The sequence below is a fragment of the Photinus pyralis genome, unplaced genomic scaffold (assembly GCF_008802855.1).
Source record: "Photinus pyralis isolate 1611_PpyrPB1 unplaced genomic scaffold, Ppyr1.3 Ppyr1.4_LG9, whole genome shotgun sequence".
NCBI classification, from domain to species: domain Eukaryota; kingdom Metazoa; phylum Arthropoda; class Insecta; order Coleoptera; family Lampyridae; genus Photinus; species Photinus pyralis.
In genome coordinates, this window is record NW_022170878.1 from 5,168,763 (window position 1) to 5,232,085 (window position 63,323).

A 63,323-nucleotide genomic window follows, 5' to 3' on the forward strand; every position below is an offset into this window, starting at 1 on the left:
CATAAATCAATTATTAAAAATAATCGATTATTATTATTTTTAATAATCGATTATTCAAACCTGTAATCGCCCATCCCTAACCAGGGACATATCCCCACGACAGTTGACTAAATTCCTGGAGAAGCGGCAAGTAATCAAGTAATCTTACCTTATACAAGGTGCTACACTTGGGACTTGTGCACACTGTAGTAGGTTCGGCCATCTCTATAACCCGTAAGTTGATCGTCGGTATATACAGTTTTGTTTTAAGTTCGGTTAGCGAGTTATTGCTTTGATGCAAGTTTTGTTTGTGTCTTTCCAAGCATTGAATGTTGTCCAGAATCAGTTGCGCGATATCGGCTAGAGGTTGTGACAACTGAACGATTAAACGGCGAGCCTCATTGACAGAAATTGTATTTTTAACTTCATGAGGTACCAAGGCAACGTTATTTGAATCTCCAGTGATATACGTAAGCATTCTGAAATTACAATAAATAATTTACACCAATAAAGGTAATACTGCAATTACCTCCAACATTCTTGAACGGATTTCTTCCAGCTCTGGGCAAAGTTATCCACATCAATTGAAGAGAAACGAACGCCATTATTGACGGCTGCTAAAAACCGAAAAGCTTCATTATCAGTGCAGAAGATATTTTCTTTGTGCAGAGGAATGTGCACTCCGTCGATGGCACCAAGCAGTTTTTTAAGTGCCGGCAATGTTTCTCCGGGCCGATAAAACGTGCTTCTCGTATTAGTGAATATAAAAATTAGATTCCTACTTGCGCTCTTTTCTAATCTCGACAGAAGCTGTTTGATACAAAATTCGAACATGACAGTCAACCGTGAATTGTTCGGTTTCAACAAAATGCAGATTGCGTTCAGCTGCTGCATTTCGCCTATGAACGAGAGAATATTTTCGAAATTGATATTATCCTGATTTATTCCACGAGTGTCTCCAATGCCGGGCGTGTCAATTAATCGTATCCTAAACTTGCCGCCTTGAATCGGGTAGACGTAAGATCTACAAGACTGGGTGGCGGAAACTCCAACTTCGATCAGCTCATTGTTGTCTTCTCCAACTTGAATGATGCGTTCTTCGTAATTCTCGTCGGCGATTGTGAATTTTGCTGGAATTAGTGTAACAAGATTGCCCTTTCTTGCTTGCTTTAGGGTGGGATAAGTGAGATAGTTAAAGAAGGCGTTTATAAAAGTGGATTTTCCCACTCCGGTTTCTCCCAACAGCAATACGTTAATGTCGCGTTTCTCAGTAGCCACTTTCAACGTTTGCAACTTTTTGGATAGATACTCAACATCGCTTTCACTCTCGCTGTCCACTTCGCTCTTTCTTCTGCGACTCATTCTAAATCTGTAACTAGATGTATGCGTTATATGCTAATATGTTATAGTTATAAATTACATTTCTTTTTATCATTAATTACACATCAGGTTATGGGCCCGGTATTGCGCGAATTTATTTTTGTTAGAACGTGTCGTGTGCGTAGGTTTACTGAAGTCCTATCATCTAGGCTATTTATCATGGAAGTTTCACAAGATAGATACATTTTAGGGACCATTCCAACTATGGGTTGATTGGAAATTTCAAGTCAAAATAGCGGATCGTATGATAAGGAGAAGGAGCCTTCAAAAAAACTTGAATTTACAGCTCAGATGTAACGAAGCACCCGTTTTCCTCCCCTAAGTTATGAGCATGTGAAGTCGACCAGCTTTGCTGAATACTCGGTATCGAGAAGCGCTTCGTTACGAAAGAATTCCGTATTTATTATTTGCTCGAGGAGTGAGTTGTCTGTGTTTACATTTTTGTGGAATTGTTAATTTTACCGCCGCTATGTTTTGTAATGAATTTATCATTCCGGGGCAACAGCTGTTGCGCCGGAAAATTCCAATTAACAGTAGGTATTAATTGGATTGATGAGTATTAAAGTATATAACCGCGCCTAATTGACGTTTTAATGAGTTGTAGAAAAAAATCGGCAGACGGCGTCCAGAGTTATATATCAAAATGAGCGCGCTTAAAAAACGAGAAGTACGGTGTCCATCTTATATTTTTCCGATAATTGCAGGCCAAGTAATAAATTAAAAACCGAATTAATTTGCATCGCTTTCGAGTGAATCGTGACGAGTTGGAATTTTCCAATTCCACCAAATTGGGCTTTCTTTATAAGGTAAACGCTCAATTTTGGAAGGATCTTTTGCAGTTTATAATTGCCGCATTTTTTCACCGTCAAGTGTTGTAAGTACCGAAATTTTGAATTTGCTTTTACCACCGTAACGTATCGAGATCTTTTGCTTTTGTATGTTTGCTTGTTTTAAATACCGTATTAATTTCCATCATTGCCGTAGGGCGTAGATGCTGGAAACAGACCTTCACCAATTTTTTGAGTAAATGCGACCTTAATCAAAGTGAAAATGATCCCAGTTTCTTCGCTGAGCTTCAAGACAACGTTGATGATGACGCTTCACATAGATAAAATAGCATTATGCGGGTCACTCTGTAATTGGGCGCATGCCTGTTGAGGGCCCAAAACAAGAGAGGGATAATAATAATAATAATAATAATGACCTAGGAGGGATGATCCAACAATGTATTGCCGTGCTGAATGATACTTTCCACGTACAAGTCAGTGATCCATGATCCATGTGTTGCTATGAGAGTGATAGTAAATAAATAAGAGATATTGACAACTGCCATGTTGCCTTTTGCCACGTCAGGTACATTTTTTCAACGATCATGACTTGATACAAAATTAAAGTATGGCAAAGGTATAATTATTTATCAATGTACTGATCTATTTTTTGAGTCAGAACAGGTGTGACTCAATACGCCATTATTCAACTTTATATAAACAATCCTTATCGCTTATCAATTTTCGACAGATAGTGGTTCATGGACACAAAGCTATCGAGGTGTGTTTTAAAGTTGTACTAAAAATCGGAATCAAACCAGGGCCGGACTGGCCCAGGCCGCTCGAGCGGCCGGGGCCCTCGTGGAACCGCGAAGCGGAGCCTCCGTCGCGGGGCCCCGCTAAAATAAATTAATTGATAAATTTGCCAATACGTCATTGGAATTACAGCGCCTTCTCCTTTAATTTAATGTTCAATACTGTTCAGCAAGTTGTATGAAACACAATTAAAAAAATGTGAAAATCCCTTGTCTTCTTGGGGGGGGGGGGGGGGGTCCATGAGTTTGGGGGCCTTTTGGTCATGGAGCGCCCGGGGCCCTTACACACCCAGTCCGGCCCTGAATCAAACCCAAACTAAACTGTAATTACAGTGCAGTTTGCGGTGTACCACATTCCCTCAATTTAAATGTAGGTACAGTATAGGTAACGGGCGATCAAAAATGAGTTGCTGTCGAGTCGCCTTTGGAAGTTCAAGTTAAATACAATTTCCCATGTAAACAAAAGTTCCAAAGGTGACTCGACAGCAACTCATTTTTGATCGTACAGTACAATCATTGACTAATACCCCCATTAGTCAATGGTGCAATATAAATACGCATGAAATTAAAAAAGATGATTCCAAAATACATTCTTAGTCACCTAACTCAATACGTATACAGCCAATTTTCACAATGAGACTTCAGATAAGATATTGATTAAACTGCTAAATTTAAAGCTGAATCTGAGAACGAAAACAATGTTGGACAATAGCTATCAATAAATTCCTCAATTTTTAAGAGTGAGAAAAAGTTACGTTTCTAGCATGCCGAATTATTTGATGCTGTTCTTAAGGAATCGATATTTAACTTATAAAGAAAGCGTTTGTGAGGTAGTCAAAGATATGAGGAAAGATGTAGAAGCGTGCAACTTACTTAGTAAAGGAAATGTGCAATTTGTTTGTATAATGGCTAAAAATTTACACAAAGTGCGACCTCGCCACCGGAATACTGCACTACAAGGTAAATTCCTTTCAATTTAGATTAATTAATTGGATTAGAAATATATTTGCAAGTCTGAACAGGGTGGTTCAGATTCGTGGCGCACCATTGGGATCTCCGGAACGGTGAGAGGTACAGCGTAGGTTAAATGGATGCGAAGTTGCCAGTTTTTGTGAAAAACTAAAAACATCAAATTTTGTTTTTATTTTCCCTAGCTTAAACGGTGAGAAATGGACGGTTTCCGTTAGCACCTTATCCTTTCTATGGGCACTTTTTTTCGGAGAATCTTAATTTGTAATCAGAATCGCAGATATCCATGGTGTGATGAAACTCAAAATGGGGTTGTGTAGGTATATTGGAGTCGCTAAATCCCAAAAAGACAAGGAAGGTTTTGTGTCTTTTTACCGCGTTTCTACAAAAATAAAAAATAAATGCGCTATTGTGACCACTTTGTCCGTCCGTCCATCCGCTCGTTCGTTGAGATGCTACTAGTTCTTTATCTTAAGAGCTATTGTTCTACTTTTTTCGCTATTTGGTTCGTTATGGTGTCGAGGCTTGCACCAAGGAAGGAATTTTTTCTGCGCTTATTGCTAAAAAAGTTATTGTAAAAAAACCAACAAACCGTTTTTTACATGTTCCATAATTTTACACTTTTGCCGTTTATTAACGATCCTTATAATTTTGTATTGCTGTCTGTCGTCCCCCTGTTGGTCTGTCCCGCTATCTGTCCGTATGAACGATATGTCCGATCGCTTTGACATCTCCGTTAGTTATGAACTGAATTGCATGAAATTCAATATGAGCATGCTTTAGTCATATAATGCGCAATGCCAAAAGTTGAGTCGAATAGATTCAAAATTCACACTGCCCTTTTCGCATCTCGACCATTTATAAATCGAATTGCAAACTTTTTTATTTATAAAAGTATTTGAATGAAATTTGATATATAGGCACTTGGAATAAATGAAAATCTAACTCCAGTTTCAAAATTTGGTTTTGCGCATGCGCAGTGCCAACTTTTTTTATTTATGGAAGAATTTAAACGAAAATTGATACATAGGCACTTGGAATAAAGGAAAATCAAACGCCAGTTTCAAAATTTGGTTTTGCGCATGCGCTGTCAACTTTTTTATTTATGGAAGCATTTAAATGAAATTTGATACATAGGCGCTTGGAACAAAGGAAAATCTAACGTTAGTTTCAAAATTTAGATTTGCGCATGCGCAGTTCCAACTTTCTTATTTAGAAAAGCATTGAAATGAAATTCTTCTTATAAACTGAAATTGAAGTAGTAAGTACGTCAAAAATGGATTGAATCTTTCATTATTGTGGCCGGATTTTTACGATTTTAACAGAAGTTGCATCTTACAAATGGGAAAGGAATGTAAGTGGAAATGCGCTTTTTTTTAAATCGTTTACGATTACTTTTTAACTTGTTGGGATTTAACGACTCTTTGTGATCACAATTTACATAGAACGCTAGATGGCTACAGGCTATTATTACCTTCTTATTTCTTATGGGCGCCGTATTGGATTTTTACGGAATGAAAAAAAAAGAAAAATAAATACCTGTCTGTCACACTAGACTCTCATTCCGTAAAAATCGAATATGGCGCCCATAACAAGATAGTAGCCTGTAGCTTCTACATCTAGCGTGCTACGAAAATTCTGGTAACAGATTAAGATTTTCCGAAAAAAACTGCCCACAAAAGGTGCTAACGAGAATCGTCCATTTCCGACCGTTTAAGCTAGAGAAAATCAAAATGAAATTTGACAATTTCCGTTTTTCGGCGATATCTGGGTTATTTTAAAAGATTTTAATAAAATTTGTTTAGTAGCAAAAAAGAGCAGCTTTGCCCCCATTTGACCTGCCTAGGGCCAGCCACAGTGCACACAGCATTATTTATTTGGCGCCCGAAACGTGGGGCAAATCAGAGAAATAAAATATATAGGACAAATTTGCTAAATTAAATTCAGAACCGTACAGTAAAATTATTATGGTGCTCAAGAGATTTAGCTTGCTGGATTAAGGATGGCGGCCCCGGCGGCAAGTTTAGAATTGTACATTTTATGAATTTTAGGTCTACGCACTCAAACATACAAAATTTCTGTACTTCCCGAGTTATTTCCAGGTAAAAATCCTCAATGACTGGCCTATTAGCAGAACCTCTAAAAATCGAAATAATTTTCAAACGGTATATGTTTTGCTGGCAAACTTTTTACGGCACAAACGAAGCACTAACCAACCCACCTAGTCTCGACATTTGTGCCTTCAATGTTCTGCTAACTTCACAGACCCTGGGACGTCTGGTTGATGGTATAGTAGGGAATTGTTTTTAGTCCGAATGTTGGAAGGCAAATCCCGGCCTATGTAAAGGATATCCATTGGTAAATCGATTAAAAGTCCCAATGGTTTTATTAATTTGGTTCAAGGGAGTTATATGGTGGCCTTTACACGACATCAGCACATTCCTTCGATAAGGAAACTTATAATTATATTTACTTTTCATTATAGTAGTCAGTCATGCTCAGTCCGGATTCTCATTGTAACGTTGTAAAAAATTAAAAGTTGTTTTTAAAAATCGTTCTCCATAATCGAACAACATAATTAAGGTATTATTACGTCACCGTAATGTATAAAAAAAACTGGTAATGAAAGGGCCTTTTCATATCAAACAGACAATGACTATACAACAATATACCTTTGAACCTTAAAGAATGTTCCCAGTCTTCTTTCAAGGCTCCATTACAATTTATCTTATCGGAGAGACAGATGACTATATGCGTTAATTACATCAATATGAATTGCTTGCTTTTGTACCACATCATTTGCAGATGATCATTAAATAATGTTTGAGCTCGTTAGTACTCACTAATTATGTATAGAGGCGAGTATACGTACAGTGTGTCCAAGATAAGTTAATGAACAGCATGTAGAAGTCGGAAACCATAAGAAATACACAGTCAATTAAACTAGAAAATTGTAGCGTATATTAGGGCTGAGTAAAAAGGTGTTTTAAAAATTCGAAAATTCCGATCAGTTCCGAAGATATTCGAAAAAACCGAAATTAACGATATTCGTTTTTATTTTTTCTGATGTTTTCGAATATCTTCGAAATTGATCGGAATTTCCGAAAGTTTATCCTTTTGGTTTAGGTTTTCCCCATGGATCTGTTCATTCTTATATTGAACATACCTACTGTACATAGGTGCATCAAGGTTCAGTGCAAGAACATCTGGGAAATTTAATTTGAAGGCGATGGGGAAAAGGGATAGAATGATAGATTTGACTGGACTAGTTTAACAATACGGCACTGGAAAATGAATAGAAAAAGTACAACAATGCAATTTCACAACACTCCAATAATGTCAAATAAAAAACTGCAACAATGTAAAATTAAATTCTTATGTAAACTAAAAGAATGAGCCTAAAACTACTTTAATTTAAAATTCTGTTTACCCGAGGATTTCTTGAGACAACAAAGTATTCGATTGTGAGGGACGAGAAGGCGATAACGCGGGCGATACCCAGATCGGATATAAACAAACTTATAGGAGAGGAGGAAGACATTAAAAATTCTAAAGATAACAAATAATTTACTTATTGGTGGTGACGTATAGAGAGGGTAATATGTTAACCCCTTACCCTCTCCCACAAATGAAACCATTATTGTTGCAAGGCTTATGTAGTCCCAGTAATTGCCCGCGTATATAAACAATTTTCCTGTTGACCTTGCATTTTACAATAAACATGGGTATTTGCAGCATTAACGAAAGCTGCGCTTGCAACTTAATCAGTTGATTCTTTTTTTTCAAAGCAAAGGAAGCAGGCATTTAAACACTTACCCTTTTGTTGCTAGATACAAATTCGTCAAACAAACAATGCAATCAAATTATCGATTGAAGGTTATAAATAACATTAAGTGAAGATAACAACAAATATGACCTCCTATGCATGCACCAACGCCTATACACTGATTAAGTGATTACCGCTCACTCGAGACTCGAGATCGAGATGATTCAAATACGATTCGGAACAACTCGCACTCCGATTACGAGTTTTCACGAAGTAAATCTAAAGTACAATGGTAGCGTACCAACGTTGCCATGTTTCCATCACTCTCGCCAATAAGTCGGTCGTTGGCTTAGGGGAGCAACCCGACGTCAGATCGGAGGGAGGAAATCGAGGGCGGCCTAAGAAAAAGCCCTAAAGTTGTGGGTGCACGACGAATCTACATGGGGGGGAGATGGACATCACTGAGCCTCAGTCTAGATTCCCTCGGCTGGCGTATGGTACCATTGTGGACCAGTAGACCTTATAATGGTGAAAGAGGACCGGCCTTCTTATCGGGCCCTGAGACGGTAAGTCTCTAAAAGTGGGTCTCAATGTCCTCAAGCTCCAGTGGTTTTCTAGTAGCATTTAAAGACGTTATTTAGCCTTTCAAACCATTAAAAGAAAGTCCTTAAAATCCTTTAAATCTTGACGTTTTTGCCCCAATGGCATTCCCCGTTTCCTCTTTATGAATACCACCCACCTCCACCATCGACTTGTACTTAAGGTTTTGGCACGGATAAATTGCAACATCCAGACCTCCCACTTCCCTTTGTGAGTACCCCACCTAGAACGCCTTGATTAGAAGATCTGAGTGGAAGGGTATGGAAAATCATTCTTTTTGTCAAGATCCAAGCCTCTTCTTTCCGAATTCCAAAATGCTATCTTTTGCTATCATCCATTTGTTTCACTTATTGAGTATTTCTAGTTTGAAAATTATCAACGTTTCAATTCTCGTAAGAAGTAAGTCAAATTGATATGATATGAAATGCAATTTTTTCCTCGGAAGTGGCTAGCGATATCGTTCGATAAACACCCTCGGTACCTAGAGAAAGTGTTACACGAAAAGGTTTACCTTTTGCGATGCAATTTTAGAGTATTGAATGCCAAGGTAAACTGCGGTTGTATGAGGGAGAAGTATGTAATTGACAACAGCTTTTGACAGTGGTAGGTACCTACAGTGAAAATGAATCGATTTTTTGAAAAGTTGGGAGAGCCAGTGATACCACGATGCCACGTGACTTTAACGACATGATTTTTCTCGGTTAAATAAAAAAAACATTCAGCCTGCTACTTATTAACAATGAAACTTGCGTATTGTTACATATTTTGAAATTCTGGACCAAGGAAATCAATAAAATTGGCAGGTTTGTAATGTGAAAGAGGGAGAACTACATGGGGCCAGACAATGAAAAAGAACGGAAAAAAAACCACTAGGTACCTATATATAGAAAAAGTTACGGCCGGCGATGGCGTAAAGAAGAAAATAAATAGTATAGAAAAGACAAAAGAAGAGATAGAAAAGATGAAAGATATGCTGATTGAGGTATAATGAAGAGAGAGGAAAACATTGGAAAAAGTAGACGAAGAACAAACGAGAAAGTGAGAAAAATAAATTAAGGAGAAAGAGGACAGAAGATGTAAGATATGGGGATATGAAGATTAGGTACCATCCTCTTCAACGTGGCGGGGGCAGCAAGCAAAGATGAACATTTTAGGGGGGAATTAACTCTCAAGGATTTTGATGGCCTCTGCTTTCAGAAACCGATTTCGAAAAATTTGACCTCCTCTTCAAACTACGCCGGTTTCATTCCGTTCATACGCACAGATCACGTCAATAAGACTTAAAGGTAAAGTCACCGTCTCAGAGCATACGGAAAAAAGACAATGGAGTAATTATTGCGCAACCTTTCCAGGACGTTTTCAAAGAGGGTCATCTAAGACAGTGTTTCTTAACCTTTTTTAGCGCATTTTTAAGAATTAAAAAAATGTGCTATTGTTTGCGTTTTGTCCGTCCGTCCGGACCCACTTCTGACGTTTCGAACTACTTCCAGGAGATTAGTCCTAGAGTCCTGGAATTTTTTTGCAGTAGGTATCCTTGAAGGTGTGCCAGACGGCCATTAAATTTCGCTGTCTAAAAGGGCCCCCCTCCCCACGAATTATTTCCTGAGATGCTGTTTTTGAAAGTAAAACGTGGATAACTTTTACATACGATAACCAATTGGTCTCAGATTTTGCATACGCATGCCTTTAGTAGTGCCATAAAAAGGGGGGGGGGGTTAAACACCTGTTCTAATGAAAGGAATTAATTTCTACTAACCATACCCCTCCTCTTCGACCTCTTTATCGTGATCGGGTATATTCCCTTGTACCTCAAGAACGGATTGTCGTAAGAGGGTACTCACAAAGAGTGATTGACACGTTGGCAAGAAATATATCCATTGGTGATGGCAAAACAAAAGCTATTTCGGTTAACAAAATGCGCTTTATCCTAGGCTTTATCTGTAGGTACAAGAGTTGTGCACAATTTATACTTGTTTTTACTGGTGGCCTACTTGTGAATGGTATTTATCTCTATGGCCCACCGCCGTGTTATATCGGGGGGTATGGAATCTCCCTGGAGAGCGGGGGGGGGGGGGGTCAACCCTTGAGACATTTTTGAAATTTTAGTAGCTTTATAGGTATTTTTAGACTCATTTACATCTTTCTCGTACTGCACAAAAATGTATAGAATATATAGACCATTAAATGTTGCATTTATTGGTGTCTAGGAAAGGTACACTGGAGATAATACAAACAAGGATTAGGGGTGTAGTGTATACACTTATTTAAGTATACTTAACCCCCAGGTTCTACGCTAACTTCACACTACAAGAACGCGGAAATAAAGTCAATCCAACAACGTTTAATAAAATGGCCACCCGAATGACTATTCCCTCCAATAAATCATCTAAGGCATGACCCCCTTACCACAGATATTACTGTTCTGTGCCCCTTACGTTAGTTGTTGTTGTAGACAACGCTTTGACCTGAAGCACAGTAGGGAAGGAACGTAAAATAAAACACTCAAATTGTGAAAAGTTAGTTTAATAATGATCGCAATTATTAAGATTGTGAAAGCCCGGAAATTTAGTTGATGTACATTAATATAAACAAAGCAAGCAAAGCCAAAAGGTGTCGTACTTTCTTTCGTAACTGCTAATGGTAAAAAGGGTACGACGTATGAAAAACCTCGCAGTTTGATTAATACAGTCCAAAAGTTAATTAACAAAATATTTTGTAAAAGTTTAAGCAGTAGTTAACAAAGATAGTAAATGCATATTCACAATGCTGGTAAGGTTAAAAGCAAGTTTTTGGGAACAATGGGTCAGGTAGGAGCAGGTACCTAAATTCTGAGAAACGGTTGTTAAAAGCAAGATGGAAAATTACATGGCCTTGTAGGCAAATTTAACTAAAAACAAGATATGTGGAAATTACTGAATCGCCACTCACATAGATTCTAAACTGAAGAGCTTTGATAAGCGTAATCCCACTCCTGCCAGATGGGTAGCCCGCCCCTGGTTTCGTAGATGACAGTTTATACCACCCCCGTGGCTGCTTCATTCACGGAGAAAATTGTTAGTAACAAACAACAAGTCAGTATATACATCAAACGAATCGGTAATTTCCAAATATTAAAATAAAATGATCAAAACTTATATATGAATGTTACTTCAGGGACAAGACCAAGTAATCAACATAAATAAACATAAAATAAGTAAGCATTACACCAAAAACGTAAACAATTACAAACAATAGTATAATGGTATCACACATGTGATTCTGCATTGCGGTTAAACCAAGTAAATTTGAAAAACAAAGATTGAAACACACAAAAATGCGGCATACAAAACACAAATACGATACAAAGAAATACAAAAATTACTACCTGCATTAAACAACAAAAATAACAACAAACATTTATGGAGCGACGCGTTCATGACCGCCATTCAAGACCAGATGCTAAACGTAACTCCCGTTCGTGCTTTCTAGATGGCGCAGGCACCTTTTTCCCACCTAGAAATTCCATCGTTGCCAACTCTTAAAAATGTATGTATCGGCCTCGTAAGTTGTATATTCAGGTTGGAACCTCTCAGGGTTATTGTGGTATAATTTTCGTACTGACCATGTTTGGTAAATTTATTTAATTTTAATATTTCAGTAAAATATTGTAGAAGTGAATTTTCGTGGCCCACTGAAAAGTTTCCGTGGCTTACCAATATTGTCTCTTTCGTTCGTGGCCCCTAAAAGAAAAACGTCATGGCCCCCGTTCAGAAACACTGATCTAAGGCACGATTGTTATCCGGGCTCTTTTAAAAATTCAAATAAGGATGAGCAGCGTGTAATTTTTTCGGGACGTCCTTAAGAAAGGACGACAGTCGACAATGATATTGTTCCGGAATGTCGTATTTTCCACTCATATTGAATGAAATGATCAGTATGAGGGAAAAGTGATGAGGGTGCGCTTCAAGGAAGAGTGCAAACGAAGGAGCCATAGAGGAACACGAGTCAGTGAGACCGAAAGTGACGGGAAAAAGGGGCCAGGCAACATGGAAAACTCGAATTGAAGGAGTAGAAGCGTTCCAACATCTTGCGTACCAAGAATACTTATTTTTTCAACTGAACCAATTGAGATTTATTCCTACCAAGAACGCCTGCGGTCACCTTTGCAATTGCGAAGCAGGTGCCGAGAGCAGAATAAAAATTAAACTCCCTTTCATTAGTTCAACAACCCGAAGTGGCCCACTTTTCCACCACGGAACTGTTATTCGAAAAAGGCAGAAAAACACGGACGGCCTTCACGTGTCTCGATTGTGCCATTATGCTAATTGCAATTTTCAGAATTCGGAGTTATTGTCTATCACGTCACGACGCAGTGTCTGTAAAAGAGAACCGCACAAAACCGTGTATTTCCCGGCTAATGAGAGAAAAAAGTGGGAGACCACAACAAGTTTTGCTTTCAGTATTAATGATGTTTTTACGTTGTTAAAATGTCACGAACTTCGTCTCGTTTATCGCATTTCGTAGTTCCGCTTATCCTCTGTGTAGTTAATTGCTTTGCGGCCAATAATTGCGATTTCGATTCGGACGTGGAGCTTGGAGATCGACTGGGAATCGACGATGAGGTCGTGGTCAAAAATGGCATTCTGTACGCGGCGAAGGACGTTCAAAACACGGAGGGTCTCAAAAGGGGATGTTTCTGTGACATAAACGTTTGCGTGCGAAAGTGCTGCCCGATGGGGCAGTACATGTTGAATAGGACGTGCGTCTTAAGCGGGAAGCCCTTCGTGATTCCCAACGAGATGAGGCCCGGATTGAGCGGGTACCAGTTGGTTTTCGGGAACGAGTGCAAACATGACAAGAGAAGGAGCCTGCTCGATCCCGTCTTTGAGGAGGACTATTTTACGATCACCACGACCGGAAGATTGCGGACCCCGTTTGATGGGGCCGTTTATAAATTACGCGACTATTGTGTCGATTACATCGAGCAATTCGATAGGATTCAAGCCCTGGTGTGCGCGTACCGTAATGCGAACATTTCAAGTTCGAATGTTGTGGGTAAGTGGTTTTGGAGAGAATTTCGAAAGTGCCTCGATATTTGCGTCATTTGCATTTGTAATTAATTAGGTATCCCGTGCGGTAGTCCGTACATATTTTCCATTCCAAGGAAAATAATGTGATTCACACACATGACACTTATTTGTGGTTGCCTTGATTTATAATTATAAACAATCAGCGTAATTTGGTTAGTGGACCTTGCGCAAAGTCTCCGATTGTCTTAGAAATCGCGCGGTTATCGTGGTAACTTTGACTTCCGTCCACTATCCCACCTAAAATCATTATTTTGAAGGTGCGGTTTTGTTTACCAATTCTGCAATCAGTCATGGTACCTTCAAACGGAATCTAAATTACATATTTGTATTAATGACTAAGTACATTAAATAATTATATCATAATCAAAGCTAATTACAGCTTGTGCAATGATGATAGAATGCAATTAGTAAGTAAACCTTCTATAAATAGGTACTGCATATATCGCTATGAGGAAGTTGAGGTTCATTCGAAGATTTGAGCACGTTTTATTCATAAGCTGGATAAACTGGAATATAATTTTGATCACCCAAATCAACAACCCAAACAAAATTTAGGAAATAAGCACAAATTGAGTCCCTAGGGATTACCTATCATAAATTAGATGACAAAGACGTTAAAAAATGTGGTAGTCCCAGGCTTCATGACATCATTTATTTTTGGGTCTGTCTATCGATTACTAACACCTTTCTCCTAATCCCTAGTCCAGCCTAATATACAGTGCTATTTATTAAAAAGTAAACAAAGCGATTTACGTGTATTGTTTCCCACCTATGTCTACTTTTAAATGACAAAATCTCTTCTGAAAGGCGCCTAATTTTATGCAACCAAAATAACTTGTTAAAACAAATTGTCATATTAATTAATTTGAATATTGTTGCTTTGGCTTCCGTATTTTTATTTTCTGTGAATCCAGAGCAACAATATTCAAATTAATTAACATGACAGCCAGATCTCTATCTGCTTTAAGAAGTTATTTTGGTTGCATATAATTAGGCGCCCTTCAGAAGATATTTTGTCATTTAAAAGTAGACATAGGGAAAAACCATATTAATCCCAATGTCTGTATTAATAAATAGCACTGTATAGAACCCATCTCCACGTTTATTCCACCTATCGCCATGGTAATTATATTTTCGGCTCTCAGTACATGCCCAGTCCGCAATGGCAGCCTCCATTTGAGCTTCTCGCACCACTCGAAATCGGCATGCTCTTTCCCATCGCGTTTTATACAATCTGAATAGCGTGGGTGTAGGTCTCCTCGTTTTCCCCCAATGTCCTATCAGAAACTGCGTGATGTGACAATTCATCTCTTGTGCCGTAAGCACTGGAATAAGCCGTTTCGTCCACAGCTCGTCCATTCATCCTGCGCACTCTCTCTCTCGTGATTATATGCCCCTGGATATTTTTAAACGGCAGACGCGTCCGCATGCATCCGAAAGTTGGCCCTTCCCCACCACTATTTTGGAATGTCACGATGCTATAATGGTCTTGTGGCAAGGATACTCAGCTCGCAACCGGGGGGTTCGCGTTCGATTCTTTGCACGAGTTTTTTTTCCACAAAAATATGTACCTCAATTCAGGGGAGTTGGAGATCTGTAGATTTAAGATTGTCTTCTCAAATTTTGGTGAAAGAAAAATGCTGCGGAGGTTTCCGAACGGTATAACGCGTTTGCTATTCACACCCTCGAACTAATCAGTGTATCCTCCATCAGTGCCACCAATCCATACGCACTTTACCAGATTTCTGACTTCTTCTGGATCAAACACCCCGAATGTATAATACAGGGTGATTCAAAATTGAATGCAAAGATTTAAATTGGCAAAAAAGCGGTGGCGTACCATAATTGTACCTATAAGTATCAAGTAGGTAGCCCCCCCTGAGATACCACTGGAATTAATAAATTAATTTTATTCCCACCAAAGGAATTCCCTTATGTCGACAATTAAGCCTATCCAATTTTATTTAAATCGGCTGAAAGGTTTTTGAATAATTGATAAAAAAAACGTGGAAATAGCGCATGTATCCTGAGCTCTCTCCCAACTGAAAAACTGTTCGACGAAATTTTTTTGTTGTAGGTAATTATTGTTTTCTTTGTTACACAATTTTAAATATTTCGTTTAAATAAAGTTTTATATTAAAAAAAACCGATTATTTTAAAACTTTTACACCCTGTATCTAGAAAACGAAAAAAAATTCTTATTTTTGGCTGGTTAATAGGCCCTTAAAATCTGTGCACTCAATTTTGAATCACCCTGTATATACTCTGGATTGCAAAACCAAAACCCTTCTTTTTGAGGCTCAAATGCGCCCTTCTGTGGAGTAATATCATGCATCTAAGGCGGGGCCCCCGTACGTTAGTTGTAAACAACGCTATGACCTGAAGCATAGTAGGGAAGGAACGTAAAATAAAACACTGAAATTGTGAAAAGTTTGTTTAATAATTATCGCAATTGTTAGGAATGTCAAAATCCGTAAATTTAGTTGATGTACTGGGTGGCCAACTAAGAATGCGAGGAAGAATCTATCCATCGTAGAGGCTTGCGGTAAAAAAAAATTATGACTAAAACGGCCACGAGCAAAACCTGTAATAGTATATTATATACCGCGGGACTGAAGTAGTACTTTTAATCCCGAAGGTAAAGTTTATGGCCCGACCGAAGGGAGGGCCATAATTTACCTGAGGGATTAAGAACACTACTTCAGTCGCAAGGTATATACGATATTTTTCGTACTTCTGAAACTGAAACACTTAATATGTATGGAGTTAGAGAACGCGTTCTTTCAAAAAATCGCTGCTTAACAAGTTACTATAGGAACGTTGCGTTGGTATGACAATCTCTATGCTATGGTAACAAAAATAATTTGGAAACTGTCATTGCTAGTGTCATAATTTTGGTGGTGGGTGACAAAAGTGTATTTGATATTCATAAAAAGCAGCCAAAGGTAAAGAATTGATACCACCGAAATCCAAAAAACTGTATGAACAGCAGTACGATGGGTTTAAGAAGTAGTGCCGCATACAAAATGTGGAACAACCTACTGAAATTGCCTTGTTAGTAATTTCATCCTTCCGGGATTTTCGTCAAAATTTAATCCCGGCGGGACAAAAAGTGACACTTCAGTACTTGTCATAATGGAGTGAAGTGGTCACTTTAGTCTCGGAAGTACGAAAAATATTTTTAAGTTTTCTGAAATGGCCGCTATGGGGCGTAACTGCAATCTGGAATCTAAAAAAGTGATCTGTGAATTCCGCTATATTAACTTAACAAAAAAATGTCCGGTCTTTGAAGTTGACGATAATCTGAATAATTTTTGTTTGACAATTTTTCCTGTATCTCTAAAAATGAAGTGGTGGGGGGTGGTGGTTCAAAGGTTTCCGTAAAGAACACTCTGTATCTTCGAAACGGCTGAGCCGATTTAAACAAACTCGGGTTAGTTCAAAAGAGCTATTCTTCAGCTACAAATATTATACTATTTGAAGTTTTGTTAGTTTCACATATCGCCGCTTGAGGGTTTTTTTCGACATTCCGACAGAAATGGTTAATTTTCTCAAAAAAATTCAATGCATTATTCGATTTTTTTTTCATGAAAAAATATCTAAATGATGTCTAAACAAGTTCGCGTATATATATCGTGATGGCCAGCATTTCGGGCATTTACGGCGGTATTAAAAGCTTCCTTTTTAGGGCCACAAATTATATAATAAAAATAAATCCGAAAAAATTAGCTTAAAAAAACAAAATTTTGAGGGTATAAAATTTTCTTTGGCCTAAATTTTAGGTTAGGAACAAGATACCGAGCTGCGGTTTTCGCGAGCTTGTTTAGGCATCATGTAGCTACTTTTTCAGGAAAAAAAATCAAACCAACGCATTTAATTTTTTTGAGAAGCTTAGCCATTTCTGTCGGAATGTCGAAAAAAGCCCTCAAGCGGCGATATGTGAAACTAACAAAACTTCAAATATTATATTAATAGCCGAAGAATAACTCTTTTCAATTAACCCGAGTTTGTTAAAATCGGCTCAGTCGTTTTGAAGATACAGGGTGTTCTTTACGGAAACTTTTGAATACACCCCACCACTTCATTTTTAGAGATACAGGAAAAATTGTCAAACAAAAAAGGTTCAGATTATCATATTATCGTTTTGTTAGGTTAATATAACGGAATTCACAGAAAAATCACTTTCTTAGATTCCAGATTGCAGTTACGCCCCCTAGCGGCCATTGCAGAAACTTTTCCAGGTTTTGCTCGTGGCCGTTTTAGTAATAAATTTTTTTACCGCAAGCCTCTACGATGGACATGTTCCCAGATATAGTACCTCGCATTCTTATTTGGCCACCCTGTACATTAATATAAGCAAAGCCAAAAGGTGTCGTACTCTCGCAAAAAGTAACTGCTAAGGGTAAAAACGACATAGAAAAACCTCGCAGTTTGATTAATACAGTCCAAGAGTTAGTTAACAAAATAATTTGTAAAATTGGTAAAAGTTTAAGCACAAAGATAGTAAATGCATATACACAATTTTGGTTACACTCAAGGTTAAAAACAAATGATGGAACGATGGGGCAGGTAAGCAGGTACCTAAATTCTGTGAAAAGATGAAGGGTACAGGATGTGACTCATATTTGGTGCAATAAAGTCCTTTTGTTAGAAGCAAGAGGGAAAACTGCATGGCCTTGTAGGCAAAATCAACTATCTGGCAAAAAAATATGTGGAAATTAGTAAATCGTAACTCATTTATCGCACAAAGATTCTAAACTGAAGAGTTTTGATTAGCATAATCTCGCCCCCGCAAGATAGGTAGCGTCGCCCCTCGTTCGGGGTATCGAGCCTACAGTTGAATGACGAAGACAATCACGGAATTAGGTTTTTACCACCCCCGTGACTGCTTCATTCACGGAGAAAATTGTTAGTTACAAACAACAAGTCAGTAGGTACATACATCAAACGAATCGGTAATTTCTACATATTAAAATAAAATGCTCAAAATTCATATGACTGCAACTTCGGAGAGGCCAAGTAATCAACATCAATAAACATAAATTAAGCAAGCAATAGACCAAAAACGTAAACAATTACAAACAATAGTATAACGGTATCACATATGTGATTCTACATTGCGGTTAAACCAAGTAAATTTCAAAAACAAAGATTGCAACACACAACAAATATCAAATGCGGCATACAAAACACAAATGCTATATAAAGAAATGCAAAAATTACTACCTGCATTAAATAACAACAAACATTTATGGAGCAACGCGTTCACCACCGCCATTCAAGACCAGAGATGCCAAACGTAACCGTTCATGCTTTCTAGATGGCGCAGGCAGCTTTTCCCCACCTAGAAATTGCATGGTTGCCAACTCTCAAAAATGTATGTATCGTCGTAAGTTGTATATACAGGGTGGAACCTCTTAGGGGTTTTAAAGAGGCACCTCGAAAGGTAGCACGCGGGGCATGATTATTGCGAGGACGTTTCCCCCTTCGCCCCTCTCTAGTTTTCCTGGTTGCTGCTACTGCCATCAGCAAGAGCAATTTCAGTTCAGCAACGTAATTGCTCCTTCTTGATCAAGACGGTCAACTCTTTCTATTCATTATCGAACCAGTTCACTGGATTCCTTTTATTCGGTGCCGGATTCCACGACTCGCACCATTTGTGACACCTTCGCTGCTTCGAATTCCAACGGCCTTATCGATCTCCTCTCATTAATAATTAAAGACATTTATCACTATCCCTTTAAAGAATATGACGCACTGTCCTCGTATAACAATGGAATTCGGAACAGAACGAAAATAAACAGCGGGTTATATACTTTTTTGGAGCAAGCATTTTTACCTAGAACAGATATCAGTTTCAGGGGATGATTTATTGGAGTTTAACCGCAACTGCATAAGCGATACGAATTGGGGTGTAGCCGAGGGTGGGTCATTTATTTTGTGAGTTGCGACTTCCGTAATATTATATTTGAATTAAATTATATATACAAAGTGGCCCATTTAATTGGTCCAACAACTCAATTTTCAGGTATGATCATCTCGATGCCATTTCTCCTCCTAACATTTGTGATATACGCCCTGTTACCTGAACGGAACCTCCACAGGAAATGCCTGATGTGCTACGTCCTGACGCTATTCTGCGCGTACCTGTGCCTGGCCATCGCCCAGATTCACCCGAACGATATTGAATTCGACACGTGCGAGGCGTTAGGAATACTCTGCTATTTCTTCTTCATGGTGTCGTTCCTCTTCATGAACGCGATGTCGTTCGACATGTGGTGGACGTTCAGGTACGTTGCCAATCTTATCATCAAGCGGTTGATACATTTCATTTCAGCGGGATGCGCGGATTTTCCGGCACAAAAAAGGAGAAAGAGCGCAAGAGGTTTATAGCGTACAGCCTATACTCGTGGGGTGTACCGGTGGTCCTAGTCATAATAGTGACGAGTCTAACTCACAGCACGATACCGCTCGACGCGTGGTACAATCCGGGAATAGGTGACGGGCAGTGCTGGTTCAGGCTGAGGGGGCAGTACGCCGAGCTGCTCTTCTTTCACGGCCCTCTCGCTATCCTGATCATGGTGAACATTATCCTGTTTTGCTTAACGGCGTTTAAGATACGAGAAGCCCAAAAGGCCACGGTTATGCTCAGCACAAGCGATAGCAGAAGACATTCCATGGAGAAAGACAAGGAAAGGTAAGATTTGCAACAAAAGCGCCCACGTAATTCACACGTGATTTCAGATATTATCTTTTTTTAAAGTTAATGCTAGCAATGGGACTTAATTGGTCAACGGAACTGATATCGACGGTGGTGCGCTGGCAGGTGAAAGACGTACCAGAGGACGTCTGGTACATTACGGACTTGTGCAACGGCCTCTACGGAATGTTTATATTTTTCGTCTTCGTCTTCAAGAGGAGCACGTGGGAGTTGCTGAAGCAAAGGTGATCCAAATCCGACTCTGTCGGTTTTCTACAACTGTTAACTGTTACAGATATTACACAGCGACGGGCAAGCCCAATCTACAGCGATCGATAAATGATCCGCTCGCGTCGGTGCATTCCAATAAACTGCAACAGGACGATAGTAATTTGTACAAAAATGGTAATCAATTAGAGTTAAAGTAATGTGAAAGACTGACTAGGTTTAAGATATGTGTGAATTGTGATCTTTCTTGTGCTATATTAAACGCGACACCTTAAAACGGTTTTGGTCTAGCCTGCAATGATGCGGCCCATATGAAATGCAGTCTCTGTGTATTATTTTTTGTCCACCCAACGCACAATTACCAAACAAAGCTGAACACACAAAGAAATAGAGGAAGGATAAGAAAACTTCTTCAGGACAAAAACCCTGGCATAGCCCACACAAATATACAAACAAAGACGATAAAAGCAAAAGATCCACCAAACATTTCAAATTGTGTAACAATTAATATCAGGTCACGAATTTCAAGATTCCCGGAACGTCATATTTTCTCCAAAAACAATTATTTGTTGCCCCGTATCTGTTTTTTTCTCTCCCATAACCTTTCCTCGTCAATGTGTACGGAAATAAAGTCAACCCGGCAACGTTTAAAAATAGCCACCCCAATGACTATTCCCTCCAAAACTAAACAAGATCCCGCTTAAATTTGAAAAGTGGCACGTGATCAAACATCTAAGGCAGGGCCTCCTTACGTTACTTTTAAACAACGCTATGACCTGAAGCACAGGGACGGACTGGGTACTACGGGCCAGGTGGAATTGCATAGGGTACGGGCCATTAAAGTAGGTAATAGTGTAGTAATGAAGGGGGGGGGGGGGGGGGGGGGGCTCTGAGGTGCACCACAAAAACATTTTAAAGTACTCCTTTCTAGAAAATCAATTACCATACAGTTTTTTTTTAAATTGCAGCTGATAATTAAAAGTAACAAAATATACAATCCACACGAGGTGCGTCGCCTATCATTGTATTTCAGCACTTTCATGCTACGACAAAAAATGATAAATTCATTGTAAAACACTTCAATTAAAACAGAATTTTTTAACAACCTAACATCAACCCCAATTAGAGAAACGTGTTAATAGTTTATTAATAGTGCAAGAAACTAAATACAGCACATACTTATAAATTTCCAACGGGCCATTATGATCTACACGCCAGGTGACAATCGCCACCTGCCCCCCCCCCCCCCGACCAATCCACCCCTCGTTATGCACTGCCTTTTTTTGAGCCCCGAAAAAAAAATTGTCTCAGATCGACCCGGGGAAAAATTTTTCTTATAGAATGTGGCCTGTAGAATCCATAATTTCAAACAGTTTCAAGATTGGGCTACTAGTTCAAAAGTTACAGCCCTTTGAATTTTTTTTCGTAATTGGTTTCTAGTCTATAACTTTTGATTGAGAAGTCTGATCGAAAAAGTACGAATTGATTTGGATTCTACGCACCCAAATTAATAAGAAAAAGTGTTATCCCGAGAAATTTTGGTGTAGTCGATTTTTGGTAAAAAAGGAAGGTTAGTGAAGCACATAGGGAAGGAACGTTAAATAAAACACTGAAATTGTGAAAAGTTTGTTTAATAATGATCGTAATTATTATGATTGTAAAAGCTCGGAAATTTAAGTCCAAACTAAATTACATTGCAAAAATAAACTTTGAAAATGGTAGTTCACCGAATAAAAATAGAAATAGGCTGGAAAAAATGAACTTACCAATAAAAAAAACGATCCATCAAATTAATATCAAATTGTGTTGTAAAATTAATTGTTTGTAACGATGTGAATGCGTAACATAAAATTATAACATCACAAAAAGTAGCAGGTAAACTTCAAGAGGTAACTTATAGGTTAAAAACAAGTTTTGGGAATTATGGGTCAGGTAAGCAGGTACCAAGATTCTAAGAAAGGGTGAAATGCACAGGATGTGACTCATTTTTGGTGCAATAAAATCATTTTGTTAAAAGCAAGATGGAAAATTACATGGCCTATCGCACATAGATTTTAAACTGAAGAGCTTTGATTAGAGTAATCCTGTTCCTGCAAGATAGGTAACCCGCCCCTGGTTTCGAGCCTACAGTTGAATGTCGAAGACAATCACGGAATTAGGTGTCGTAGCTCAATTTTGACTACAGTTTTTACCACCCCCGTGACTGCTTCATTAATGGAGAAAATTGTTAGTTACAAACAACAAGTCAGTACATACATTAAACGAATCGGTAATTTCCACATATTAAAATAAAATGATCACAATTTATATGACTGTAACTTCTGGAACAACACTCATAAACGTAAATTAAGCACATTACACCAAAAATTTAAACAATTACAAACAAATGCATAACGGTATTAAACATTTCATTCTGCATTGGGGTTAAACCAACTAAAATTCAAAAACAAAGATTGAAACACACAAAAAATATAAAATGCGGCATACAAAATATAAATACGATATAAAGAAATACAAAAATTACTACCTGCATTAAATAACACAAAATAACAACCAACATTTATGGAGCCACGCGTTCACGACCGCCATTCAAGACAAGATGCTAAACGTAACCCACGTTCGTGCTTTCTAGATGGCGCAGGCAGCTTTTTCCCACCATAGATATATAAATACATAGATACAGCCATACCCCAACATAGTTCAAAAGGACGTACCATCTATTACCATCACTTTCGGCACATTAATTACGTATAGCGCTATCCTTTATAGAGGTACCCTGAGCATGGAAGACAAGATTCGCATTATTTATTATAACTGTCAATCAAATTGTTAGCACAAATCACACAGAAAATTATCAGATTTGAGACTTTACAACATAAATAAACCGCCTTTTTATTTATTTAAATCGCATAGCAGCAAGAAATGTTGCATTTAAAATGGAAGATGTTACTTAGAAAGCTGGCAAATGAAGAATTTGAAAAAATTACAGCTGACAACTGGAAGAAAGTGTGTGAACATGTGGAAAGTGATTAATTTAAAAGAGAAGTTATATTTGGTTGATGTGGCTGAACTTTATAATAAGTGTTAATAATGACAGTGATGATTCGAATTTGTCAATTTCATCTGACGATGATTCGGATTGTGAGCTTTTACAAACGTAATGAATGTTCACTAAATGAGTATTATCGCCAATTGGATATCATTGTTAAGGTGTTGTATTTATTTTTAATAAATGTACATGTGTAGCTTACTTACTACAATCAAAGAGTAACCATAATTTACTCTTTGCTACAATTAGCACTATAATTTCAAAAAGAAACCCCACCGAATGGACATATGCCGAAAGGTAGGCAAGACGCGTAGCGACCAAAATTTGATATTGCACGCACACACAGTCTAAAAACTCGTTTTCCTAAGAATATTGCACGGATCCTTCTTTGTGATCATGATACAAACGCACTGCATCAACATCATATAGGCCAAAATGATAATTGGAAACGAATTCACTTCCTGTCGCAACTTAATTTCCTTTACCATTACGCCTAAAACCATGCAATTAAAATTAAAATGTTGAACATAAACTTTACTTACTTACGGTTTTTTTGATATTCTGCAAGCCAGCAATGAATTCACTGCAGCACATCATGCCAAACAAGGTAAACATAATCCCAAATTTGAATGGCGTAGCTCTATGTAATAAAACTATTTCAGGAATAACAATTATGGACGCGTCTATCATTGTAGCAAGCACTAATGTTATTCGTATTCAATTGATAACGCAATAATTACATAATATTTAGTGAAAAAACCGCCCATCATGTTTAGGGCGAATATTTTTAGTTAGATTTGATTTCGCGCGATCGTGAAATGTGTCAACTGTCACATGACTTATGGGACGCGATAAGTTTGTTTTAAGCGTCCGATCCGCGTACGACATAGTGGTTAAGGCAATAAAAAGAGATAGAACATGTTTCATCTTGGTTAGAAAGTAATGGAGAGATGTACAAATTTCTTTGATATGTTTTTTAAAAACCGAGGTACGTTTGTTAAGGATGGCTGTATCTAGGTATTTTTATATCTATGTTCCCACGTAATCTAGGGACTTTATTTCCCACCTAGAAATTGCATGGTTGCCAACTATCAGAAATGTATGTATCGTCGTAAGTTGTATATACAGGGTGGAACCTTTCATTGTAAAAACTAAATTCAAGTTTGGTGCTTATGCCTACCAAGAACCCTTACACATACTCAGATTGCATATTTGTTACACACGCATCTAAAAATGGACTCTTGACAGTGCAATATTGGGTAACTCCATTAAACATTTTCTTGGATTGTCTGTTAGCGGAAAAAACTTTTGGGACTTAAGGAAGGAAGGTACGTCTTTCTCATTTAGAACTAGCAAAAGGGATTAAAGTGTAAGATGTTCCAAAATACAAACGTAAACTGCTTATAATATTCACACAAATATTAATATAATCGCTGCATAGTTGACATAAATGCCTATCTACATTCAACCATTCAACGTGTGTTTTTACTTACTGTGTTGGATCATGTCGTAGATAGAGTTCCGAATCGCTGTTTGTGTGAAACTATCAACATCGGTAACGGGTTTGTTCCATTGCCTTGTTTATGGATTTTCTATAGGTTTGTCGATTTACAAATTTGTGAAATAGAAGTCACTGGTCGCAGGCTAATATTTAATGCATCTGTAACTCTGTAAAATAAAACTTGTTATGTATACGAATTCTTTTTTTTTTTTTTAATTTAGATTATTTAATTAAACTTACTAAATTTTTTTTAACAAAAGGTTACAACATTAACATATTGCAAATAAAATAAAAACATTTTTAAAAAATTTACCGTATACTTAAAATATAAAAAATTGCATTAAATGCTGTCTTATTATTATCTTATATTACTAAATTAAGTAACCACTCACCTCTCTTACTGCTGCGACTCGTAAAAATGGACTACCATTATCTCTTTTTCGTTCAAAATAACGAATAAGTTGCTTACTTTTTCTTGGTAAACCCGATGGCCTTTTTGGGTTATACAACTTTTGGCGCACAATATAGCAGAAGTTAGGCTTCCATAATTGTTCGTTATGAAACTAACGAATTTTTCATCGACATAGCAAAACGTAATAAAATAATTAAAACAGTAGCAAACAGTTGTCACTAACTTTCCATGTAAAGCGTTGTCAACTTTTCTTTATAAAGGTAATGTGTCTAAATTTTACAGTTAAACAGTTTACTTCCTCATTTGTTGTGGTAACACCCCTATGGTTACGCAACTCATCTCATATTTAAGAGAAAAGACACAGTTCAACCGCGTACAACGTCCTAACGACTGCTACCGAGATTTAAGTACCGCGACACGCCCGTCGTGCTCGTAGTTTTTTCGCCCAGAGTTGCCAACTGTAAATATAAGGTAAGTCACAATTGCACTACCATTTTCAACTTCCTCTTCCGACATTCTCGTTACGCGCACGTCAAGGAGAGCGTAGGGTGAAATCCATGAGGTTCTAATTGCAATTTCCACCTATACTTATTCTGGCGATTGAACCTATATTTTGTACAGCCTCGAATTAGTTTGGACGGGTTTCTGCATTTTTCTCAGAGTTTGGGAGGCTATACCTTGGGTTTCACTAATAACGTGAGTACGGCACCTTGTTAATTTTTCAAGTTTTTGCCCTTTAATATTAAACCACTGTTTCCCTGATAACTTAGTTTTCTAATACCTAACTCAATACCTCGTCATTATCTCTAAGTTTAAAGGGGGTTACATGTAATTTCTTTCAGGGTTTTAATTTTTTGACAAGGTATGTCAGTCCTTTAATTGCGTTTATATAAACGCCCGTTTCGTTTCCAGACAGCGGCCATTTTGTTCTGGATTTTCACACAAAAGTAAGGCCAACATCAACATGTAATCAGGCTAACCTGCTATTTCAGATATGGAATTAGGGCATCAGATCAACCCGAATAAACTGCTGAAATAAAAATTAAATGTACTTATTTATTATTAAATTAAATTTGAACTAATTACAACAAACATACAAAAAAAAACAAAATTAAGCATACACGTCCTCTCTGTCCGCGCCCGATCCATCGCCATCCTCGAGCGAAGAGAAGTTAAGGAAGTGGGCAGGACGATGTACCTCGTGATAGAACTCTTTCGGATTTGCAAGCTGTAGTTCGTACTTCATGCTCGGATCATGCCGCACACCTAAATGTAAGAAAATCTAAACTTGTACCAGACAGTGCCCCACATACCCATGAAGTTGTAATTCCAACTACCCTGCGTGGGAACCATGAAGAAACCCAAAAATCGATCGGATAGTAACATTTGCACCTTCTCGTAGTGACTGGGCAGGTATCCCTTGGGATTGTTGCCCTTGTCTGTGTTCTGTCGTCCCCACTCGAATCCGGATGGTGTCAATTTGTAGGCGGTCAACGAGCAGGAGCCGGGCGTGAATGAGCACGTGATTATTATGGTCTTCTCGCCGTCCCAGGCGGAGTTGTCGGTCATTATCCTAGCGTGCGTGGTGATGTCCTGAGGAGACAGTTGAGGCAACTCGTTCGGTTGGGTGTGTATCCAACCGAGCGGCTCCATCTCCTTTAGGAATGGGTGACTGGGAGGGGTATGCGGAATGTGAACGGTTTGGTGGGTGCCCCACTGCGGTACCAGGACGAGGCAGCGCAACTCTTTTACTTGCGGATTATCGGGAGGGCTGACACCGTATAGATATGCGCAGATCTGCGCGCGCAAGTCAGAAATTGTAACGAACTTCTTCAGGACGTTCTTTGGTAAAATGTACGTGTAACCGGTTTCTTTTATGTCGTCTGAGCTGACGTAAATGTGATTGGTGCGCAAGTGCAAGTTTGTTGCAGAAATTGCGCGCACCCTCCACTCGGTTTTGGAGCTGAACGTTTGCGTTTCGTAATTACTAGTCGTGCTCGTGATGATCTCGTCCCCGTGCTTGTTTACGGTACGAGTTGTGGTCGCAGTGAGCTGAGACTGTTCTTTGGTTTGCTTTTCAATTTCCGCGATCTGCTGCCGTTGAGCGGAAGGCGCGCTAATTTCCATACCAAGTATAATGTCTCGTATCTCTGACTGTGTCAGTGACGCGACATTGACGCTGAAACAAATTGAAATTAACCCCCCCCCTGGCGGAAGACCTCCAAAACTTACTTGTTTTTCTTTCCATAGTCGGCCAAAATGAGATCCTTGAGTTGCACTTCGACCTTGATCCACTCGTCATCCGAAAGCGTTGGCCAAATGTGATGAGGCTCTGTGATTGTAGTCTTGTCGGGCTTTAGTATAACCTTCGTCCGTTCAGTATTAACATGTAAGGCGCGGAGAATTAAAATTAGCCTCGAAAATGCGGTGTACGAGGAGATCGTTTTAAGCCAATCGTCGTACAAATTAAAAAGCACCATCTGCGGTTCGGTCGCCTTCAAAATAAGATCGCCGAACTTCTCCACCTTAAGACAGGCCTGGAAGGGCAGCTGTAGTTCGGAACCTTTGATCACAATATTGGGAAAGTCGAGCAGATGAACTTCCAGGGGATCCAACATTCCCTTTCGCGTTACGATAATCTGCTTGGGCTGCTCCTCGACGGGCAATGACCGAATTAACGCGGCCACCTCCTCGGCGGTCTTCCACTTCGCCAACTGGCCTAAACGTTTCTGGCCGGCCCATACGGACGTGTGGATGATTTTCAAGAACAGCTGTCCGGTTCTCGGATTAAAAATGAAGATCGCGCCGTTGATCGGTTTGGTCGTCAAGTTACCCTCGAAGGTCTTGTGAATTGTGACACGATACACGTTGGTGTCGTCCACGAACCAAATGATTTGATTCGAGAACAATTCGCCGTAGTTTTGACTGGAGAGATAGGGTTCCGTAGGTTCACTGGAGTACAGTTGCAACGCTTTACGTATACGTTCGCGGAGTACGTACAAGGCTGGATTCGCCTTCATGATTTTGGCCATGGCCTGCTGTATCAGAGGCTTACAGCCGGGGAACCAGTTTCCGTACGCGCTGAAAATCTATAGTGAACAATCTGGTTGCCGACCGCTTCATCTCACCTATGCAAATTGTAAGCCAGATCGATGGCTATTAGGACTCCGGTTGGAGAAGGATAAATGGACATGTTATCCGTGGTGTAGTCCAAGAATTTCGCACGCGCGTAGCGTTCAATGTCGTGCGAATCGTAATCGCCCCAACGGAGTTGAACGTCGATCCAGTACTTCTGAGTGGTGGTGTTGTCCATGGTATCCCTGATGAAAAGTAATTCATCTCAAACACGCTCACGGATTCTTTTCTTCTTTTTTTATTCTAAACCCGTCTGATTTGTATCACTGACCAAGGCAAGGGTGGCAATGCTCGTAAAAACTTCAGTAACACACTTTCCGCTAACACATTTCCAGAGATCTGATGCAGTCGAAGAGGCCAGAAACACCAACAGGCTTACAAGGGACGTAATTGGGTAAAATAGCGAACAAAAACTTCGGGCGACTGCCGAAGGGCTAAATGAACACTAGTAAATGTATAGGACAGCCCTTCTTATATAAGATCACGAAATAAGGAGATCCAAGAGAAGGACCAGACACGAATTCTATGAGGGTATTGGTAAAACCCCAGCAGCCCAGCTTCTACAAAAAGTTCTACGAACCTTTGAACTTCACCTTGACCTATCTTCCAACATCGCCGCCAGATGGGGAGCGACCTTGAACTGGTGACATTTAAAACTTCCACGCAAAGCTATGATCAAGTAGCGCCCTTTGCCTTGCCTCAGGGGCTTGATCTCTGAAGCCAAAAAAAGATTCCGACGCCTATCCCTCCTACCCGACATTTCATCAATGGCAGATAAATAAGGTCCACTTCCCCAGCCCCGCCCATTGCTTCCATTTTTGAAAAAAAATTGGATTCGATTGTGCTTCGTTTGTGCTGCACTTATTTTCGTTTCTGCTATTTGCTTTCCCAGACAAACGGTGGGCGGGGCCAAGGAAATGAGACCCCCGCCCAATCTTACTATTGTCAAATCTGGAATCGTTTGTGCTGTAACTACACTCAGTTGTTCTATCGGCTTCCCAGAGAAATTGTGGGCGGAGCCAAAGAAATGCGCCCCGCCGCGCCCAATCTTATTATAAAAAAAAAAAACTATTGCAATCGTTTGCGCTTCGTTTGTGGAGTCATCTCTGCTTGTGCATGTTGCAATTATTTGCATACTCTCTCTCTCCTAGAGAAATGGTAGGCAGAGTCAAAGAAATGCAAATCTCGCGTAATCTTGCTATTTCATAAAAAAACTATTCGAATTGTATATGCTTTGTATGGGCCACAACTCGTATTTTCGTTTATGCTACCCTGCTTCATAGAAAAGCAATGGTAGGGATAGAAATGTGTCCTCTCGGCATTTTTGCTATTTTTCCAAAAAGTTCTGGAATTGCTTGTGCTTCGCTTATATAGCATTTATTTTGGGTTGCTCTATCCTCTTGGCAAAATAGATTCCTTTTTTAGTTAAAAAGTCACGATGCGATACGCCATGGCACCACGCACAGGCGATATTACATGTGCTGAAACCCTGGTACACTGTAGAGAATGTTTTTCCACGTCTCGAAAAAAATTACTACATCTATATACGTATGGACAAAAATGAGCTAAAAGAAGGCGGATTTCCATTTTACGACGGCTATTGCATAATCGGTAACTGTTCGCAACCTTAGGAGAATCACAGGTACTGCAAATGAACAATATATAAAGCCGGGCTCAGACGACTCGTGTACTTGGCGAATAATCGTTACTTTCGTATACTTGGCATGTCGTGTGAGTAGGTTACTTGTACAATTAATTGTCACTCGTTAGTTGTCCATTTCTTGTCGGTAAAATTGGTCCGAGTCAAAGGGATCACGATTATTCGCACACTTGCCAAGTACATACTTATCTATACTTGTAGAGGCGCTCAAACGGAATGCACAAATAATTTTTTGTTTTTTTTCTTTTTTTATTGAAATGGAGTGGACAAATGAGATTGTGTTGGAATTTCTTGTTTTTTATGAAAATGAGCCGGTCATTTGGATGGCTAAACACAAAGACCATAAAAATCGAAATGCAGTTAATGATGCCTGGAAAAGGATACAAGTGTTACAAATGTTCGCCCCAAATATTCGCCCTCGCGTACTTGTACAATGTACATGTCGTGTGAGTGCCCTGCTTGCCATCGCAACTCGCCAAGCTCGTATACTTCCCAAGTACGCAAATAATTGTGTATTCGCCAAGTACACGAGTCGTTTGAGCCCGGCTTAAAGTGAGTACAGAGTATAGCATTCTTATTAGAGCACCCGGTACATAATTCTTTAATAATTTGTTTCACCATGTATAGAGCGCGTTAAGAATGTATTAGAAGTTTGGCAGTTGAAATAGGAACTTGAAATAATCGACCTAATTTCAAATGGGCGGCGTTTCCGTAAATACAGGAAGACAGAAGAAACACAACTTTCTAAATGTGTTTTTATTCTGAATTCAACGCATTTAAAATTTGCGTACCTATCAATCTGTCGTAGTTTTTTCTCTGAAAATTTGAAGATACAGATAAGTTCCAGATAAGTGAGTGCTCTTTTTTATAATCGGATCCTTAAAGTCTAAGGAACTTTTTGAGTGGCCTAAAAGTTTTGAAAAAGTGGCCAATTTGAAATTTGCAAAAAACTGAAGTTTTTCACATTTTCTGATTGCTAAGTTTGAAAAATCGCACTTTTTCAAGACTTTCAGCGGTCACTCAAAAAATTCCTCGAAAAATTCCTTGGATCTTAAGGATACGATTATAAAAAAAGCGCACTTACCTATCTTGAACGGTTTAATAGATGTGAATTTTTGAATACACCCAGAAAAATTCGCTCTCTCAAGATTACCACCTGGAATATTCGTCCCCTAGAAGATTCGGTCCCAAGAAAACTCGCCCTCGGAGTAAATATTTGCTCCCAGAAAGTATCTGAAAAGTAAATCACCACCATCGATATTCGATGTACCTATATACGTCAGTTCCCATATTGCATCATTTTTTTTTAAATAAATTTATTGCCAGATCAACAATTTATTAAAGCGTAAATCATGTGCTGCTAAGTACTATGTATCTAAATTCTTTTCGTAACTTCAATTCTTTTTTTTTAATTTTCGCTTTATATTTTCACTTCTTAGTTCTTACGTATACCCTAAGTATTATTCACACATGATACTATAACTCGGTTCCTTAGGATTGGAATTTAAGATCAGTATTAACTGTTTTATAATCCTTTTTTTTGCGTGATTCTCTAACTTTGAATTTATGTTATTTTCTTACCAGCTTGCAAAAAATAAAGCATATTATTATTATTAATAGTTATACCTACAAGCAAGCGTTGAATATTGAACTTAGCGACACTAGGGTTTTTGTTGTTAAGTGTTTAAGTTAACTTGCGTGAAGTGGGTTGGGCTAAAATCAGGTGTTCTGTGGGTGTTTGTTTATTCGTAGGTTATCTAGTTCTCTTTTAATTTGATGAGTAATATTATTTATTGGGTTTTTGATTAATGGGCACCTTATTCTTTGAAACTCTCGCCAGATTTGGCTTTTTGATTTAAGTAGATCATTCATGTGCTGTGGGGGATAGTTCTAGTCTACCGGGAGAGATCTTTTTGCAGGTGTGCATGTCAGTTTTACACTTAGACCATATAGTACACAGACTGCTATTAGTCCTATGCTTTCAATACACAATGAATGGTCACGGATAGAGGGCACCGTAGTCGTGGGTATGTGAATCTCAGGGAAAACTGAAGTCCTGTAAACACCAACTCGGATCGCGTAAAGAGTAGCTTTTATAGTAACTGCGTTATACGGGAAGCTTTAAATACTCTTGACTATCTTCTATCCGTCCACAAATAAGAATAGGTTTGCTTTTTTTGCCATATCTAGGCGATTAATTAATTGACGTTTGTTAATTTATAGGTTGACAGTCTCAAATCGTGTCTAAGCGGGCCACTACAAATTTTGAAATTGGCGTTTGATTTTCCTTTATTCGAAGCGCCTATGTATCAAATTTCGTTTAAATTCTTCCACAAATAAAAAAGTTGGCACTGCGCATGCGCAAAACCAAATTTTGGAACTGGCGTTTGATTTTCCTTTATTCCATGTGCCTATGTATCAAATTTCATTCAAATACTTTTATAACTAAAAGTTTGCAATTCGGTTTATAAATGGTCGAGATGCGAAAAGGGCACTGTGAATTTTGAATCGATCCGATTCAACTTTTGGTTTTGCGTATTATATGGCTAAAGCTATGCCCATATTGAATTTCATGCAATTCAGTTCATAACTAACGGAGATGTAAAAGCGATCGAACATTTCTAAACAAAGTTATCGTTCACACGGACAGATAGATGGACAGACAGACAAAGGAACAGACGGACAGACCTAAAAGTTCACTAAATATAGAAAGTAACGCATCCATTGGGCTCCGTGTGTTAGAGAGAGAAACGCATGATTTTTGCCCAAAATGGCGGAAGTCGGAAATTACCAGATTCTAGTAACTTTAATGTTAGGGATTGTTCCACCTGTTTGGAGATATCTGTATATATTTTTATAAAACATGACAGTACTATGAAGTTAGGTTATAAAAAATGACAGCTATTCAGATTTTATTTGTCAATTTTTTTAAGTTGGCAGTAAATTTGCCCAAAAATGGCGGATGATTGCGGTACTTTCTATATCTAGTGACTTTAGACAGACCAACAGGCAGACAGCAATACAAAATTATAAACGATCTCTAGGATCGTTAATAAACGGCAAAAGTGTAAAATTATGGAACATGTAAAAAACGGTTTTTTTGTTTTTTTACAATAACTTTTTTTGTAAGCGGTACAGAAAAAATTCCTTCCTTGGTACAAGACTCGACACCATAACGAAACAAATAGCGAAAAAAGTAGAACAATAGCTCTTAAGATAAAGAACTAGTAGCGTCGCAAAACGAGCGGACGGACGGACAAAGTGGCCACAATAGCGCATTTTTTTTTATTTTTGTGGAAATGCGCTAAAAAGTCGTAATCTCTTAAATGTCAAAATTCAAATTGGCGTCCATAAGAAAGAATAAAGTTGCCACGTGTTTCTTCGTCACTTTGAAAGTTATAGAAAGGGGATGCCATATATTCAAATTCTCCAGAAAAAGTGTTTGAATATTTTGGTTAGAAATGTCTAGTACCTACGATTAGTTTTATCATGAAATTGAAGAAATTTTCGTTTTTTTTGCGATATTTTCAAAACTATTGAAGATATTTTAAATTTCTTTTTATTATTCAGCACGAAAATTTGCTAGCTTGCGCCCATTTAACCAACTTTCTATTACTTAAAATAAGCGAGATCCCATCGAAAAATGGACACCGTGTATAAGCAGAAACTTTGTCCTAAAAATATTAAAGAAGACGATAGAACAATCGAAAGTAGTTACAGCACAAACGATTCCAGTAGTTTTTTTGACAATAGGAACATTGGGCGGTGGTCGCATTTCCTTGGCCCCGCCCACCGTTTCTCTGGGAAAGCAAATAGCACAAACGATTCCAGTTGTATTTTTGACAATAGTAAGATTGGGCGGGGGTCGCATTTTCTTGGCCCCGCCCACCGTTTCTCTGAGAAAGCAAATAGCACAAACGATTCCAGTTGTTTTTTTGACAATAGTAAGAATGGGCGGGGTGGCATTTCCTTGGCCCCGCCCACCGTTTCTCTGGAAAAGCAAATAGCACAAACGAAAATAATTGTGCAGTACAAACGAAGCACAAACGATTCCAGTGGTTTGTTTTACAATAGTAATAGGTTGGGTGGGGGTGGCATTTCTTTGGCCCCGCCCACAGATTCTCCAGGAAAGCGAAAATAATTGAAGCACAAATAAGCACAAACGAAGTACAATCGAATCCAATTTTTTTTTCAAAAATGGAAGCAATGGGCGGGGCTGGGGGAAATGGACGTAGATACAATTATGATGTTCAAGATTACGACGCGTATCCCCGACCATACACTTCGTCAATAACAGATAAATATTATTTAAAATGCAGGGAAAGTGTAGACACTTTATCTGTATTTCAACTATTGAGATTCAATACACTTACCTTAAAATTCTGGTATGCTACTGAAGTTCTTTACATTCGACATCAACCCGTGAAATGTCTTTGCCAATCTTTTGTTTGCAAGATTTCCACTTACCGAATTTATTGAAACAAAATCATAGTCTACAGAGTTCTATAGTGAGACTCATCGTGAGATAAAGAAAGATGGACAACAAAGTGGTGTATTTTTGGGGCTATGCATACATTCTTGACCGAATTCCGCCCTCATCAAATGCAATTCCCGTTATATATCCCCTCGGCACACATTCAATTTTTTGTGTAATGCCTGCCCTCTCCCCCACATCTCGGCAAAAACTCTTAAAGACCCCATCTGTTACTTACTTTGTGTCGGCAAGAAGTGACGGCCTTGAAACGTTCCACTTATAAGCAGAAAACAGTAGAATATCTGCGCACGACGAGTTCATCTTGTACGATTTACGCGGATGGATGGTCTCCTTCTGTACAGTTTCAATTTCCAAAGCGTCCAATTCTTGATCGAACACCTAAGACGGATTGACGAAAATAATGTACAACGACCGAACGATCCACCTACCTGACAGAGATCCATGACGATCGACTCGTGCACCTTCTGCCATAAATGGGCGCGGAAAATTTGGATGAGCGAAATTTTCAAGGTGGGAATTTTGCCGTGCATAAAAATGCCGGTCAGATCGAGCTGCACCTGAAAGCCGACGTAGACATTGGCGCGGTTAATTGTCGGCGACCACCACAAGGTGAAGCGACGATTCGGAATTTGGTTCAAACCGGACCGTTGGGCGTTGGTCAACTTCTTATATTTCATCGACTCTTCAAAGCCTGAAGCTTTCTCCCTACGGTCTTCAATTACAAAACAGTTCTTGAATTGTGGGGGTGAACTTACCAGAAGAGACCCTCCCATGTAGGGAAATAAGTACCCTTGAACAATGTGTGTTCTAAGATACCTTCAACACCGCCAAGAGCTTGAATCATGTCTGTACGATAATTGTTTAAGTTCCACAGTTTTCCGTCGTGGCGCTGATGCGTCCACCAGAACGGGTTTTGCTTGAGCACTTGGTACTGCTTGAATTCGGTACGAATTCGCCATCCCTTGTCATAGGCCAACGTGTGCCGATCCTTTTGAAAGAGAGTGTTGATACGGGGAATGCCACGATCCCACGAATCCTCCAAATCTTCGAGGGTGAGTCGTCTGTTCTGCGCGTTCGCCTCTTGTCGCTTCAACGCGTACTCGGCCCAAACGCGCTGCGAGTCGATAAACTCAGACTCCCACGGCTGTATGTAGCGGTACAAGTTCGGAATCAGCTGATCTTCGTCGTGACTCATACCCGAACGGAAATGCGTGATCCCGACGTCGGTTTGTTTGGACCATCGCAAGTCAGACTAAAATGAGTTACGATTAAAAAGGAACCACGGCTAAGAATTACTTACTTGAGGGATCAGGACATGGCCCATCGATAACATTCCCAGTCCACCCAATTCTTTAGGAGTGTAAAACACAACTGGAGGAAATCGACTAGGCATTTTAGAGTTGAGTCCGATCTTAATTCTCGTCTGAATTTTATTTTCGCATTTCACCAACAGATCGAGTAACTCCTGAGTGTTAACCACCGCCTCGCGGAAGTACGTCATCAGACCGATCAAGGCCGTGTTCCACTTGTTTACGATCTGAAAGGACCACGTGTCAGTTAGCGGCTTGCAGTACGAGTACGAACCTTGGTGAAGGTGGTCGAACCGGACGCCATCAAAATTTGACGAACCCGATTGTGGAATCGGCTCATTGACTCGTCGTCCACCCTTAAAAAGCACTGGGCCGTGCGCTCCTTGCTGCCTTCGTGTTGTAAATTCCAAACGCCGTCCCGATGCGTGAACTCTTCGTGTTGCGTGCGACATTTGGGCAATATCCTGCACTCGAAGCCGCACATGTTGAACAGTAAATTGGGGTTGTCTTTGGAGTAAACGCTTACAAAGCTGTTCTCCCACTGAATTGTGGTGACGGAACGCGGCAGGCGGTTTTTAATGTCCCAGAAGACTGCGCGCCCCCTAAAAATGCGAAAAATTACTCGCTCACCCTTCACTCGGAGGACTTACAAGTTGACGTCGTGCTTCATTAGTCTCATTCTGGCATCTCGCGGCCAGCACTTCTTGTTGTTGTAACCGACAATATTTTCGTTATTGGGATCGGGATGCTCGGTCAGATAGCGCTGAATCAGTTCGCGCGCTTCCTCCGCGGAGAATCTACAAGCGAACGAGGTGAAAAGGGGGAGAGCACGAGCGGGACGTACCTGAAGAAGATGTGTATGCGATCGACGTATCTGCAGTACAGGCGGATGGGATGGGCCGCTTCCGTCGGTATGTCTTGGAAGGTTAGAAAATCGTTGGGCATTTGCGGGGGGCCGGCCATTTCGCTGGCTCGCTGCAAGCCCAAAACGAGCAGGTCGAGCACGAGGCCGTAGTACTGCGTGATGAACGACGCGAACTGTAGGCCCCGAATGATGCCGTAACTGTTTGTGTGATTCATGTCTTTGTAGTTAATAACCACGTTATTTTTCGCCGTCATGTAATCCGCGATGTTATGATCGACGATCAGTCGGAGTAGACGATTAAGTAGTGTCAAGTCGATTTTCTCGTATAGTTTCTCGAATTTCGATTCGAGTAGTACATTGCATTCTCCTTCTGTTACATCCCATACGTCTTGTAAGTTATTGATACCTATAATCGACAAAAATGTCAAATCTCCGCAAGAAACATATTGATAAGTAGGGCCAGTAAACGCGCTAGATCGATTGAAATGCACGCGGAAGACTCGCTGTTTACTGGTTCGAATAAGCAATCATGTACCGGAATGATTGTCGCAGCCAGGTTACTTAGTGTGTTACTGCCCTAAATGTAACTTCTATTACAGGAAGTGACGTCGATGAATCCTTTGCACATGTCTACTGTCCAGCTAGTGTTGTAAAATTTGTTTCTCGTTGCGAATATTCGAGAACGTTCGATAATCTTCGAAAATTTTCGGTAATATTCGTCTTTTACAAAATATACTATACCATTCGGACTATTCTATACGAATATGATGTTGCCAACTATCAGCGTTTGATATCAACAATATATTGCTGAAACTTGAGTCATATGGGATAACAGGCGTTCCGCTGAGATTACACAACTATTCAATACAGTATGGACGTTTTTACGAGCCATATAAAAAATTAAGTTGATTTCTCGGTAACGAAACGTATCAAAAATCGGTGTCTTGTAGAGCTCATTGTATCTATGAACGGTGATATGGTTCATCTGCACGGACCGACTACAGAATCCTAGTGGGCATGACTGGACATTTTCAATTATCCCGTTTTTCTCGGAATTGCTGCGAAAATCTTCGTCTGCGGCACAACGTTGGCTTGATGCGGTCCATCCTAGGGGACGATTCAGCTTAAAACTGCATGAAGCGCTCTACGACTAATCGACTCGCGTACGTACGTACGTTCCGAAACCTTTCCCAAGGATAAGTTCGCAGCCCTCGATTTATCCTTAACTTAATTTTGAATGCATAATTTATAATGAATTAAATTGAATTGAAGATTACATCATTTAATTTTAAAAGCTCACCGATTCGGTGCGAACTACCGAAGTTCGTCGCCATAACGTGCAACAAAAATTGGAAGTACTCATTTAGCGAGTTCAAAGTCTCTGTTCCCTGGAGTAAGCGCACATACAGGGTGAGTTTTTTTTTCATTTTAAGCATTGGGATCTCGGAAACCATAAGACATACGGATTCGGTTAAATGAGGAAAGAGTTGTCGTTTTAAGAGCTTATTTAGGATATGCTATGTTTTTTGAAAAAAATCCACAGTTCACTAGATATGAGCGAAAAACAGATTTAGTGATTTTTCATTTAACTGTTGTAGAATCGTTATTATTAGAAATATAACAAAATGACACGAATAAAAGTTTTAGACATTTTAATGCTTAAGATGATGAACATACTAATTTATTTTTAGATCTTACAATTTTGGTGTTATAGACAGTAATTAAGAGAACAAAAATGTTTCCCATGGCGAAATCTGTTTTCACTACTCTTAATAATACAAACAGTTCTGTATCATGTTTATTTGTCAAAGTAAGTACAATGAACCTTATTATCATTGTAAACAGAAAAAAATGCACTTTTTAAAAATGTCACAGCCAACTATGATTACCATTAAAATTATAACTCGAAAATTATAAAAGAAGAATAAATATTAATAAATGTATGTTATGAAGCGGAAAAAAATCTACAATTTTTGTTCTTTGCATATTTCTGTATTTCTAATACTAAAGATTCTACAACAGTTAAATGAAAAATCACTAAATCTGTTTTTCGCTCGTATCTAGTAAACTGTGGATTTTTTTAGAAAAACAAAAGGATTGAATAAGCTCGTAAAACTACAACCTCATTTAACCGAATCTCTATGTCTTCCGGTTTCCGAGATCCTAATGCTTGAAATGAAAAAAAACTCACCCTGTATATGAGCAATGGTATGGCAAACTGCATTACTTAAATACAACTACGCCCATGTCCAAAGTCACCACGTATACGATTATCTTTTGGGCAACTCCAGTGCTGCCACTGTTATTAGTACAAAAAGGCACAATTCGTCGCATTTGTAATGCTAATATAAGAGAGGCTTTAGGCTAGGGGGAAACAACTTTGAATTTTTGGTGTACATCTCATTGAATTAGTTTTGATTTTGATTAATTAACGTGAATTAATTTGAATTACCAAACTTTAAGGATTGGTGTAACTCTATAAATATATCGGCACAGATAAAATATTATCTGTGATATCGGTCAAGTTTGTGAATTTACACCTTTTGGAACAAAATGGCGGCCACTTATATATTAGCGTCGAATTTTAAATGAGACAGTTATGCTTTCTCCCAATCGTCCGATCGCCTACTTGCTCGCTACCTCGCTCGATGATGGTTTCATGCCCATCGATTTAAAAGAGAACGGGTGGACCGATTACGATAAAATTTTGCAGGTGGATTCTTTTATTAAATTTGAAGATAAGAGCGCGTTAAGTGGCAATGTAGGCCAACAAGTACAAATTGTGCATAACCCTTGTGCAGGTAAAGCGCATTTTTTTTAAACACCCCTACGAAATTTCTTCCATAAATAAGAAGGTTGGCGCTGCACATTCTACACAAAACCAAATTTTGAAACTGGTGTTAAATTTTCTTTTATTCCAAGTGGCTATGTATCAAATTTTATTTAAATGCCCAATGGTTACCTATATTTCTTCCAAACGTCCCAGTCGCCCTTTGTAGGTACTTTCCTTTGACAATTCACTCTTAAGATATAAGGAATTATAACCGATCACGACAAGGGATCGAGGAGGAAGACTATGGTTAATATAAATTAATTCCTTTCGTTGAGACCTTTCATTAGAGTACTATAAAGGATAAAACTAGTTCCACCCCCCTTCCCCCTCCGCCCCGTACTTTGATAAGAGGACAGAAAGAAGGGCAGTAATTTGTAGAAAACTGTTTCTTTCGTTGAGTTATAATTTATTTCGATGAGACCTTTCATTAGAATACCATGGAGAGTAGAACACATGTGTTTACACCCCCCTCCCCACCCAATTTTCTAAAGTTTAACTTGGCACCACTAAAGGCATGTGTATGCAAAATCTGAGACCAAAAACAGCATCTCGGGAAATAATTCGTGGGGGGGGGGGGGCCTTTTAAACAGCAAAATTTGACGGCCGTCTGGCACACCTACTGCAAAAATTCAAGGATTCTAGGACCATTCCCCTAGAAGTAGTTCGAAACGGCAGAAGTGGGTTCGGACGGACCGACAAAACACAAACAATAGCACATTTTTTTCAATTCTTAAAAAATGCGCTAAAAAATAAGGAAGGCCCTTTTGACATCTCCGTTAGTTATGAACCGAATTACATGAAATTTTGCATGTAGGCATCTCGAATAAAAGTAAAACTAATTCAAAAAACTATTTTTTATTTGTTAAGATATTTAAATGATTTGAATTAACAGGAATTTACGTGAATTAATTTGAATTTTTGGTGTACACAAAAAATGGTACTTGTTTCCCCCTAGGCTTTAAAGATTTTTTCGTTTATTTTACTTATTTACCAGTAAAGGAAACTATACGCTTAAGGCTACATAAGAGAAGAGAACTAATATGCGAGAAAATAAAGCGCGTTAAGATAAGAGCGAGTGTTCAAGCAGATAAGAGTCGAACCGCTAGTGTTGCCCGTTCAAAAAATTTGCTGTGGCTAGCACAAATACCATCCGCACACCTACGCATGTGCGTTCAGCTCTTTCTTTGAGGTCTAAGAATGTGTACTAAAGTCGGTTTCGATCGGTTCAGCCGTTTGGCCGGAAAAGAGAGTGGCTGACAGACATCATAGAGATTTTGTTTGTTTCGGATTCCTGGTGCTTCGAAACGTCTATTTCTATGAATTTTTACCCCAATGCAATACCTTTTTATGCGTGCGGGTGGTAAAAACCGTCGTGACGGTGTTTCTGCTATAGATTCACATATATAAAAAATAAAGTGAACGATTGGTTTTCCTTGGGGTGGTTTCATCATTCGAGTTCGGCGAGTACATGAGTAAAAATTGGGTGGGAGAAAGACATTCTTAGCCAAACTTTCAGGGCGAACGATTTGAGTTGTGTGCGCCATTTTTGAGATCGCGTGAAGATTCTTTTTGAATTGAAAGCCGTACCGTAGTATATAAACGAATTGTTTGTCGCACAACCGGAAAGTTGTGCCACCAATTTCGACGAAATTATTGTCGGGAGTGCTTTCAAATTCGTTAATAAGTGGCTGGTTTATGCAAAATGAGGAACTTAATTCCATACCCGAGTCGATATAGTTTTCAACCGTGAATGGTTGCGAAGTGTTACCTCTTAACGCGTAAGCGAACAATTCGTTTCATAGTATTAGTGCTCTGTTTAAATAAATTGTTACCATAAACGCGTTCCGGTCCAAGGTGCAAAACTTTCATTGCGTATATATTTGGAGCGATTCGACGATTAAAAAACAAGTGATATTAGATCCACATTAAACGGCAACCGGTAAAAAGGTTAAAGACAATTAATTCGTGCTTACGGAACAATAAACATATAAAATAATATCAAACCGAATGAATCTTTTGATAGTTATTTATAGTTTTTTAAAAACAATAAAACGCATCTAAGCTTTAAATTGTTTATTTCACATACCTAAAAACGAAAAAGGTTTTTTTGTGTCACTTTATTATGCCATAATAAATACTGCACCTTCAACACAAAACTTTGTCAAAAATTGGAATGAAGATTCACAAACCTCATAAAAACCTAAAATATTCACGAAAATGCAGCTACTGCACGCGTATACATAAAATTCGCGTAACATTGTGAAAACGGGGACTGAGCGATTAAAAACTAGTATAATCTGAAAATTTTGGACGACTGTTCCCGTAAAGTTCTCAAGAATGTATGGGAAATATTCGCTTATTGTGAGTATTCATTCTTAGTACTGCGAATATTTCCGAAAATATTGCAAAATCACGTCTCACAACATTCCCTACAATATCACGTGCCATTAGACGTGACGTGATCACGTGACGTCACTTCCTGTAATAGAAATGGCATAAATAAACAATTAAAGACACTCAATCATTGCGCTTCAGGGAATTAAGAATCGCTAATTAATAATTCCACTCCATCTTAGAGCGCAATAGTGCTGCGCATTGGGCGGCAACGGAATATTTAAGGTTTTCAGTATTATATGCGTATTATCATGCTATTCCTGCATTGCTTAGTCCGAAAGCTGCCTTTCAGCTAGTGGCTGACTTTTTGATTTGTATTTATTTCTATGTAGGCGCCTCGGTTACTTTACCAACCCAACTCACGATATATCTACTCCATGATGACACAGTACTTACCTTGACACCATTTGTAAACCAACAACGGCGGAGGTTCAGTATCGGCAGGTTTAATCCAGGGCGGGAATAACCGTCGCTTGTCCGCCTCGTACCACAAGTACTGGTCAAGGTAGGCGTCAGTTATTTTTTCTAAGGGTTCGACGTCGTAAACTGGTATCAAATGGCTGTAGAGATCCATGAACTCGATTCCGACCTAGAATCACAAGTTTGCACATTTTTCGGTTCTCTCGACTTTACCTCTTTAAAAGCTCTCTGGGTGAGAAGATGCCGCTTAATTCTAGACAGCGCCTCGTGCGGATTGTCGTACGCTTGCTCGATCAGCCCCAGCTCCTCTCTCTGACTCTGATTCAGTCGAGATTTGACACTGTAGGCCTCCTTTAGCCTCTCGAGGGCGAGGATTAGTAGTTTGGTGTCGTGTTTGTACGAGAGAGGAGGGAACGGTATCGGTGCGAAGCGACGCGACTCCAACCAATGCACCGTAGTCGTGTAGATCGCGACCGCTTCCTCAGGCGAAATGTAAGGACCATCCTTCAGGTAGTTATGCTGTCTCTCCTGCTCCGCTTTCAGATACAAACGGGTCAGTCGGCCCAAGTTCTTCTTGCACACCGTCTTATCGACGGTAGCTCCTCGACGTATTCTCTCTCGGTTATAGTGAGCGGTGTTGGTCCACCAGTCGGCTTTCATTTTCACGTAACGCAGGATCATGTTCTCGATGGGAATAGGCAAGCCTGGAACCTAACCTCACTATGTACTAATTTAAATAACAAGACTGGAATACAACAGAAATCAAGATATCAGACGGCGCATTGTCCGATCCCCGTCCCGTTTGTCTACACAAACTCGAGACGGAGATCGTCAGTCAACATGTCAACTGAGTTCCGGACCCCTGCGCGACTCATCACATCAAACGGGTACACTCTCTCAACACTCGTCAACAAATTACCTTCCAAGGGATGTTCGCCTTCCAGCACCTCCACGCCTCGGACAGATGCTGCAGAATCGTACGCGCCTTGTTCTGTTTGATACCTTCAGGCATCATGTCGACGATATCGTGCATAACGGACGCGCGCAGCTCCAGGTCGAAATGCGATTCGACCCTCTGCTTCGTCACCGTCTTCGCGACACCCTTCGAGTGCCGTCCCTCGAACTGTCTCGACAGCAAATTGCCCAGCCAACGTTCCAAGAGCGGAGTGATGCCGCGCATGAAGAAGAGCCAGACCCGCCAACCGGGCGCCCAGAAACCGCAGCCGGGACCTTTACCCACAGGACCCTACGCAAAAATTTACTGCATTAGAAATATCTCTTGCATATACCCTGCTGTGGTTTTATTGGTATGAGGTATGAGCACAGATTTAAACACTCCAGATATATCATGCTTGGTTAAAATAGTCTGCGCTTTCTTTGGATTTACGCGTCTGGTGAGTTACATCCAAACTAAATGTAACCAATATAACTATTTTAATTTAGGATTCTCACCAAAAGTTTATTTTACAGAAACCGATAAGTAAACAGGCCACACACCGCAGTGTTTCATCATGTAAAGAAATCTTTTTTATGTATTATAAGCAAGCAAATTGACTAGGTATTTTGTACCTGTGTTATCATACTCGTATCATATCAGCGATTGTGATGTAGCCGGGTAACCTCTATCATTATGTATTTATTATACGATGCCTCTACCTATCGATTTCAAAAAGAGGAATTCATTTTCTCATATTTTATAATGTACCTACTATACCTACATACCCAAATAGCAAATTAAATGAATTAATTTCAATTTTTTCGTTTAATAATATAATTCGTCCAAAAGATCATAAAATACGATAGGTATAAGACAAGTCATACAATACAATTATAATAAGGGTACTTGCAACATAAATTCGTCCACTAAGTAATAAGCCTTACTTAAAAGGATTAAATCGGGTATGGTTTTTATATCTGCACCATTGAATAAAGTGGTTTTTATTCAATGTCTGCACTAAGCATATTGTACAGGGTGGCCAACTAAGAATGCGAGGTACTGTATCTGAGAATCTATCCATCGTAGAGGCTTGCGGTAAAAAAATTCATTACTAAAACGGCCACGAGCAAAACCTGGAAAATATTTTTAAGTTTCTGAAATGACCGCTAGGGGGCGTAACTGCAATCTGGAATCTAAAGTCACTAGATATACAGTCCTATTCTCGTGTATCTTGAAAACTTTTCAATATTGAAACCTTTTCAAGTGACTTTTACAATATTGAAAATTATTTGTATTCTCGTGCTCACCTTGTAATCGTAGGTTTACGTTTTACAAGATTGAAAAGTTAACAACCATGAAGTTGTAACACAGTGTAGCCAACCCACAAATGTGAATAATGTGCGCGTGCGTAAGTACAATTAATCAGCTGTTTGGTATAAATACAAGTTGATTTAAGGCGTGGTGTTACGTGTAGTTGACAATGTTTTCAAAAAAATCAAGGACATCGAAATCGCAATATACTATTTATGTAGAGTACTTAGAAAAAAATTGTTTGTTAAGAACTGGAAAACTTTCTCCTAACTTGGGCCCAGAGGATCTTCATTCTTTGTGGCTGCAACTAGCAGAGGAGCTAAATGCATGTGGAGATGGACCCACTAGAGAAGTTGAAGGATGGAAGAAGGTATTTTACCTACTTTAATATACAATTGTTAATTATATTTTCTGACTACAGGTGTTCACTGCGTGGAAATCGCAAACTCGCAAGAAAGCACGGGAGAATAAAGCACTAAATGCTCTCGAAATAGGGTTATTAAGGGCAACCGGCACAGTGGTAGTGCATGGGATTTCTACAGTACCTGAAATAGGGGTAAATGAAGTGCACGAAGCGATTCATGCAGTTGAAAACGTGGAAATACAATATGTACATCATAATTCAGGTATTTTGTAAAGCACGTTATTAACATTTACTTTCAGGTTGACGAAGTAATACAAGATGTAGATGGAGCGGTAGCCTCACTGGATGTTCCCATAGAACAGATACTCCCTACCCATAAGGACGCCTACATAAACGTTGTTCATTGCTTCAAATTGAATAATTTTAATGATTCAAAATAAATTAATACAACTATTACATTTGTTCCACATGTTGTAATACATCTATTAATAAAATAAATTCAGGATCATTCATATTGGAAACGAACCCTAACCTTTAAATTAACTTGAAAAATGGCTAGCAAGGATAATCCGTACTTGCTAAGATTTCAATATTAAGTTCTCAATATTGTAAACTTTTACAATGACTAATGTGTCACAAGAATACGAAACCGAGATCAAATTGGGAAACTTTTCAATTCTTGTTTACTTTTCAATATCGTAACTATTTCAAGATGCACCAGAATAACACCGATAGAAAGTACCGCAATCATCCGCCATTTTTGGGCAAATTTGCTGCCAACTTGACAAATAAAATCTGAATAGCTGTCATTTTTTATAACCTAACTTCATAGTACTGTCATGTTTTATAAGAATATCATTGAACTATATACTCTGTAACAAGTATATAGTTCAATGAAAAATATATACAGATATCTCCAAACAGGTGGAACAATCCCTAACATTAAAGTTACTAGAATCTGGTAACTTCCGCCATTTTTGGGCAAAAATCATGCGTTGTCACTCTAACACACGAGCCCAATGGATTGCGGCACTTTCTATATTTAGTGACTTTACTGGAATCTAAAAAAAGTGATGTTTCTGTGAATTCCGCTATATTAACCTAACAAAAAAATGTCCGGTCTTGAACAAAAACGCGCTTGAGTAGCTCGACGCATCGAGTAGGTACTTTCCAATTTGTTTTATACACTTCGAGATTATGCGTTTTTAGGGGAATAAAAAAAATTTCCCTTAAGTGATTGTTTTGTCCATCTGTCCGGCTGTCTGTCTCTTCCCCGTCTAACTCAAGAACGAAAACAGACAGCGATGTCAAACCTTCGCCAATCGATTTCTACGAGTTCAAGGATCAGCGCTATTGAATATTGAATACTGCAAGACGTTAGTAAATCGAATGAGTAAAGCAACCTAGCTTCTCCGAACCTTAGCAGCTAACGTCTCACAAAAAGTATTAATAAATGCCTACTACGCTTTAATCCAGTGTCATGACTTACGCCATCATAGTGTGGGGAAATTCCGCATCGCATAGTGATGTATTCAGAATGCAGAGAAGAGCGGTCAGGATAATCGCAGGGTTGGACTACCGTGCAAACTGTCGCGACGCGTTAAAAATTGAACATTTTGACCTTTCCGAGCGCATACATTCTTGAGTGCCTGTGCTTTGCAAATAAGAACTTTCACACCTTTACTTTAAATTGACAAACGCATGACCATAACACCAGACTACGACACAATGGCCCGTATGAATAAAAGTAAGCAAATGCTTATACTTGCAAAATTCAAAGTAAATACTCGTAACTGCCCCTTCATACTGGTCTGTTTAGCATGGTTTAGCAGCGCTGCACTGCGTCCTGTCCTTCTGCTTAGAAGCGCTGCTAAGTCGCCCAGTGCGAAGGAGCACTTACCAGTATTTACTTTGAATTTTGCAAGTATAAGCATTTGCTTACTTTTATTCATACCGGCCATTGTCCGTGTAAAGTTCGGTAAACTCACTAGATCGCAACAGGGTCCTATAATACAGTCTCAAGTGTTTCTTAATTGCATACCGATAAGGCTTAGACTTAGAACCGCACATTTTTAGAAATAAAATGAAACGCTTTTTAATTCGTCAATGTTGTTTCAGTCCCGAAGATTTTATTAAATGTGATTTTAATCAAATATTTGTCCAGCATTAGTTTTGTTTGTCAATGGAGTGTTATTTTTTTCATGATGTTTGTAACGTATACACTTGTTATCTGTATTTAGGCGTTTTAGACTATCATACCCAGAGTTGGACTGGGTCACTGGGTCACCTGGGTCATTAAATTAAACTGGGTCACTGGGTCACGTCATACTCTTTCCAGTTAGACCCAGTGACCCAGTTTGACCCAGTGACCCAACTTGACCCAGTGACCCAACTTGACCCAGTTTGACCCAATTTCCGAATATTATTGAGGAAGTTTTTTTTAAATTAAAAGTTACTTGAAATTGTTTTGGATGGTACCTAACAATAATTTAATTACTGGGCCACCGGGTCATCACGGGTCACTGAGTAAAGATGGGTCACTGGGTCACCGGGTCAAGCTGGGTCACCGGGTCAAGCTGGGTCAAGCTGGGTCACCGGGTCAGTAAACTAACTGGGTCACCGGGTCACTGTATGCTTGACCCAGTCCAACTCTGATCATACCTATAATGAATGACGATATGTAAGTACAAAGTAAAAAACGAAAATAGTATATTGAAAGACAAGTGTTACAATGCGACCTATTGTAATACGACTATTTATATTACAAGATAGGAGTATTACAATAAAGCATTGTAACACGTGTTTTTCATACTATTTTTTCTATTTCGGGGCTTTAATTTAATTAAAAAGTAATTATCAAAAACTACAGGAAACTTTAGAATTAATATGTCTTAAGTTGGCAACACCATTTACGTTGACAAATTTTAAGTTGGCAGCGTAGATAAACACAACACTGACATTTGGAAACTTTAAATTCCGTGAATGTGTAATTTTTATTCGTAGATAAATTTATTTATGGTGGATGTGTAAACTGCTGATTTGGAATGTATTAAGTTCTTCGTGTACCAAAAGTCAAGGAAAGCACATAAACTTTATGTAATTTGATTTCACATCTGATGATTTGACGTTGACGTCTTGGCGAACTGCCAACTTAGAGATAAAAAGTTACCAAAAACAATGTTACAATGGAACTCATTGAAACACTGTTTTTGCCGAAAACAGTTGCACAAAAATCTCATTGTAACACCGAAATAGAAAAATAATTTTTTGCCAAAACGGTTACTATGATTTCGTTAAAATTTTGCGAATGTACATTAGGCATTATAAAGGATGTAAAACAGTTAAAAACTTTTTCTTAATATCTGAGATTTTGGCAGTGACGTTCATACAACTTTTTTTTTCAAATAACAAGGCAATATTTGTATTCAAGTATTCGAAAGACTTTTTTTTTGTGTACAACGCAATTATGCTACGTTTTATTATAAAAAAGCGAAGAAAAAAATGCCCAAATTAAACAACTATCTAGCAGCTTTAGTGCACGGTTAATATTTAGGATGAGCGATTGCAGAAGTTCGGTCGTTGCATTCTTTTTGGTTTTAATGCAAAGAACTTAAGATGAATTATCAATACCTATGTTAAAATATCAGTTGTACATGTATATAGTAATACTGCAGTTAATATAATGAATAATTAATATCACAAATTTAAATACTAAAATCTGTTTTAATATTAATACTGTAAAAAAAGGTAGAGCACTACACCAAGCAGAGTTGGACTGGGTCACTGGGTCAACTGGGTCACGTCATATTCTCTTCAGTTAGACCCAGTGACCCGGTTTGACCCAGTGACCCGGTTTGACCCAGTGACCCGGTTTGACCCAGTGACCCGGTTTGACCCAGTTTGATCCAGCGACCCAATTTGGCCCAGTAACCTAGTTTGATCGAATAACGCAGTTAAGTCAGTGACCTCGGTTCAGGTGTACAGATTATGAAATAAATGAAACTTAATGCTGGTTTGTTGAAAATAATACTCGATTGCTGGACAACTGCCATTTCTGTGATGTTTATTTTAATACTGCCGCAAAAAAACCTTCCATGTCCCGAATTGTATTATAGTAATGTTATTTCTAAACAGTTCCTTCCTTCATTTCTTTGCTTCAGGGCTTACCAGTTGCTTACTGGTGTTCATTCACATTTAATTTTCTTCTACTAGTTAGCTTAATCCAAATAACGGTTTAAACTGGACCACCGGGTCACCGGGTCAAACTGGGTCACCGGGTCAACTGGGTCACCGGGTCAGTAAACTAACTGGGTCACCGGGTCACTCTATGCTTGACCCAGTCCAACTCTGACACCAAGCCCCCGACAAAAGAGTCGTGTCATTGACAACTTACTGAGTTTTTATGTCAAAAATTGAATTTGCAGGGGTAATTTTAAAAATTTATTATTCGAAAACGGTGAGAGATATTGAAAAACAGTTTTCAATGCTTTATTAAAGAAAGTTTGAATTTTCTTATGGTATACGAAACCGTCTAAAAAAGTCAGACTACGTCACTTTTTCAAAGCTCTCAACTTTTAAACTTTTAAATTTCGGTAACTCTATTTTTTTTAAATGGCACTCCCCATTTTGTTCTTCACCGTTGTTTTCCTTTTTCCTAGACCTTTAATTTGATACAAAATGTCAAAAGGTGCTTCAAACGATTTCCGATAAAAACAAAAGAATAACACCAAGCGAATTAATTTTTTTATTAATTTGCTACAAGAAGTAACTAAAACATGGAATAGCTCGGAAACCGTTTGAAGCATCTTTTGACATTTTGTATCAAATTAAAGGTGTAGGAAAAAGGAAAACAACGGTGAAGAACAAAATGGGGGGTGTCATTTAAAAAAATGGAGTTACCGATATTTAAAAGTTCAAAAGTTGAGAGCTGTGAAAAAGACACGTAGTCTCACTTTTTTAGACGGTTTCGTATACCATAAGAAAATTCGATCTTTCCTTAATAAAGCATTGAAAACTGTTTTTCAATATCTCTCAGCGTTTTCGAATAATAAATTTTTAAAATTACCCCTGCAAATTCAATTTTTGACATAAAAACTTGAATATCGACGAAGCCCTTGGAGCAAAGGGTCAACTATGGGGTATCGTTGTACTCCAAATTCGAGGTAGAATCCGAAAATGTAAAAAAAATAGGGGGTCCCTATTTAAAATAACAAAGTTGATGGCTACTTCCGGTATTTCCGGAAGTGGCGCCATCTTGAAAATATTTTAGTTCAATTCATCATGTACCAAGACCAAGGGTCTTATCAGTTTATTTTCATTTTCAAAGGTTTTCCACGAGGTTTTCCATATCTTTCTAACTGACGCTCGTCAAGAATGACCCTGTATAGTTACTTTTTTTTTGCGAAGGGCTATCAACTTAAACATTTTTGGGTAAATTAGCTTAAGATCATGCCGAATTTAAATATGACAGTTTGAACCACGATTTTCGACTATAGATCATCACTTAAAAGTCGTAAATTTGAGAATTAATATGTGAAAACCATTATTTGTACTAATTATTCAGGTCAGGGTTTTTTAAATTTTTGGCTTCAGACGTATAGGTGGGTACATTAAGATATGGGTAAACCCAAAATGAAGGAAACATATATTACACTAAAACTAAAGGTAGATTATTTTGGGAGCAAAGAATGACCAACTTTGAGGCAAGTTTTTAAAACTTGTTTTAAAATTCGTAAGTACAAACTTTCTCAAAAAGTGACTGCAACAGCGCACTTATTTCTCTTTTTTTTACCACAATTCCTAAGTGTTAAAGTTAATTGCCATTTATATAGGGACCAAATAAAGGTGAAAATATCTAAATTTTTCACCCATGTACGACACCTTTCTTATCCGTATAGTTTGAAGTTAGGGGTTGTTATTTATGAATTGCCACACTGCTAATATTCACAAACAATTACCCGCTTTTGCCATTTTTATACAACCTTGGAGAAATACATACGTATACAAAAGGTTTAAGAGGTAGAAATTTCATTTATACGTATATGAGATAGGATATCGAAATTAATTCATGATAACAAAGACACATGTCTCAATACAATAAAAATAAAATCTAAAATGTTTGAAAGAAGCCTTTATAGATGGCATTTTAAAACATGTATAGATGCCATTTGTATAAGTATTGACGCTAACTACTTATACCCGCAAAATTAATAGTTACTGAAATCACACATAGAGGCAATACCTGCTTGAATACTTTACCGCGCAACTATTTTTCCTATGCCATGAGCTATCTGGAGTGTTTAAATCTGTGGTATGAGGTAAATTTCAGTTTTTTTAAGATTATGTGGTTGTTAATTTGGATTGAATACAAATTCGATGGTTGATTTATTGTTCAGTTAGATTACGTCAAGAAAGATTAGGGACATCTGGAAATAATTGCGTTGTTTTTTAAAAGTTTATCTCACGTAAATCCGGTCTTGCGATAAGAAGCACGTTATCACTGCGTAAAAGCTAGTTAATTTGAAGATACACAAGTGTTCGCCGTAAGTAAACACAGGTGTAGATGCATATTCAAGTTAGACGAGAGGGACTGGCCGTCATTTTTAGTGTGAACCTTGACAAAATGATAAAGAAGTAGGATCGGAAGGGATAGAATTGGTTTTGGTGAAAGAGAGTCAGTCTTGGTGATTGTAAAGTTTACGTAGAAGAAAGTTAAGTAAACGTAAAACTCAAGGCAGGTGTTAATGTGGGTGGTCAACAATATAAAACATATTACCGTGTTGAATCTGTAGTAGACCAAGTGCTTGAGATCTTTGCACATTCGAATTTGCCTCATCAGCTTATACTTGTAACGATACATGCCGGTAAGTTGCCCGACGTGCGCGAAGATGTACTGCAGGCCATCGGCAAGCTGGAAGGCGTCGACGTTGTTCAGTCGGTACTGGACGTGCGAGTCGATTATCAACTTCGTAAGGCGAAGAATCTCACGACACAGATGGAAGGCTGGAATGAGAGACACTAACATTCGGAAAGTGCGAGCTAAAATGAACGTTTACCATTTCCGAATCTGGACTTCTTACGTTCTTTAGTTGTGAGCGTCTTGACTGGCTTCAAGTTAAAATTGTAATCTAAATGCAAGTAATTGAGGTTTTTTCGGTGAATTAACAGGTTAAGCATGTTGTACCCCTGGCGGCAGACTTGTAAGCCGGCCTCGACCCAATCGAGCGTAGTCGTTTGGAAAAACTTAGTCGATTTGAACGAACGGAATAAGTAGCGCTTCTTTTGCGCCTTCGGTGGTCGGTGTTTAAGCGCGTTCAAGACGAAATATTTGAGAAGCTTTTGATAGCTGACTCTGACCTTGACGGGTTGGCCGGGAGGACAGTGTTCCTGATACCAGGTCTTGACCAACGGAACGTCGATCGCTCGCCGAGATCGCCCAGAGCGCAAGTTAAACGGGCGAGGTGCCCAAAGGAGCGCGATGCCATTGGCCGTATTGTCAGTGTATAAAGGTGTCTCCTGTAGAAACGGTTGGACGATTTCCGGAAGAATGTACTCTTCGTCATCTTCCGGCAGCGGTTCGAGACTTTTGACCGCGTGACGATGGGAAATGGGATTGATTAGCGGATCAAAGTAGAACGCGGGCAAATCTGGGTCTTCAGTTTTAATGTAAACAACGTTGGACGTGTGATACCTGCAAGGTGACTTGTTACACGCTCAGAAAAAAAGTCAAAGATTAACTGTCGGTGACAATCAGCAATTTTCCATTCAACTTTAATGTCAAACTGAATAACCCACACAATATAATCTGTCACGCCGCTAGTAACTTGCTATATGAATCGAACAACAAGTCTCAATGGCGTGACCGGTTAACTTTACTTACCACGACAGGTGCACAAAGTGTGGTAAATTGTTATACAGGTACGGAAACGCAATGCGATACTCGGTACGGACAGGTTGCCGGATAATGATTTTGTTTATGTCGTTAAACTCGTTCCAATCCTCGTCTCTGCAAATATAAAGTAATATCAGCAACACTTCCCGAATATCAAGGCGTTGTTTATTGCTAAAATATGCTATCAGAAAGCGCATTATCCAACCTCCAATTGTTTTGTCTACACAAATCCAAAGGGAGATTGTCAGTCTACATGTTGACTGACTTCCGGACCCCTGCGCGACTCATCACAGAATAAGTGAGCAATCTAATGAACACGTTTGAAGAGCATGTACATTTTTAATGCTAAATTTTCGGGCAGTCAGCCCTATTTCTTTAGTTGAAGACGCAGTTCGTCATTTTGTGCAGAAGCAGGTTAACCAAAGTGGTGTCAGAAGTTGAACAAGTGTTCCATTTCGAAAAAAGTTTCGGATTGAAAATGCAGGCAATTGTAGTGCACAGCGAGGCCTTTTTTGATTTCTTAGCGTGTACATTTTTTACGCTAAATTTTCGGGCAGTCAGCCCTATTTGTTTAGTTTAAGACGCAGTTCGCAATTTTGTGCAGAAGCAGGTTAACCAAAGTGGTGTCAGAAGTTGAACAAGTGTTCCATTTCGAAAAAAGTTACGAGTTGAAGATGCAGACAATTGTAGTGCACAGCGAGGCCTTTTTTGATTTCTTGAGCATGTACATTTTTTACGCTAAATTTTAGGGCAGTCAGCCTTATTTGTTTAAGTTGAAGACGCAGTTCGTAATTTTGTGCAGAAGCAGGTTAACCAAAGTGGTGTCAGAAGTTGTGTTCCATTTCGAAAAAAAGGTTCGAGTTAAAAATGCAGACAGTTGTAGTGCACAGCGAGGCCTTTTTTGATTTCTTAGTATGTACATTTTTTACGCTAAATTTTCGGGCAGTCAGCCCCATTTGTTTAAGTTGAAGACGCAGTTCGTAATTTTGTGCAGAAGCAGGTTAACCAAAGTGGTGTCAGAAGTTGTGTTCCATTTCGAAAAAAAGGTTCGAGTTAAAAATGCAGACAGTTGTAGTGCACAGCGAGGCCTTTTTTGGTTTCTTAGCGTGTACATTTGTTACGCTAAATTTTCGGGCAGTAAGCCCTATTTGTTTAGTTTAAGACGCAGTTCGCCATTTTGTGCAAAAGCAGGTTAACCAAACTGCTGTCACAAGTTGAACAAGTGTTCCATTTCGAAAAAAGTTTCGAGTTGAAAATGCAGGCAATTGTAGTGCACAGCGAGACCTTTTTTGATTTCTTATTTTTACTTGACGGCCGCCTGCGTGCGGAATAAGGTTCTCTTCTTATTAAAAGTTTCTGCCATCCGAACAGCAAAAGGGACACTTACAGACACCTTAAAAATGTTCTTTTAGAGAAATTCTCTAAGACAGTTCCCGAAAAGGGGGGGTTTTTCAAGGGGGATGGGACACAGTAAACAATATTTAGTAATAAAACGTAAAAGTCCGACCACCACACCATAACAGAATTTCAAAAACCATTTTTTTTATCATATTTAACCAAGATCAGTGAAATCAAATTTTTGAGATTTTTGAATTATTCAATTTAAATTTTAAGAATAAAAAAAAAAATTCCAATGGCAAGCCATAACCACCAAAAACAAAAGCATCACGACTTACGCTGGATTGCTATCTTTAATCAACGGTTCGAACTTCGGTCCACCCGGAATGGCCATATTTAACGCTTTCGCGGTGAAAAAACTTTTTGTATCGAATAAGTAAAAGAAATTTTGATCGACTAAATCGGTCAAAAGCTGATTGGCCAGTCGATACAATGTTGCCATCATTGGCAGCTGTAAATTCCACTTGCGGTAAGTTGGTCCATTAACGTGCCTAAAACACAGGAACAATTAATAAGGTAAACTGTTCCGAGTCGACGTACTTAGTGCCGACTAGGGGTTTGTGGTCGTAAAACCACTTGATAACGGGAGCATCTTCCTCAGTATCCAAATCGATCTGTATCGCTTCGAGCGGTTCTACATCCAGCACGTTATCGGCATAGTCTAGGGGCGGTTCTTCGTCATCGAAGGGAGGAAAACGCATACGTTTGAAATGGCGTCGATCACGTTTTTCTCTTCGCATCATAATCCACATTGTGCTAAAACAGGGTGGTGAAATTTGTCGCGAGCCATCCCCAACAAGCTTACCCCCATTGTGCGATGTATACGGGTTCGATGATCCATGGAATTTCGTTAACGAAGGTAATGGCACCGGTAATGTGATAGAGTACCTGTACGTCACGAATTTGCTCCCAGGGCATCGGCATATTCTCGAGCAGCTTCATAACGGCGTGCGGCATATACTTCAACGCGCTACAATTTCAGCGTTAGCAAAAATTAAGACAGAGACAACGGCACATACCCCAAATAAACCCGTTTATCGTGACGATACTTTCGACTACTCATATCACCGTGATCCCGAATGATCTTACGTATATGCTCCGGGGGCATATCTTCTTTCTGTGCGTCGACAAAGCCTAACTTGCGCTTGTCGGCGAAACGTTTCGATTGCAACTGCTGCCATTTTTGCGCTGTAATAGCAGTACAAATAAGCACTGGTCGACGTTTTACCTACACGTACCCTTCTCCTGCAGTTTGTCTTCTGTCATAATGTCCGATTTCGGATGGGGCGGTGGAATCTGTTGCTGTAATGCGTGGGCATGTGCCTGGGCCGCAGCAACTTGCGCTTGGGCATGGGCCGCAGCCGCCAGTTGCTGCTGTGCCATCATTGTGGCCCAGGGGTTGGGCCCCAATAGGTATGGGGGCATCGACATGGTTACTTTTGTATTATTTAGCTCGTCTTGTTTTAAAAAAAGTGATAAGTTCTTTATAAACGATTAATGCTAATAAACTACCTTCATTATCACCTAATTTAGTAAACACTTTACACAGAAGTTAAAAACGTTTTATTACGTTTTAATTCACAAACACATATAATACGCCATTTTATAACCAAAAATCAACCGGTTTTTGATCAGTACCAACATAACAGAAACAAGAAAACCATAAAAAATTTGGTCGCATTCAGCGTCTCCATTACATTCGCCATGTCTTTTTCCAAATACCATCCAGTCTAACATAGATTATACAATGATTTCCTTTAAGCCGTTTGTAACGATCACTTATTTAGTCAAATTTTTAGTCATTTTTTCTTTCAATTAAGATAATGCTATCCTAAAAATGTCATAAATGATGAAACTGTATGTAACATTCCATAATATTGTCAATTTTTTAGTACCTGTAAAATGTAAACATTTGTACATAACCTATATGTTATATTAAATCTGGAGAGTTAAATATTTATCTTCTCTAAATTAAGGTCTGTCTACTGAAAAATGAATATAAATATAAATTTATTAGATGATCATCTTTTGTTAATTTTAAACCTTGCTGCTGCGGTTACTGTTGTTACAACCGCAGTAATCTATAAAAAAGTAACGAAAAAAGTTATGAAAAGGAAACCTGTGCGGAAATGGTTAAGTCGCAGAACAGTTCTTGGACCAGGAGTTTTACAAATGTTAAACGATGAACTCGCTGTAGAAGATTTACTTGAGGATGAATAAAGAACAATTTAATAATTTATTAAGTATGTTGAAAAAAGACATTGAAAAGACAGATACATTCATGCAAGAAACAATTTCTGCAAAGACCAGGTACCTAGTAATATATATTCATGTTCGATTAGTACTTGCCCATCATTTACTTTTGTTGACAGGCTGGAAATAACTTTACGATTCTTAGCAACAGGGGAGTCATATAGATCCTTAATGTATTCTACACGAGTGCATGAAAGTAGCATATCTAGATTTATACCTGAAGTAGCTCAAGCAATATATAAACATCTTCACATAAAGTATGTTAAGACACCAGATACCGTGGGAGAATGGTTGACGATTGCAGAAGAGTTTGATAACCTATGGCAATTTCCAAATTGCTTAGGTGCTCTAGATGGCCGTCATATTAAATTTACTCCTCCTAGGTCCGATGGGTCATATTTCTTCAATTATAAAGGGGACCACAGCATCGTACTATTAGCCTTAGCCGATGCTCGGTATAAATTTTCATACATTAATGTTGGTTGTAATGGCCGTGTAAGCGATGGAGGAGTGTTCAAAGATTCTGCATTAGCAACAGCAATGTCCACAAACCGTCTCAATTTTCCACCTGCAACAGCATTACCAGGAAGAATACGACCAGTACCATATGTAATTGTTGCAGACGACGCGTTCCCACTCAAAGATGCAATTATGAAACTATATCCATTTAGGGGTTTATCTCATGACGAACGAATATTCAATTACCGGTTGTCTAGAGCTCGGAGGATTATTGAAAATGCCTTTGGCATCTTAGCTAATAGATTTAGAGTTTTGCTTAATCCTATACATCTTCGAGTCACCAAAGTTGAAACAATTACTCTTGCATGTGTGGCCCTACATAATTATCTGGCTACAGAAAATGGAAATTTATACACCGACTTGAATGAAAATGATTGTACTAAAGAAGACATAAATAAAATCAGTAGACAAGGTGGTAATAAATCGACTCAGAATGCAAGGGACATTCGGGAAGAATTTAAACAGTACTTTTGTTCAAATATTGGAAGCGTTGAGTGGCAAGAAAGAGCTGTGAATAACTATAACATGTAACTGATCTTGATTTCAAATGGAGGTTGTAATAAACATTGTTGTGGAATTTATTTTTATTAGTCATTATCATTATAAATGAGATATTTCTTAATTGAGTCCTAGTCTCTAGTTGCATTGAATAGAAGTTGCACAATTTGTTCTTGCGTATCATTCAAAACATTCCTATCTACTAACATTCTCAGCCGGCTAACTACAAAATCTCCAAAAATGTTCAAATGGTCTCGTTCTAATGGTTTGTTGTGTGTGCGTTGTGTTGCAATATCCCCAATTGCCACGGCTAATTTTCCCATTGTGTCATTCGCAGTTGTTATTAATGATGCATCATCCATTTTTCTTTTCCTTTTGTTGTTTACATTGTGCGGTTGTTGGCTTACTGAATGTGTTGACAAAATTGGTGTAGACGAACCAGATACAGGAGTGTCAGACACACCTTCATCTACATACTCAATTTGAAACTGATCGTCGTCTTGAAAGAATGTGTCACTTTCTTCGTCCTGTGGTTAGAGTAATATATTAATTATCCCATAAGTCAAATATTTTAACTTACATAATATACCTGGCTGTTGTCCTCTGCAGTTTGTTGGGTGGCTATTGAATCAACTGCTGGTCGTGGATTTGTGTGGTCTATAATGAACAACATGTGTTCATAATACCATAACGTCGGATAATAAACCTATATAAATTAATTCTAGCAATATTAATTAGATCCCTCTAAAATAACGTCAACATACCTCTTCTGCACCAGCACCACTATTTAATGACGATTTATATTTACGATGTTCCGTTAGAAAGTTTGTTCGCAAACCATTTATTTTAGATTTAATTTCCCCTGTTGTTGTTTTTGGGCGAAGACTCTGTAGACCTTGTTCTATCTCCTGATAAGCTGTTAATTTCATGTGCTTGTTCTTATATTCGGTTGTTTTGACGGCGTACAAACAGGGTCTAGCTTTATACAGGTCGATAAGTTGTAAGACTTGTTCTTGGCTCCAAGACATTTTCACCTTTTAACATAAACTAATAAAAATGATTATAATTTTATTTTATTAAACACTTGCTGCCGCTGACGAAGAACTAATACCGACAATAATTTAAGGTTAGAAAAAACATTTAAATTTACAAATTCCCTATAATCTGTAAAAAGTAACTAAAAAATTGAGGGAAAAATAGGACAGGTTCTAAACATTACAAAAATAGGACAACTTTCAGTTCCTAAAATAAGTACCAAAAAATTGATCAAAGTTGATGTATGAAATGTTCAATTTTTTTGTTCCTAAAAAAATTACTTAAAAATTGACTAAATAAATGATCGTTACAAACGGGCTTAAAAAATGTACAAAACTTGAAAAATAAGTAAGTTTCATCCGAAACCAAAATACTACATCATTCTTCAGGGTACTACTTGTGACAAGACACTAATAGTTTGCTACACTATTTGATATTTATTTAGTGGTGTACTTTTAAAGATTACGTAATATTTTTTTTTCTTTTGTATTAATGCGAAATATGTATCTCATCACGTAGTTGTCTCAGATGAAGGTGTTACGAATTATCTTTTACGAAAAAAGTAAAAATATTTTGAAATTTGTACATTTGAAATTTGAATTTATATTAACCTCACATTTTGGTGTTAATCCCCCCTTAANAATCTAGTTCTTAACTCTCTTTTTAGCATTAACTTTGCGGGAGTTTCACCTGTCGTACAATGAGGAGTGACTCGATAACTAAATAAATATCTGGAAACCAAAGTTTAAATTTGAATGTCCCTGTTAGAAAGGTCTAACATAGCTTTCTTTAAACCCATTTTAAATGATTTTACTGAATTTTCCGCAGCTCCATTTGATGAGGGGTGGTATGGTGCGGTAGTAATGTGTTTAATTTTGTTCATTTCACAGAATTTTTCAAACTCAGCAGAGACAAGTTGAGGTCCATTATCAGATATTATTTTCTTAGGCAAGCCAAATCTTGCACAAAAATCTCTTAACCTACAAAGAGTGTTATGTGTATCAATTTTGTTCATTTGGTAGACTTCAGGCCGCTTTGAATAAGCATCCAAAATTATTAAATAAACCCTACCATTAATTGGGCCTAGGAAGTCTAAATGGACTCTTTCCAGAACCTCTTTGCATTGATCATACTTTCTTAGAGTAGCCTTGTTCGGACTACTAGCCACTTTATTACACACATCACAGTTTGTTCAATTTCTACATCTAGGTTTGGCCACCAAAAGTATTGCCTAGCCAACGATTTCATCTTACTCGATCCCAAATGAGTAACATGTATTTCTTTCAACATTTCACTTCTAAACTTTACTGGTATAATCACCCTATAACCCCACAAAAGCAAATTCTGATCGATACTTAATTCCTTAGATCTAACAAAATAGGGTTGCAAATCTTTGTCTACCTTATTTAGCCAACCACTTCTTACATAAGCGTACACCCTACTTAATATATAGGATCTGTTCGAATTTCTTTACTTAATTGTTTAGAATCTATTGGAAGCTTATCTTCAACCAAGAAATTAAAATAGTCATATTCAATTTCGCACACTGAATTAACTTTGAGTGGGAGCCGTGACAACCCATCAGCTGCACCATTACATTCACCTTTTATGTATTCTATAACATAATCAAACCCACTGAGAAAATAAGCCCACCTTTGCATTCTTCCCGCGGCCATTTGAGGGATCCCTTTATTTTCCCCAAAAATTGCCAATAACGGCTTATGATCAGTTTGCAATATAAATTTAACTCCCTTTAAATATTGAAAGAATTTGCCTACTCCCCAAAAAATAGCTAGGGCCTCTTTGTGAATGACTGAATAACTTCTTTCTGCTACTGTTAACGTTCTTGATGCAAAGCAAATAGGTTTTTCTTCGCCGTTCGGGAAAACATGCAAAAGCACAGCTCAGCTCCTAACCCTACCTGCGATGCATCGCATGACAACTTTAATGGTAGTTCCGGATTAAAATGTACCAAGTTTCTATCAGAAATAATTTCTTTTTTTACTTCTTGCCAAGCTAATTCACATTCCTTCGTCCATTTCACCACAGTACCCTTCTTTAACAGATCATATATAGGACTTAAAACGGTTGCTAAATAGGGCATAAATTTACTATAATAATTAACCATTCCAACCAAAGCCTGAACTTCGGTTATATTTCTTGGAGTAGGTGCATTTACAATTACCTCCACTTTTGCTGGACTTTTATGCAATCCGAACTTATCTATTACATGGCCAAGGTACTCAACCTGAGGTTGTAAAAATTTGCATTTTTTTAACTTAAATTTTAACCCAAATTCTTTAGCTCTCTTAAAAACAAGCTCTAAATTTTCTATGTGTTCTTTTTTATTTTTTCCCGTTACAATTATATCATCAAAATAATTTTTCCACTGAGGTATGTCATTAATAACTTCCTCTATTGCCTGTTGAAATATTGAGCATGCTGGCTTTGTCCCAAAAGGTAACCTATTGACTTTATACACACCCTTATGCGTGCTCCACGCTAAAAGCATTTTAGTATCATCATCAACCTCAAACTGATTATACCCTCTTTCTAAATCCAAAATTGTATACTCCTCCCCACCTTCAAGAGCAGCAAATAATTCCTCTATTTTAGGAATAGGATAATTATTTGTTTACAGTTAATTTGTAGTTAGCGCAAACGCGAATATCACCATCTGGCTTTAAAACAGGCACTAAAGGTGTACCCCATTCACTATTATACCTACTTTTTCAATAACACCTTGCTTTTCAAGTAATTGTAACTCATTTTCGACTTTTGACTTGAAAGCAAATGGAATAGTATGCGGCTTTTTAAAAATAGGTGTCGTATCTGGTTTCACTGACAATTCAACTCATGTATAAAAAATCGCATAAGCCGCAGTGAAATTGTCACTTTGACAGCGGCAAAAGTTACCTGCAACTTTTCCAGCGACAAATGCACTAGTGGTTTTTTCACTTATTCATTTTCGAACCAATTATCGCATTATCCTTTCCCATATGACTAGTTTGACGTCTGTCAATAATTGATTAGTCGGTGAATTTCTTGTTCGTTAAATTGCCCTGCCGAATTACACTCGAGGTTTGTATTTAAACAGAGTAAATTTGGGTTGTGGCAATTCAAATCTGTTTCCTTTTAGCAATTGGACTCGAAAAACTGTCAACCTAAAAATGCTCCACCTGCGGTGTCGCGTTTTTATTAGTTGACACTTTTTCTCGTCTAATTGCTAGGCAACAGATTTTCATGACCTAAACAACCCAAATTTACTCGGTAAAATACAAACCTCTTGTGCAATTATAAGTGACAACTTAATTTTACGACCCACAAACCTGCCTAATTTACCATCGAACAAATCTGAATAATTTTTTACTAACCTACAAAGAGTGTTATGTGTATCAATTTTGTTCATTTGGTAGACTTCAGGCCACTTTGAATAAGCATCCCATCCTCGTCGCCAATTTGTAATATAGTAGCTCCTTGCTGGTGATAATCCATAAATAGCAATAATAAGTATGCATCAATAAACAATATTTAATAACTGTAATAATATGCAAAAATACAGCAACTAATACCTCAAACATTACATCTTCCTTACTACTAGAGGGCGCCAGTAACCTACCTACTTTACTACAAAAGCAAAATCAAATTTTAGCGCGCTTGCGTTTGCGCAGTACAGGGAGTCAGTGTGGAACACATCTGCAAGTGGATCTCCTTACGTTAGTTGTAGACAACGCTTTGACCTGAAGCACAATAGAGAAGGAACGTATAATAAAACACTCAAATTGTTAAAAGTTTGTTTAATAATGATTGCAAATAGATTACATTGCACAAATAATCTTTGAAAATGGTAGTTCACCGAATAAAAATAGAAATAGGCTGGAAAAAAAGGAACTTGCCAATAAAAAAACCAGCCGTCAAATTAATATTAAATTGTGTAGTTAATTTCATTGTTTGTAATGATGTGAACGCGTAACATAGAATTATAACATCACAAAAAGTAGCAGGTAAACTTCAAGAGGTAACATACAGGTTAAAAACAAGTTTTGGGAATTATGGGTCAGGTAAGCAGGTACCAAGATTCTAAGAAAGGGTGAAATACACAGGATGTGACTCATCTTTGGTGCAATAAAGTCCTTTTGTTAAAAGCAAGATGGAAAATTACATGGCCTTGTAGGCAACTTTAACTAAAACAATATATGTGGAAATTACGAATCGTAACTCATTTATCGCACATAGCTTCTAAACTGAAAAGCTTTGATTAGCGTAATCCCGCTCTTGCAAGATAGATAACCCGCCCCTGGTTTCGGGGCTTCGAACCTACAGTTGAATGTCGAAGACAATCACGGAATTAGGTGACGTAACTCAATTTTGACTGCTTCATTCACGGAGAAAATTGTTAGTTACAAACAACAAGTCAGTACATATATCAAACGAATCAGTAATTTCCACATATTAAAATAAAATGATCAAAACTTATATGAATGTTACTTCAGGGACAAGACCAAGTAATCAACATCAATAAACATAAACTAAGCAAACATCACACCAAAAACGTAAACAATTACATAAACCAAGTAAATTTCAAAAACAAAGATTGAAACACACACAAAAAATATAAAATGCGGCATACAAAACACGAATACGATATAAAGAAATGCAAAAATGACTTCCTGCATTAAATAACACAAAATAACAACAGACATGTATGGAGCGACGCGTTCACGTCCGCCATTCAAGACAAGATGCCCAAAACGTAACCCCCCCCCCCCC

General features: G+C 38.4%; 6 protein-coding genes across 7 annotated transcripts; 3 read left to right on the forward strand and 3 right to left on the reverse strand.

The window, feature by feature from the left end:
• Nucleotides 1–66: 66 nt before the first annotated feature.
• LOC116181523 lies at nt 67–7,872 on the reverse strand. 2 transcript variants are annotated; one of them, XM_031501916.1, is made up of 3 exons: nt 7,727–7,872; nt 509–1,348; nt 67–458 (listed from the first exon to the last, which is right to left on the reverse strand). In XM_031501916.1, exons 2-3 carry the CDS (start codon nt 1,339–1,341, stop codon nt 77–79), a joined length of 1,215 nt encoding a protein of 404 aa, XP_031357776.1. In that variant the 5' UTR covers nt 1,342–1,348; nt 7,727–7,872; the 3' UTR covers nt 67–76. The 2 variants fall into 2 exon arrangements, with proteins under 2 accessions (XP_031357776.1, XP_031357775.1); XM_031501915.1 differs by having other exon boundaries at nt 509–1,354.
• A 4,834-nt stretch (nt 7,873–12,706) lies between these two features.
• LOC116181514 (G-protein coupled receptor Mth2-like) lies at nt 12,707–20,696 on the forward strand. Its single transcript, XM_031501898.1, has 5 exons — nt 12,707–13,310; nt 19,374–19,635; nt 19,683–20,042; nt 20,090–20,290; nt 20,341–20,696. The coding sequence occupies exons 1-5, from the start codon at nt 12,743–12,745 to the stop codon at nt 20,471–20,473; spliced, it is 1,524 nt and encodes a 507-aa protein (XP_031357758.1). The 5' UTR covers nt 12,707–12,742; the 3' UTR covers nt 20,474–20,696.
• A 5,575-nt stretch (nt 20,697–26,271) lies between these two features.
• Nucleotides 26,272–55,881, reverse strand: LOC116181503 (pre-mRNA-processing-splicing factor 8). The gene is made up of 23 exons (XM_031501883.1): nt 55,761–55,881; nt 55,487–55,705; nt 55,268–55,436; nt 55,054–55,218; nt 54,789–55,004; nt 54,527–54,739; nt 52,839–52,964; nt 52,015–52,649; nt 51,735–51,961; nt 43,267–43,593; nt 42,561–43,058; nt 42,324–42,516; nt 36,680–37,106; nt 36,486–36,632; nt 36,110–36,437; nt 35,826–36,062; nt 35,281–35,777; nt 34,954–35,230; nt 34,743–34,903; nt 28,364–28,555; nt 27,468–28,316; nt 26,549–27,414; nt 26,272–26,501 (listed from the first exon to the last, which is right to left on the reverse strand). Exons 2-23 carry the CDS (start codon nt 55,677–55,679, stop codon nt 26,347–26,349), a joined length of 7,098 nt encoding a protein of 2,365 aa, XP_031357743.1. The 5' UTR covers nt 55,680–55,705; nt 55,761–55,881; the 3' UTR covers nt 26,272–26,346.
• On the forward strand, nt 44,752–45,467 carry LOC116181534. Its single transcript, XM_031501929.1, has 3 exons — nt 44,752–44,965; nt 45,017–45,205; nt 45,259–45,467. Exons 1-3 carry the CDS (start codon nt 44,765–44,767, stop codon nt 45,397–45,399), a joined length of 531 nt encoding a protein of 176 aa, XP_031357789.1. The 5' UTR covers nt 44,752–44,764; the 3' UTR covers nt 45,400–45,467.
• Nucleotides 55,882–56,135: 254 nt separating the features above from the next.
• Nucleotides 56,136–57,687, forward strand: LOC116181529. The gene is made up of 2 exons (XM_031501924.1): nt 56,136–56,558; nt 56,621–57,687. The coding sequence occupies exons 1-2, from the start codon at nt 56,461–56,463 to the stop codon at nt 57,549–57,551; spliced, it is 1,029 nt and encodes a 342-aa protein (XP_031357784.1). The 5' UTR covers nt 56,136–56,460; the 3' UTR covers nt 57,552–57,687.
• LOC116181531 lies at nt 57,553–58,732 on the reverse strand. The gene is made up of 3 exons (XM_031501926.1): nt 58,283–58,732; nt 58,099–58,224; nt 57,553–58,045 (listed from the first exon to the last, which is right to left on the reverse strand). The coding sequence occupies exons 1-3, from the start codon at nt 58,544–58,546 to the stop codon at nt 57,650–57,652; spliced, it is 786 nt and encodes a 261-aa protein (XP_031357786.1). The 5' UTR covers nt 58,547–58,732; the 3' UTR covers nt 57,553–57,649.
• Nucleotides 58,733–63,323: the final 4,591 nt, after the last annotated feature.

Bases quoted from the DNA above. Each gene is read 5' to 3' on its own strand.
- LOC116181529 (XM_031501924.1), top strand. From the start codon at position 56,461: ATGAATAAAGAACAATTTAATAATTTATTAAGTATGTTGAAAAAAGAC. The intron at 56,559-56,620 runs GTACCTAGTAAT...TTTTGTTGACAG, and splicing joins ACAATTTCTGCAAAGACCAG to GCTGGAAATAACTTTACGAT.
- LOC116181531 (XM_031501926.1), bottom strand. From the start codon at position 58,546: ATGTCTTGGAGCCAAGAACAAGTCTTACAACTTATCGACCTGTATAAA. The intron at 58,225-58,282 runs GTATGTTGACGT...TAATTTATATAG, and splicing joins GTGGTGCTGGTGCAGAAGAG to GTTTATTATCCGACGTTATG. The intron at 58,046-58,098 runs GTAAGTTAAAAT...CTCTAACCACAG, and splicing joins ACAACAGCCAGGTATATTAT to GACGAAGAAAGTGACACATT.
- LOC116181523 (XM_031501916.1), bottom strand. From the start codon at position 1,341: ATGAGTCGCAGAAGAAAGAGCGAAGTGGACAGCGAGAGTGAAAGCGAT. The intron at 459-508 runs GTAATTGCAGTA...TTGTAATTTCAG, and splicing joins TCCGTTCAAGAATGTTGGAG to AATGCTTACGTATATCACTG.
- LOC116181503 (XM_031501883.1), bottom strand. From the start codon at position 55,679: ATGTCGATGCCCCCATACCTATTGGGGCCCAACCCCTGGGCCACAATG. The intron at 55,219-55,267 runs GTATGTGCCGTT...CTGAAATTGTAG, and splicing joins GATAAACGGGTTTATTTGGG to CGCGTTGAAGTATATGCCGC. The intron at 28,317-28,363 runs GTGAGATGAAGC...ATAGATTTTCAG, and splicing joins CTGGCTTACAATTTGCATAG to CGCGTACGGAAACTGGTTCC.
- LOC116181514 (XM_031501898.1), top strand. From the start codon at position 12,743: ATGTCACGAACTTCGTCTCGTTTATCGCATTTCGTAGTTCCGCTTATC. The intron at 20,043-20,089 runs GTAAGATTTGCA...ACGTGATTTCAG, and splicing joins ATGGAGAAAGACAAGGAAAG to ATATTATCTTTTTTTAAAGT. The intron at 20,291-20,340 runs GTGATCCAAATC...TAACTGTTACAG, and splicing joins TGGGAGTTGCTGAAGCAAAG to ATATTACACAGCGACGGGCA.
- LOC116181534 (XM_031501929.1), top strand. From the start codon at position 44,765: ATGTTTTCAAAAAAATCAAGGACATCGAAATCGCAATATACTATTTAT. The intron at 44,966-45,016 runs GTATTTTACCTA...TTCTGACTACAG, and splicing joins AAGTTGAAGGATGGAAGAAG to GTGTTCACTGCGTGGAAATC. The intron at 45,206-45,258 runs GTACATCATAAT...ATTTACTTTCAG, and splicing joins AAAACGTGGAAATACAATAT to GTTGACGAAGTAATACAAGA.